The sequence below is a fragment of the Ciconia boyciana genome, chromosome 1 (assembly GCF_034638445.1).
Source record: "Ciconia boyciana chromosome 1, ASM3463844v1, whole genome shotgun sequence".
Lineage (NCBI taxonomy): Eukaryota > Metazoa > Chordata > Aves > Ciconiiformes > Ciconiidae > Ciconia > Ciconia boyciana.
This window is the reverse complement of record NC_132934.1, coordinates 154,536,997-154,609,085: the sequence shown is the minus strand read 5'-3', so window position 1 is coordinate 154,609,085 and position 72,089 is coordinate 154,536,997. Positions and strand designations below refer to the sequence as shown.

At 41.9% G+C, this 72,089-nt stretch overlaps 1 protein-coding gene across 2 annotated transcripts; it reads right to left on the bottom strand.

Annotated features, from left to right (window-relative positions):
• Positions 1-30,268: 30,268 nt before the first annotated feature.
• ANKRD10 (ankyrin repeat domain 10) lies at positions 30,269-69,797 on the bottom strand. Of its 2 annotated transcripts, none has more exons than XM_072849862.1 (6): positions 69,453-69,797; positions 62,793-62,945; positions 54,450-54,541; positions 38,751-38,986; positions 34,849-34,944; positions 30,269-31,933 (listed from the first exon to the last, which is right to left on the bottom strand). In XM_072849862.1, the coding sequence occupies exons 1-6, from the start codon at positions 69,651-69,653 to the stop codon at positions 31,449-31,451; spliced, it is 1,263 nt and encodes a 420-aa protein (XP_072705963.1). In that variant the 5' UTR covers positions 69,654-69,797; the 3' UTR covers positions 30,269-31,448. The 2 variants fall into 2 exon arrangements, with proteins under 2 accessions (XP_072705963.1, XP_072705964.1); XM_072849863.1 differs by having other exon boundaries at positions 30,269-31,915; positions 69,453-69,795.
• Positions 69,798-72,089: the final 2,292 nt, after the last annotated feature.

Genomic DNA, 72,089 nt, shown 5'->3' with positions numbered 1-72,089 from the left:
TCCAAAGCACCTATCAGGGCCTCAAAAACAGCTACCAAAAATCCCCCAAACCAAAGAAAAGTGCTTGAGCACTTTGAATACATCACCAAAGTGATGTATATAGTCCATAGTGTGGATATCAAGGTCAGCAAGGTCAGGCTATTAGCCGTCATCAAATCGGAGGCATTACAAACACTTTTCAGACACGTACATGGTCCAAATCCTTCGGTCGTATAAATCAACCTGATTAGAGTCAAGGAGGTACAAATTATCTCCTTAAATCACGAAACCCTCCCTGGCAAGTCACTTTCCATCAGAGACGTTTGCAAGGGCCATGGGCTGGCTGCCCTGACTTCTTTGCTAGGCAAAGCCTGAGCAGAGGGTGAACAGAACTTGTGGGTGAAGGCAACTGGCACACGCAGGTTCAAGCAGTGAAGTCTTTCATGTGTATCAGGACTCCCACCGCTTGTGCCCTTTGCTTATTTATTATTTCATCGAGCATTGAACATATTCTTCTCAGCTGTGGAAAAGCAGCAGATTTTTGCCAAAGAGGCTGTCAGGGGAAATATTTCTCCTTTGGCTCTCACCTGATATCACTAGCTCTTACACTTGCTAGATGACTTACAAAAGCGTGCATCCCTGCGCTTGACATCCTCCAACACCCATGCTGAACCTTATGCATTGCTAGTTTGTCCCAAGCCATCCTGTTCAGCAGTTCGCTGTTTCTGTGAGGAACATCACCATCTCCTGGCTCACTATGAGATCACTTTATTACTAGACAAGACTCAAAATGGAAATAAAACAGGTTTATTTGATCAAAGTAAAATGTTAAGCAAGTGTAAAGTGTTAGCCCACTTACAAGAGACTGTGCCTGCCACTCATCCTGTGTTTTAGCTGTTCTCTTCTTCTCTTTAGCTGTTCTCCCTGTTTGGCACTGCTTTACTTCAAACATCTTTTTAGCAAGGAATCCATTTCTCACCTTTTTTTGTTCCTGTTTGCACGTGGACATTTTATGGTTGGTCTTGAAGTACCAGAGCATGTTGCTCTACAAGTGTAGAGCACCTCCGTATTGTGCTGATGCTTAGCCATTCACTGCACCACTTTTTTTTACTATATGAGAATACTAATGAAGTATTTTTTTAAATGTGTGCTGTTTGAGTAGAGAGTCCTTGATCTGGCAGTTTTTCCTCATCTATTTACCCCTTCTCTCAAGAGTCAAGCAATTTGCACCTATTAGCAGACTTCCTAACATTTTACAAATCACACATACAGAAGGAGCCCCCTGGGACAGCACTTTTTGGTTTGTCTTCCCAGAGACAATGGGAACCTTTTTGTGAGCTGCATGAAAATTTGCCACTTACACACTCTAAAATGCCCAACTTTTAACACGTTTCTATTTGCACAGTTCATGTGATGCCCTCAGTATCTGCAGGGGCCACGCATGACTGTGGTAGCACGGACGTCTGGATGTAGGCCTTCTCCCCCAGGTATAGACTGGGTGAAGGAGAAGTGGTTCAACCCGGCAGCGGTCGCAGAGAGGGTAGAACAACGCCACGGAAATAATGGAGATGGTAAAGGTAAAGGGACCAAGCGTGCCACCCTGGGTGCCTGTTTAATTCAAGCGCAAGACTATTATAACTACTCCAGAGTGTTAGAAAAGAGCAATTTAAAGAAGCAGTTGGAAATCGATTGCTTGAAAGGAGAACTGAAAAGAGAGCGGGCGTGTTTATTAGAACAAAAAAATTGAGATCATGCTAGCACAAGCGACAAAGCCCCCCAGTGTTATCCAAATTCACAAGTTAATCGCGGGTGCAGGTCCCGAGGATTGGGATGGGGATGTCTGGGGAGGCCCCGATGAAACTAGTGCTGAGGAAACGGAGGAATTGGAGGGAAAAGAAGCACAACCTCTTACTAAAACAGAGGCCCACGGGCCTGCGAGGTGGTAACCCCGGGGCCACGGCCCGTACCACCCCCTGGACAGGATCCGAGCTCGGCAAATTGCAAGCTAGGTTTTTTTGCCGACGGGAGAAACGGAAACTGAGCGTTTGTGACATGTCTCTTCAACGGGGGGATCGGGTACGCTGGAGCGACGGCGAGGCTGGGGGATTTGGGGGCCCCGGAGTGCTTCTGAGTGACGGGCCGGCAGGCGACCGACCTCGGGACGATCGCGTCCCGAGGGGCTTACTGGGCTGGGGGTGTGGACCCCAAAGAGCGAGGGGAGCCTGTTACTATCCGGGTAGAAGGATTGCCGGAGTTAGCGGAAGGAGTAGGGAAGGCTGCCGGCGTTCCGGCAGCGTATGAGCGGGGGCAGCGCCGGGTACCGATGGCTGCACTGGTGGGCCCCAGCCACCTCAAGACCCCTCATTAGAGGGCCACCGGACGCTTTAAGAATACATGTTCCGTCTCTCAGAGAAGGGCTCCAGAGGCCACACGGAACACAGCGGGCAAACCGGGATCACAGAACACAACGAGCAAACCCCTCAGAATCCGCCCGCGCACGTCCCGACTTGGGCGGAGGCGTGACAGCGGGCGGCCCCTCGGGCGAGCCGGGCCGGACTGCTGCGGGCGGCGGCGCCGGCGGGAACGGCAGGGCCCGGCAGGTCTGCCGAAACCCCCGCCCCGGACGGCCTGCCCGCAGGGAGCCGGCGCCTTCCCGGCACAGCCCGGAGCGAGCCCACGGCCCCGGAGGGAACGGCCTTCGGCGACGGGCGTCGGCGCGGGAGCCCTGACGCTGCCCCGGCGGCCCACCGGCCGCATCCGCACACCGGCGGAATTGCTAGAGGGGAAAACCGACGGTCGGGGGGAAACACCGGCAACCGCCCACCGCCACAGCAGCGCAGGCACCGTTAACCCTTAACTGTGTCCCCGCCAGGGGAACTGAACCAGTTGAAAACCAGAGGCCCGGTCTGGGGTTCGGGCGCCCGCTCGCACGGTGAATTCCTGTCAGGGGTCCGCTGACAGGGAGCCTTAGGTACACATCCCCGTGGGTCGGAAGCGAGGAAGTCTGGAGTCCTTAATCGATACAGGGGCCCAAGTTGGTCTTCTAAATAAGCAACAAGCTGATGAGCTAGGAATTAAACTATCGAGAAAGACTGTAAACATAATAGGGGTGCCGGGCGCAGTGGAAAAATGTCCTGTAGCTCGAACTCAACTTTGTCTACCTGGGGAAAAGCGGGTGATGGCTGTGGAGGTGGCTCTGAGCCTTGTAAGGGAAATATATTGGGATTTGATGTATTAGCAGGCAAATGGTGGTATTTGCCTAATGGCAAGGTGTGGAGTTTCGGAAGCAGAGGAGCAGAGGCCGACCATGTTAGGACCCTGCAGCTTGCTCTCGCACTGCCACAATCTGGAGTAAACCGTGTCCCCCAATATCCGCTACCAACTGCAGCTGAACGGGGCATTTCAGAGGTGATTCGCGACCTCGAGAACAGACAGATCGGAAGTCGCACACACTCCCTCTATAACTCTCCAGTCTGGCCAGGCCGTAAGCTGGATGGGCGATGGCATTTAACGATCGACTACAGGAGGTTAAATAGCAATACCCCAGCACTAACTGTTGCCATCCCGAGCATGACTTCAGTAGTGACAGCAATACAGGCAGCTGCCCACCCGTGGATGGCCACCCTAGGTGTTAAGGCTATGGTTTTTATGATTCCCCTAAGGGAGGAGGACAAGCCCCAGTTGGCTTTTACTTGGGAAGGGACCCAATACACCTTTAATCGACTCCCACAAGGACACAAACACTCCTCTACTATTGCCCCCAATGCCTTGGCTAAACTCCCCGACACTGTGGAACTGCTGTCAGGCGTCCGCATATATCAGTACATAGACGATACCCTAGTTGGTGGAGATAAAGACCAGGTGGAGAAAGTGGCCAAAGCCATATGGAACCTGTTGACTAAGAATGGGCTAGATATCCCGCCTTCCAAATGCCGGGGCCCCGGACAAGAAGTTAAATTCCTGGGAGCTTGGTGGATAGCTGGAGCAATTGCGGTGCCTGACGATATCCTGTTGGCTATTAAGGGGCAAACTCCAGGCAATAAGACAGAATTGCAGCAATTGTTAGGTACATTGGGCTATTGGAGAAAACATATCCCAGGGTTTTCGGCAATTGCTCGCCCTTTATATGACTTGCTCTGAAAGAATAAGGAATGGAATTGGACTCCACGACATACAGAGGCCCTTAATGTCCTAAAGGATGGACTTAAGACCTGTCAGAGGCTAGGTCCACTACACCCACAAGACCCGTTGAGGGTAGAATGGGGCTTTGCAGAACACACTTCCTATTGCAGTATATTCCAAAAGGAACTGAGGGTTCCTTTATTATTAGACCTTTATTCTCTTCTATCTCATTCAAGGAAGCTGAACAACAGTACTCAGAGTGGGAGATGGGACTCCTCTCAGTTACCAGGGCAGTTAAGGAAGCGGAGAGGTTGCATACTTTGCAAGATATTGTAGTACAAGGCCCTTTTCCTCTGCTAAATTTGATCCTCAAGGGATCACTCCCTCCTGAGAGCATGGCCCAGGAGGCCACAATACAGAAGTGGTATGCCTATCTAGAGGGAGTTAGTCAGTTACTGTCGTTAAGAGAGACCCCGGTCAAAGCCTCTATGCTCCAACAACCTGTGAACCTGGATGTGGTTTTTCTAGGCCAACCCTCTAAACCTTCCCCGATCAAAGAGGTGCCTGAACTGACTGCAGGCTCAGACACAGGAGGAGTGTGGTTCACAGATGCATCTGCCCACCGAGTGGGGTCCAGGTGGCAATATAAAGCAGTGGCATTGGAAATTGGTACTGGGAAAACGATTACAGAGGAGGGGGAAGGTAGTGCACAGGTAGGGGAGTCACACACCCTCCTGCTGGCAGCAGAGAATGGCGCCGCCATAATTTACAGTGATTCCATATATAAGGGTGTCATGGAATGGATACACCAGTGGGAATCCAATCGGTGGGAAGTAGGCCGTACAAAAGTCTGGAGAGCTGGAGACTGGCAGCGATTGTTAGAAATAGGCAGATCACAACCCCTGAGGGTGGGATGGGTAAAAGGCCATGCAAGAAATGGAACCCCTGCTGCGAAATGGAATCAGCTAGATCACCTAGCCCAAATTAAGGTAGTAGATAGCGAAAAGGAAGATTGCTTGGCTGAGGGGCTCCACATTAAGCAAGGTCACTCAGGGAAAGCAGATCTCTATTAAGAATGCCGATCCAGAGGTTGGCCAGTGGCCATGAGAATACGTGAAGCAGTCCTTATGGCTCGTCCACAATGCCAAGTAAGGCTCAGGGCTGATCACCCAAATCAGGCTGCAGCCCAGCATATCAGACAAGGCAAGGCTCTTTGGAGCACCTGGCAGATTGACTATGATGTTGGACCCTTGAGGCCATCCCATGGGAAGAAATATATCTTGGTAGGAGTATAGGTGGTGTTGGGACTGACTATGGCTACAGCTGTTAGCACTGCTACTGGAGATCAGATGGTCCAAGCACTGAGAAAGTGGTTTAGTATTTTACCCACTCCCGAGTGCATTCAAAGTGATAATGGGTTGCATTTTACAGCCACAGTGGTGCAAGACTGGGCTCGAGCGGAAGGCATCAAATGGGTTTTCCATACGCCATATTATCCTCAGGCTAATGGTATAGTTGAACGGACCAATGGTTTGATTACGAGACATGCTGATGTCGCACGCCACAACTGGGACATACAATCACCACAGACTATCTTTATTGTTAACAACTGCTGGGGAACTTATGGAAACCCCCAAAATTGAGTGTTTTGTCCTACGGGAACATTAATGAGCAACGACCCCGTACAGAATGATATAAGGGACCAGTTCCCACTGTGGACATATGTGGGCCAACCTGTTATGGTAAAATTGCCTCCCATTGGTATTGTACCCATGACCCTGGCAAAACCCAGAGGCTTATATGGGCTTATATGGGCTCCTGTGGACAGGAGTGGAAAAACCCACCGGATTAGTGCTCGATGGATAATCCCTGACTTCTAACCCTGAAGCCTGCTTTCAAGCCCGAGGCCCAGCTCTGTGTTTTCTTACAGGACCATGGAAAAGCGGACTGCCTCGATGCTCATACTGGCAATGGTGACAGTGACCAATGGAAACAACCAGGACCCGGATGGCAATGTGGTAGCAAAAGTGATAGTGGGATTTGCCCGAATGATGAACTTAACCTCTGTAACGGTCTGCCTGCCCACACCCAAGTCGGCAGAAGACCCTTTACCAATTTTGTGCAGGATATTATGATATCGCTAGCCCTCGAGCTCACACGGGAGCAATATAATAATTATAGTTGGAGATTTAGGGAGATCAAGGGAAGAGGCTGTACTTACATTGTCCACAGCTGGTCACTGGGCGTGCTAAATGCTAGTTCGGTATGGGATGCCAGATGTGACTATATTCTTCAACCTACCCATGAGACCACAGGGTGGAGCTGGAATGGCACTACACCATGCCCCAAAATTCCATGGGGAGCTACTGAATATAGTGCCTGCTGGAGCACTGATGACCATTCCCTACAATATACAAAACCATTAAACGCCTCATGGTGCATCACACACCCTGAAAAGGATAATAATGAATGTCCCAGCGTGTGTAATCGAAATTTGTGGGACTGCCCCCTCAACTGCCCATGGGCCAGATACACTCATGTGCCCAGCTGTACAGGGAAAATTAGGGCAATCTCCAGTCTGGAACTGTCAGACAGAAATCGGGTGCAAGGATATAGGTAAAATGTCATTGTTATGGCTATATCCTCCTGCTCAGGAAGCTTTAATACAGGGCTGCCTGCATAGCAATACCAGTTACTTACAGCCCTCAGCCCTAGACTGTAGTAAGAAAGATCACTGTCGTCCCCTTACTACCATGCCAGGTTCACGCCAAACATCCTTTGTCATTGCACCTCCCAGCTTAGTGTGGGCATGTTCTGATGGCTGCCTATATTCCTGATTATACCCAACCATCCTGTGACTAGCCTGCACATTAGCCGTGCTCTCTCTCTGTCCCATTTATGGGCAAGGATCCATGCCACACAAGTGGTGGGATCGTAGCCCAAGGGACTTGCAGGGGGAATGGCAAGGAGCCTCAGCATGAGTAGGATGGTGGCTGGAATCAATTTTCAGGATGGGAGTTGCTCTGGTGCGGAACCGGCAGGCTATTCTGGAACTGGGCCTGCAGCTGTCAGCCTTGGCCAATGCCTTGTCTGGTAGTTTGGGCCTATTAGATAATCAATTACAACATACCAGTAGAATGACTATTCAAAACTGAGCCATATTAGATCTGATGCTGTTAAAGGAGAAAGGCGTATGTGGGGTTCCTGAACCTATCAGCGGATGAGTGCTGTGTCCACATCCCAAACGTGTCAGTACCCCTTCAAGACCAGATCAACAAAATGAAGAATAGCAAAGGACTCAGAAGCAATTGTTGCTGCACTAGGGACTAATTGGTTGGGGAAAGTTTTTGGTATGCTTGGGTTTTGTCAGGATGGCTAACCAGTCTTCTCCAATCTCTGATAACGGTTGTAGTTGGGATTGTTGTGATTTGTATTGTTGTAAGTTAAGCGCGCCGTAACGAAATCTGTGTTAACCATGGACTATACTCCCTCAAAATCTGTTCATGTAATTGATGTTCCTTTAGATTCTGTTCGTATAATTGATGTTCCAGTACAGCCTTGAACAACTGAGAAACAATGATGAACAGTGAGCATCGAGCTCACCCAGACTGCGCTCCCTTTTAACTTTGGAGGCAAGAGGTGACTGTACCACCACTCCAAGGAAACCAGTCGAATCGTGACTGTGGTCACGGGGTGGATTGTGTGGCAGGTGCACCCACCCTGATAAAAGACCAGGGGCATTAGGACTGCTGCGTCCTTACTTTTCACGCCCTTACATTCGCACCTTTACGGGGACGCATGCTGACCGGCACGTACAAAACTTGGGCGAGGAGTACATGTTGAGGCCCTCAGGCAATCAGAATTGACCACAGGTCAGATTCCTCGGAGCAGCAGGTCTGCAGTCAGGAACTCTCCCCTGGGGTCAGGACACTGCCCAAGGAAACTCCTTGAGGTTGAGAGCCCTCATCTCATGGGTGAGTGATTGCACGCATTTTGGATCCTCATTTCTCAGTCCGGCTGTGGAGTATTAATTCCTTTGTACATTATCCTGAACCTGTGATTTACTGATGCTGTCAGAGTGCTTAATGACTGATAAGCCTCATTTCTAGTTAGTTTTCTGCTAAACGATTTTGGTTCAAATAAAGTTTATTTTGTTTATCACCTGCCCAATTTGTCTTTGTGCACACACCTCCGTGACATGTGAGCAGCATGAAAATTTGCCACTTATATACTCTAAAATGCCTGACTTTTGACATCTTTCTACTTGCACAGTTCATGTGATGCCTTCAGTATCTGCAGGGGCTGCACATGACTGTGATAGCATGGATATCTGACCTGACAGGCTGAGTGCCAGGGGATTGTCTTGCAGAGCATCAGTGTTTAAGTTTCGTGGGAGAAGCATGCTTTAGGAGGAAGTGGAAAAACTAATAAAGTCACCATTGCAATGAGCCTCATTGTTTCTTTTCAACTTTTTTGTCACCAGCCCAGTCTTGATGTCCCTTGGCAATTTTTTCAGGTTTCTCCTTCGGAAATCGGTGCAATAATAGGCTAGCAAAGGCCTAAGTGGTGAGTTGTATTCCTCCAGCCCTGACCTTTAAAATTCAATGCTAACGTAATTTGAGGATAGTAAACAAAAAAAGTAAAACTATTTTTTATTTAAAGGGATTTTTGTCCCTCTTGCACAGTAATCATTCCTGCTAAAGTGATAAAAATTGAAGGAGCTGCAGATCTCTGTCTCATATTGAATACTCAGTTCAGAGTCAAGTTCTGCAGCCCTTAGATTAGGCTGCAGGAGAAGCAACAGGCAAAACAAGAAAGGAGAGGGTGACTTGGTCTGTCTGTGCTGTGAAGGGCACAGGGCTAACAGCAGTTTCCTTGTTCTCTTGGTAGCTTCATCCAAGTGGAGAGTAGCTCAAGAAATCCGTCATGCCTCAGGTGCTCCCCTTATCACCGGGCATACGAGACCAGTGATGGGCCACGGCTGTGTTTGCTGGATCACTGCTGCATGCCAGCCAGATCCAGGCACAAACAGTATGTGATCTGTATAGGATGGGGATGTTATATTTGCTCTGGGCTGGAAACACTTGGAACTCCTGCCTAATGAAGAGCTGGTCTCCATGCCCTGTGCTGAGTGAAAAGCTGGAGGAACAGGACCATTTGCCTCTGTGTCCAGCACACGTCCTGCATGAAGAAGCAAGTGTTCCTTCCTTTATTCCGACTTCCCAGGGGACACACGAGGGAGGTGGGCTTGCAGGAGAGTCCAGTTAGTGGTGACGTGCTTCTTCATGTTTAACCCTGTCTTGGACCAGGCTGTCCTTGGACTGATGACACTGTGAAGTTGTGCCAGACACTTCTCAGGGGTCCTCTCCCAGGTCCCTGTCTCAGCTCTCTCACGTGCCTTTCTTAGGCCACTGCTGGAGTGAGGATGTGGGAGCTGACTGATCTTGCGTGTGCACAAGTAGGAGCTTCCGCAGCACGCCTGCACTTAGAGTGTGTGCCGTGCTGCCTTGGAGCCAACGCACTGGTGCTCCCTCGGGTGCCCTCTTTGGGGTTTCGCGGCAGAAAGGTGTCCGGGCCACTGCTGGTTAGGGTTATTAGGGCTAACAGCAGAGTGGTCTTTTTGCTCTAACAAGCCCGTCTCCCAGCCCAGAGGGATGACATCAGCTCCCGTGTTTCCAACTTTCCTTTTCCCTTGTCTTCCCCAGTCCTCCTGCTTTGCACTGCTCGTGAAGAGGAATTACCTGGCAGGATGGTGACCCACAGGGTGATAACCGCATGGTTGCAGCATGTGTCAGTGAGCAGCTAACTGCCATCTGCTTTGGGCTGTTTCGGAGCTTTTCTACGTGAGTTATCTGGACGGCTTTCAGTTAAAACCTGCAGCTTCCCCCTGTTAAGATGATATGTCTCCTCATATGTAAAACCATTTCTCAAAAGTTACAGTAAAAGGCACACAAGTGACACATTTACACCAGGTCCATCTTCATTTCAGGTAGGTTATGGAGAAAGGCTGGGTTTGTTCCAGGCAGAGGCTACCCTCTTGCTTCCCTAATGAAGCCGTATGCTTCAGTCGCCTGTGGAGAGGCATGCAGTGAGACTCCCCGTGGTGCTTTCCAGTACAGAACTGGGCAGCCCAGAGTCTCCACAAAGCAGTATAAACGGTCCTCCTCCCTCTTGGAGGATGAGACCTTTTTTCCTTGCAGACCCAATGAGCAGGCACCCTCGCTTTCGCCGCAAGGCATAATAGTATGACAGCATACGCTGCAGCTTACCGAGGTACAGCTTTCTGAAGGAAGTTTTGTCCTATCTAAGGTGTTTATGTGCAAAGCCCAAAGGGAAATTGCCAGCTCTCCTCTTACTAGGGCTGCACAGATGTCATGCCACTTCTCATCTATCCTGGTGAAAGCAACTTTGTACTAAATATTTGTTTAGAGCCTTCATTATTTGAAAAAGGCTGGTTGCATGTGGTTTCCTAATAACTCGTGTAGGTTTATACTGTGGGCATCTTCTGATGAAGACTGGCCATCTTCTGAAGGTCAGTGCAGACCAGTGGACAGTGCTGCTCTTAAGTTCTTCTCCAAGGTTGCACTCATTAACCACAAGAGAGATTTTAAAGAGTACTGATGTTTCCATGAAGGAGGTTTTGCCCATGTTGCAGTGCAGTCAAACCATCACATTGGTAAGGAAACGCAAGGCAAGACTGCTCCGAGCAGTGTGGTCACACAAAGTGCACTGCAGAGCAACATCTGACCGGGAGCACTCCTGTAGGAAACCAACCACTTCTGCTGGATGTGGGCAGCAGCACCTCTTTTTTCCAAGTATGTAGAAACCCATATTCTCCACAGATGCTGCAGAGCAGTTTGTGATAGACCACTTCTTACTTTATTAACAATTCCAACAGCAATTAAAAAAAAAAAGTGCTAAAATAAACTAGACCCAATCCCCATTCCCTGTACCATTCCCAGCAGCTAGCTTAATGGTGCAGTTTTTCTGCCTGAAGTATGCACATGAAACAGATGCTGCAGTGTCCTGAGCTGTAGGATGCCCGTGTGTACAGAGGGTATATCACGGAGGGAGACTCAAGCCTATCACCCCTAACAAGCGCTGTAGGCTACTCTTTAAAGTACTTCCAAAGCATCTGTCCTCTGGTCTGATGAGCATTAAATAAATAGGAGCACCTTCCACCCCAGAGAACAGTCCCATAGAAATATTCAAAGTTGTAACTGCTGATATGTAATGGCAAAGCAGCTGTTGTGGCTTTCACTTCAATTTTAGCTGTGCAGGCAGCCCAGCGAGGAAAACTGTTCCCCTGAAGCCGCAGTGGAAGCAGGCTAGGGGCAATTGAATCGAAAGGCCAGGGGAAAGCTGAGAGGCAGGGAAAAGTGCGGAGGTTATGGTGGTGTGGCTTCAGGGGGTGAAGATATTAAAAATTCTGTATCATCCCAAAGAGGGAATGGGGAGAAGAAAGGACAGAAGTTGACAAAATTCAGCAAAGAAATGGGCAAAGAACAGTTACAATAGTTGGAGTCCTGTTTTAGCAGGGCTTTACGAAATAGGGACTAAGGGGAAAGGAAGGGTGCAGAACTGGAGCGATCCCGGTGAGGACAGGGCAGGCACTTCGGGTGCTGGGCGGGAGGGGGGATGTCATCAATGGGCTCTGTAGTACTCCAAATGCTGCTGCAGAAGGCGTGTGAGCCACCACTGGGGCTCGGTCAGTAGTCATTCGGGGTACAAAGTATTTAGGAACAACTTAGCAAGAACTCACTCCAGCTGGGGAATGGTGCTGGAAGTGTCAGGAAATATCCTAGGGTGAACCTGGGTGGGGGTGTCTTCAGCTGGCAGTGGGGAATCTTACGGATAATGGTGCCATATCTAAGCTGCAAGAGTTACAGTATTGTGGCTTTGCAGCAGCCGTCTGGCCAAGATGGCGATAGGGACTTGGAAAAGCTAAGGGAGATTAGAGAGGCTGGGAGGATGGAAAACAATATATTTCAGTGCTCCCCATGCAGAGAGGGAACCATCACGATGGAGCATGGTGCAGAGACTAAATTGTTAGACAACTTAAGTGCATGCACAGCCAGCCACAGCAAGTCACCAGAAACCTCAGAAGAGGCAGTTCTCGTTCTAATCTTGAATGGCACACTAGGCCTGGATCATACTCAATTTAAACATCCTTACAGAAATGGAAAGGTAAAAAAAAAAAGTCCATTACAACAGTGTTTAATTTCAAGGTGACAAATAATGTAAATGTGAGAAAGCTTGTTAAAAGGCACAGCCAAAAGTACCTAGTGGGACTGAGATGCCTTATGGACACTGCATCAGAGGATGAAAGAAAAAATATATTTTAAAAGACTCTAAAAAGAAGGCAAAAAAGCTACATTTCCATGTTTTTAAACAGTAAAGAGCACTACTAGAAGTTAAGTAAATAAATAAATTCCTTCAGAAAATGGAAGACATCTCCCAATAAGGGTGATACAAAAAAGGATAAGCTCTGGCAGACTAAATGGAAACCCATGGCATGACACACCTAAAAAAATTCCTCAGAATTAGAGCGAAAAAAACCCTATAGAGACCCTTGGGGGAGTTCAAACCCTTTCTTTGCAGATGGCAAGCCCATGGATCTGTCTCAGATTAATGTGCCAGTAGAAGAAAATCTAGACCAAACTGATAGCTGAGGCTCCGGCGGGGAAAGTCAAGGACTTGAGCGGTGGAGGTGCCAGATGCCTGCAGCATGTCACCTGCTGGTGAGGTGAGGCCTCATTGCGCAGTGATGGAGTTGGCTGATGAGGTACCTCTTTTTAAAATGGCCAGTCTGGAGACCACAGAGGTGACTTGACTTTCTGGAGGACAGTCTGGTTGTCAGGCTAATGACAGACAGAAGTAGGAGACACATGGATGAACAGGACATATAGGAAAGAATCAACGTGGATTTTGTAGGGGGAGTAATCCTGTTTCATCAGGTGTATTTAATGAAGCCAATTCCTTCAAAACTTCTTGAGCAGGCCCTTTATCCAAGATATCTGAAGAAACGAGGATACAGGAAGGTTTTAAGAGCAGCTTTAAAAATAAGGAGTAAAAGTAGGGATAAATAAGTAGCTAGAAGGAGCATATGGGTGAAGTCTGAGAGAAATTTATGTTGTGACCTAAATTATTCAAAATACTTCTAAGTGAGGTATGAAGAAAAGCATCCATCGTGAGGTGAGAGGGTTTGTTGGTCAAACAAAATTATCCAGAGTTATCTGAACTGAAACCAGCTGCAGAGAGTTGCAGAAGGATCTCATGGTACCGATTAGCTGGAAATAAAGTCAGAGATGAAAGTTGGTGTTACTATGTTCAGGGTAATTCATATAGGGAAAACAATCTTAACTATATACATATATGTAATGATGGGCTCTCCGTTTCTTCTAACCACATAAGAAAGATCTGGTAGTGCTTGTGAACAGTTCTTTGAGAACATCAGTTCAGTGTTAAGTAGTAAAGAGACTCTTGGTAATTACTAGGGAAAGAAGGGAGCACAAAACAGGGTGCATCAGTACACTATAAATTTATGATGCGTCCTCTTTTCATATACTGTAATCTCATCTCAAAAGGTTATAGTCGAAATGAAAAAGAGGTACAGAGAATAACTAGAATTTGCTGTATAGATCCACTTCATAAAAAGTACTGAATAAAATATGATTCCTCTGCTTGGAAAATAGATGATTGAGGAGAAATATGATATAGCTCTATAAAGTTGTGTGCTGCATAAGAAAATTTATTCACTCTTTCTCACAGAACCAGAGGTCACCAAATGAAACAGTCAGAGACAGCAAACAAAAAGAAGTACTTTTTCACACAGTGTATATTGAATTTGTGGAGCTCATTGGTGAAGGATGTTGTAGAAGTTGAAATTATAAACAGGTTCAAAAATAATAAACTAATGGAGGGGAGGCAGTCAAGGGCTATGGAAAACTAGTGTGCAGATACACGCTCTGGCTGGGGCAGCGAGCTGGGCAGGAGCTGGCAGCAAGCCCTGGCAGCAGAGACAGCCAGCAGCATCCGGGGCTGCATCAGCAGGAGCACTGCCAGGAGCTCGGGGCAGGGGTTGTCCCCTCTGCCCAGCACTCGTCGTTAGACCACATCTGGATAACGTGGCCAGTTGGTGCCCCCCAAGGCAGGAAAGACGCCGATAACCTGGAGTGAGTTCAATCTGAAAAGCTGAGGGCTGGAACATTGCCCCATGAGCAGAGGCCGGGGCAGCGGGGCTTGTCCAGCCTGGGGCAGAGATGGCTTCGGGGGCACCTCACAGCCACCCCAGTGCCTACGGGGAGGGGATGGAGAGGGGGCAGCCGGGCCCTTCACAGCCATGCATGGCAGGGCAACAAGGTACGGCAGGCATGAACTGAAACGAGAGGGGTTCAGCCTGGGTATTGAAACCTTTCCCCATGGGGACAGGCAGGTCAGGGGGCAGGCAGCGGGACAGGCTGCCCAGGGAGGTCGGGCAGGCTCTGTTCTTGGGGGGTTTCAAGACTCATCTGGGGCAAAGCCCTGGGCAACCTGGTCTGACCTCACAGCTGGCCCTGCTTGGAGCAGGGCTGCACGAGGGACCTCCTGAGGTCCCTTCCAGCCTGAATTTCCCAGTGATCCCATCCTCTGATCCTCTGATCCTAATTCCTTTAGGTAGAAATTGTCAGAGGTCAGAAAGCTGTATCAGGGAAAGTACAATATTGGATAAGACTGTCCCTGAGTCAGAATCAATGCATCTGTTTATTTTTTTCTGTGTTCTTACAAAGAAATAAATGTAGACAGTAAAAAAAAGTAAATTTAATGAAAAAATGGGATTCTGGAGCACAATTCCATGAGCAGAAGCCCTGAAGCCTGAGAGTGACCTGAGCCTTGTGACAAAATGAAACCGTAACTGCACTTGACTCACAGCTACCCTACAGAGCTATTGCAAGGAAAAGAAAGTAGTTTAAGGCATCCACTCTGTCTTGTGCATCCTCAGCTGATTCCTTTCTCAAGTTCCTATTACACGGCCAATCAATCACAGCTGCCCCGTGGCTGCAGAGGTGTCAATGAAAGCCTTCAGCACCCTGCACGGTCCTGAATGTACTCGGTGATATGCGAGACAGAAAAAAACCAAGCTCAGACCTGTGCTCCTAGGCTGAGTTTGTAGGGTTTGCAGCTAAGAAGACCTAGCAGAGACACTTTCCAGAGTGACCTGAGCTACTGGATCTGTAACGCAGCAAGCACAGATCTGGCAAGGCCATTTTTTCACCTGTTTTCAGCCTAGGACCATATTTTGGTACTGACTGAATTTCCGAAAGAGGCTGCAAGTGGCAACTGCAGTGAAAGAGCTGTTGGTCATTTTGAAGTCCCATGGTGACATTTCATAGAGGTCCACAGTGCTGGGAGTGGGCCGGTGGCTCCCAGCCTTGGGGCAGGCTGCAGCACACCTTCTGGTGCAGAGCGGCCGCTATTTGGACGGCATGTTGGGAAGAGTGTGAGAGACATTCCCAACTCTTGATTACAGAGAAGACTCTATGGCACTCAGCGACGCCCCTCTTTTTATCTTCTTCTGGTATAAGAAGGACAAACCATCTCCTCCATCAAGTACTAGCCCGATGCTGGCGAGCAGTGTTGTTTTGCTGATGTGGTAGGGCTCTCTGAGATAGTTCTGCTTTCATGAGCCATTTCAGGATGATGCATATTCACTTTTACCCCCAGGCAGCTTTTAGGAACAACTGTGCTTTCATGAGCAGAGAGGAAAACCTTGGTGACATTGCACCTGAAATCTAGACTTAGTGCTGCCATCGGTTATATCTTAGTCAATGCCTTGTTCCACTTTGTGTAAGAGCTGAGGAACAAGCTTAAAGCATCTTATTTTTCTATCCCTACATAGCGATGCCTGACTCCCTAGGGCAAAACATTACACTTTCAAGTTAATTGGTATAGATGTTTCCAAAGTTTGGTACTACAAATCAAGCAAGAAATTCATTTCAGAGCGCAGGAGCCCCATACTTTCTCTCCCTCTCAAGTCAATTCCAAATGCTCCGCTCTACAAGTTTCTCTGCTTTTCAATTACAGTTCTCCCATGGTAGTAAATAAATTTGTTTCAAGCACACACGTTTCTCTTCTTTTCAATTACAGTACCTTCTCAAGTAATTTAATTTCTTTTGAGTCTTCAATTCACATCCAACTTTCTCTCCAACAAATGTATACATCAGGTAGCAGAAATACATCCCAGGCTCTGTCTTTATATTGAGGTTTTAGAAGGTGGGTTTTGTCTCCATTACCTCTGAATTGACTAAAACCTCTTCACAGGTTCAGAAAGAGGGACACAGACCAAATAACACACGTGAAAGCTGCGCAGGTGGGCTTTCGTTTGGGCCATCTCCTTTGGTTCCAGCAGCTGGCCTAATCCAGCCACAGGAGTGATGGGAGTGCTGAGTGCCTGAGCTCCAGCCTTATTTAGATAGAAATGCATTCATTTTAATTTGCAGCAATAGCTGACATGATAGTGAAACCCTATGAAGGCTCCATCATTAGCTGTTGCAGGCTGGTATTTTTCTCCCTGTCGTCTTCACAGAGTATTAGAAGACGTGCAGAAGGATAGGACTTCAGATGCACGTGAGGGATGGATGGAGGGCTGAAGGAACTGGAGGTCAAGGACTGCCTCGGGGTTGAGGCTGGGACGATCTGTACAGCCTCTGGTTGCTCTAGGACCCACCAGAGACGTACCATAAAAGACTGGAGGGCAAAGCAATCTGCCAGTACGTGTACTCTATCACTCCTGCGAATAAACACAGGACTGAGGTGACCATTTGGATACCTTCCAAGTGTGCAATACTAAATATTCAAAAAGTGAAACGTGGAGAAAAATGCACATAAATTCATTACAATAGGGGCTGACCTAACCTGCCCCACATAACAATAAGGGCTTCAGACAGCGAGGTGATGTGTGGTCCTCAGCATAGCAAAGAGATGCACGGTTGGACTCTGGCAGATGTGTAAATTCAGCTAGTTGTGTTAGGAGCTGGCTGAACAGGCAAAAATATTTCTCTGATGCTTTGCTACAGCCACCTGTCAGAGGATGGGTAGAGCAGTCAGTAATCCACAGAGGTCCCCAAGGAGCTTTCTTCTGCCTTTGTTCCTTTAATCACAGCAGCGAGAAAAGATGATTCAGGCTTTCATGAGCGCCGTATAAGGGTTATGAAAGTGAGAGAGACTTCCTCAGCCAGCTGTCCCGAGCTGGTATCATCTGATCTCTCCAGCTTGCACCTGGGGACCAAGGTGCTGCGGTGTGTTTGCTGTCCCTGCTCAGCCCCATGCCCCGGGCAGATCGCTGAGCGTGCAGGCTCTCTCCTCTCGCATGGCGCTACGCAGATGGACTTCAGCGCCTGTGATGGAGAGCCATTGCCGATTCCTGATGGCTGTGGGAAATAGATGTTCACACTTGCTCTCATTTTGGACATTAAAATAGAAAGCACATTGCTATCTCCAGTCTCCTCAGCTAATTGTGGTTCATTTCTCTCTGGATCTGGCTTTTATGTGCACCCCAACTGACACCTGCTGTTTTTATTTGTTGAGTCTGTATTTGATGAGATTCTGCCTTTTTCTTTTTTTTTTTCTCCCCATTTCACTGTAGTTGCAGTTCATTCAGTAGCTCCCTAATTCGATAGCTCCGTTCCAGGATCTGTCACAGTACTCGGTCTGTCTCTTTGCCGATACAGTACTATTTCTTTCCTTACAAAGACTTGTTTTCCTAACGTCCAAATTGTGCAGAGAGGCCCATTTGTTCTCATAGTCCATGTGCTCTAAAGCATAGCAAATTACTATTTAGAAAAAGCACTCTGTAGTCCCCTGTGCCAGCCAAAACGCACTCCTTGGCATGATGCCATTCGCATTTACAGTACAAATAGTCTCAGGGCGAAGGTTCTCAAGAGGGCACCAGAGCTGATGGGCACAGTGGAAATGTAGGTGCAACCAGAGACCAACTCAACCAGTACACTCAACATGCAGTATTCTGCAAGACAAAAACTTCCCACGTTTTAAATGCTACACAAGGCACATGCTGAGCTCCCCTTCCCGCCATCTGCGATGATTAAAATCCTTCAAAGATTCCTAAGTACACCAAAACCCACCTCTAGCCATTTGGAGCGGGCAAGGCGTTGTGTGGGAGTGCACAGAGCTTTCTGCTCAAGCGAAGTGTTTGCTGGGGCCTCATTAAATGCCTTCCCCACTTTGCTTTTGTCCTTTCCCATTTTTCTTCTGTGTCAAACATCCGTTCTCGCAACCCTCTCCCAATTTACTCCCCTCACCACTTGAGGAGGCACTTTGCTTTCACTGTACCAGCACAGCTCCCTGAAAGCCTTGGTAGTGGAAATTACAGGAGTGACTGGAGCTTGCTTCTGACCTGCTACAAAAAAACTCACCTACTCTCCCCTGGCAGCCCCTTAGCAGCCCAAGGAAGGGCTGGGGTACATCTCCTTTTTGCCACAGGCGCCTGCGAAGAAGCAGCTGTGCTGCATCTTGCTAGGAAGAGCCACATGGCTCTGCTAGCCTTTGGGCTCAGGCACTGCGAAGGGACTGTGGGATACTGGACTTCTCCGTACTTGTTGGTGCCGAACGCAGAGGTCGACGTGAATCGGTGGGGAGTAGGGGGGTTAGCCTTGAGCAACGTGCTCATCTTGCACCGATAAGCACCGGATAGCAACACACTTAACTTACATGACCATTTACGGCCTAACACTCTGAGTGTTAATCAACTGAGCTAATTAACTGAGTGACCTCTGGGGTGAAGCGAAGGTCTCACAGCCTGATGTTGCTTCAGTAAAGACGGAAAGACCGCCCGCACATCTGTACCGAATTCCCCACCCCGTGCTGACTCATCGGGTCGCACCGACCCTCCAGAATTGACAACCCTTGTGGAGGACCAATCGACACACAATAATTGACTTAGTCCCACCTCGCCAAGAATATAAATCTGGCATTTAGAATTCTTTGTTTTGAGGATGGGAATTCCAACTATTCGGACAGGTCGACGGGCCTGGACCTCTCTCCTCCCCAAGCAGGGACACCTCTTTGGTAAGATTTGTGCCTCCAACTACATCAGATGTTCCCCAGGAAAATAACTCGAGCTCGATTTTTGCAGTAAGTGTATTTATCAATGGCAATTCTGAACTTATTACATCTGTCGCCTTAATAAATTATCTATTTCTTCAACTTTGCAAAGCTGTTTCAGTGAAAGTCCTTGAGAGGGCTCTGGCAGGCAAACGTTGACTCTGATGGGTGGCTACATATACAATCCTTAGAAAACAAACCGTTGACCAAGTCTGAGACTAAGACTGGACCTAGCTGCACCTAGACTCCTCTCTGAGAAGGAGTTTAGAAAGCAAGGGGGTCCTGTCTGAACCTCGTGACTCAACGGGAGGGTTTCCCCCCCCCAGCCACGCTTCAGACTCCTATTCGTAATGCGACAGGGACAGAGGGACAAGTAGCTGCTGAAAGGGTTCTTTTGATGTCTTAGCTGGCTATCCTCTCTTTCAGTCCTGTTTGATCCTGTTAACCCTTTTCAGGTGGGAAATGGGATGTGGAGTCTGCTTCTTGTTCCAGAGCCTTCCTGTGGGGTTTGGGCTCCCACGAAGCGAACATCCAGCCCTCACTGGACTGAGACCTCCTCCTGCAAGCCCTGCTCCTCCATAGCTGCACAATTTGGGTTTTATTTCCTAAGTATTGTTTTTCCTTGTTGCTTTGGGGTGGTTTTTTTTCTGTTTGGTTTTCCCCTGCCCTGTTTTTTTTCTTTTTTTTTGTCTGTTTTTTTTTTTTTCCCCAACAGATTTGGAATAATCTGGTTTGGTTTCTATCTCTCTCTTTGCCAGTGCCTCTTCACCTTCAGTTTTAGGGTACCACACATGCTCTGCACACCCTCATGGAGAGGCAGAATAGAGAGTCCGGAGGAGGGTGAGAGCAGAGCTGGACCCCTGGCTGCAGACAAGAAAGAGTGTAACGATGGATGGGGAACCCTACACATTTGTGTTGACTGAAAGGAGTCTGAAAATGAGACCTGAGATAAGGTAAAGAAAGGAGATTTTTTCAGCCTGACATACTACAGGAGCAGGGTGTGGAGGAAGGCTGTTCTTAAATGTATAATAAATCAACCTTTTCTTGCAAATAATCACAATGGGACAGAATCCACAATATTCATATTAATTGATATTTTCAAATATGTTTCTATGGAGAGTGTGTAAAAGAGGAGGAGAAAAGACTACGTCGCAGTGTTGCTGCCACCAGATGTTGGAGCTGCTGCTGTGTGCCGTGGCTTTTGGTCCCATCGTACCATGGAGTACGAGTCCCGGGTTATAGTCTTAATTTATTAGTGGTGGTGTTGCTGCTGCTGTCATTATTACTGTCATTCCTGGGAGACCAGAATTTCACTGTGCTAGATGCCATCTAAACACACAACTTTAAAAAAAACAGTTTTTGTCTCAAAGTATATAAACTACATCTAGGACAAGAGATGACTGGCAGATACAGGCAGGTAGTACAAGAAATCAGGGGGGCAATGCTGATCAACAGGATATGTTTTAGTATCAACCCACTGGTGACCCAAAAGTAGGGAAAGGTGGGGTTCTTTAGGTTTTAAAGACAGTTTTTCAAGGGAGCATCTGAAGGAGCACAGTGAAGTATCTTAGTAGACATGAAAGGGGAATTTGTCCAAGCATGGGAACTTGCACAGGAAAAGCATGAAGAGGTTTGCTTAAAAATTCAGCGAGCGGGTGACGGAGCTGGCAGAGTCAGCAAGTTCAGACTGTACTGAGTAATGGGTGGTAGGGGCTGGTAATAAATGAAAGGCCTTGAAAATGATAGGAAATTTCTTGTATTGGACATGTAGTGAAGGAGCCCAAGGAAGAAACAGGGAAAGGGGTGATACAATCAAACCAATAGGGTAGGAAATGGTCTTTCAGCAGCAATTTGTATGGAGCTCAGCTAGGTTTGGTTTCATTTATCACCATCCGAGATACAAAAGTTAGTGAAAAATCACTGAATAATGAGGAGATGAGAGCACCCTTTTAGTCGTGTGGATTGGTAGGAGAGAGCAGAGGTGTTTCCACAGGAGCTTCAGCAAGAGTGACGCACGGTGTGGACAGGAGAGGCCAAGAGGAGAGGAGACCCGAGAACAGGCAGGCTGCGTGGGGACGACCAAGAGGCATGCAGGGCATGTAAACTTTCCATTCACAAGTTTTGCTGGGCTCACCTGTGGGCCCCCCTGTGAGGAGGAGCCAGGCAGCTCTCACCCTTATGGGAGCATGCCCTCAGTGTTGTATGGGTGGCGAGAGTCAAAGAAGACGCTGCAATGCTGGAAGGCAATGCCTAAAGAAAGTTCAGATAGCAGCAAGCATCCGACTGCATAACACCCTGAGTATCCTCCTCACACTGCTAGCAGGGGGCACAAAGTTTAGGACGCGTACACGAATGTAGAGGTGGGGACGCAGGAGGGCACCTAAGCGAAGCCCAACCTGCCCTGACAGCGCCCGAGCCAGCGCAGGGCACCCCCAGCTCGAGGGCCAGGCCAGGCGGGGAGGGCCCCGACTTCCCATTGCCCTCTCCAGGTGACATTTGCCAGGGCACTGAGGACCTTCCTGTCCTGACCTCCTCACAAAATTCGGACTTGCTGTATATACCGTAATTGGTGTGTCTTCAGGCACTTCAATGGTGCACCAGGTGTGGTGGCAGATCACTTGGAGGTTTGGAGACCTTCTGATACCCATCAGTCCCCCGTGGACCTGTGCTCCTGGCCATCAGGAACGAGCATTTGCAGTTCCTCGAGCCCACGTTGGGCTTAGATTGGGCACGTTCATTTGCTGCTATAGCAAGAAGGAAACCCAACACCTGTATCAGGTAAAACAGGCACTGTGTGTCGTTTGCACCAGGGGCGGACTTCAGCCTTTTGAAAACAAATGGCTGTGAAATACATAACTCTGCTCTAATTCCGGAAAGCTTTTATCTTGCTGGTCATGGCAGACTTTGGTCTTTGCATTTGCCCTTTTTTTTCCCCTGCTACTCCTTCTACTGCTCCCAGAAGTAATATACCTGAAACTACAGGTTTGAGAGCACGTGCATAAACTGGTGTCAAGCATTGTCCTGGAATGCCATTAAATTAAATACCATTTCTGGGAGCATTTCTCTTCATTGAAAAGTAGTTTTGCTTTATGCAGATTTCAGCCTTTGCAATTTTAAGTGGTTTTCCTGTCGGAACCAGGGTAATGTTATAATGTGTCTGAATTTATCCAGTGCCTGGACAAATTGCTCGAATTCTGTACAAATTAATTTTGAGTCCAGCATCTGAATTTACACAGCTTGGGAGCACAATTTTCAATGCTTTGCATAGTAGGGTCTCTACAGGAGACATAGGACAGCTCATTTTATTCATAATAATTTAAAAACTCACTAACAATAATAAAATTGTTGGTGCCATTTTTGGCAAAGAGGTTACTACTTTATTCTCAGGCTGAGTATTTTCATCACCTCATTTTGCTGCTTGACCTGTGTTCCTCTTCTGGTTCCTGAAATCTCTGGATTTCTCATCACTGGATCTCGTCTCGTCTCACCACTGGATTTTTGGATGTATCTTTCTATATTGGAAAAGCTCTGGTGAGTCCTTGAGGATCTCTGTCTCAAAGAGCCTCCCGTACCGAGGATGCTACCTTTCTGCTCCTTTCTGCTCCTTCTCCCTTACTGTGTGGCTAGTTTGTCAGTTGTTTTCTGAACTTCTTTCAGGATGAGGCAATATCGTGTTTGTGTTTGCTGTCTTTAGTCTCACACTACCCAGCTGTCTTGTGCAAGAGGTCACCTGTGCATATCTCAGTTCTTCCACTGTGCAAATTGAGTCCGAGGGATGATCTTACTCTCCTGTCTTTGGGTTCAGCAGGATTATTCCCTCAGCTGTTCTGCCTTTTACTATCGAGGCCACGGCAGGCTTAACCTCAGGCAGAGTACCAAAGACCTAATAAATAGGGCTTATTATTTTGGGCTTGGTGCCACGCTAACCTGGTTACAGAGCTTCCAGCTGGCACACGTCTGGCTGGGGGCTGTGCAGTGCTGATCTGAGCAGCACCTCAACACCTTGAGAAATACGGGGCCGTTGCAGCCAATGTGCCCCCCGAGACTGCATCGTCCCCAGCCAGTGAGGCATGGCACCAGGGACTGGGAGGAGCTGCTGGTCCCAGGGCAGAGAGGGGTCTGCCAGGGCCGGTGGTCATTCTGCCACTGCCCCTTTCCTTGCATCCGATACTGAACAGCGCAGGATGTGACCTCTAGTTCGAAATTAGTCTTTCAGAGCAAATCTCACCCTGCACAGTGGCTTCCAGGAGTGTTTCTTAGCTCCTTGGTCTTGGCACATATCATGGTGGTGTCCCGACTGCAGATGACAGCGGGCAGTGCCCAGGTGCCCATCAGGTCCCCTCGGCCCTCTCTGTCCTTGGGAAGGCAGCACCGGTGTGCAGGCTGGACCAGAGCCACAACATGCTCCAGCAAGGCCCCAGTCAAGAGGCTGGGAAACCAGGACTGAAACAGGGAGCATGTGCTGAGCATGAAATGAAAAGACCAACTCCTGGTTCATGCTGTAGTAGCCATTTTGTAGATGCAGGTATACAAAATTATGTGCAGTAATTGACCCAATGTAAGCTCCAGCTCCAGCAGGGCATGCTGCACACCTAAATGTGCACGGAGGTCGCCCGTCCTGCCCCGCAGCTGTGGCAATCGCAAGTAGACCTGTTTGACATATTGTTTTGACAGATCACCGTTATGAGTTTCCCTCAGCTCACGTCCCAAAGGCTGCTTTCCAGCAAGGGTAACAAGATCCGTTTTGTTCCTAAACTTCATAAAGTTCTGAGAATATTGAGCAGCTAAAGCCCTTTATCAATGATTACACAAACTCCTCTACCCGGTTCCTCCTGCAGACGGCACGGCAGGTCTCGTGTACTAACTGTGCCCTGCTGATAGGCAGGCATCGCCCGCAGTCGGAAAAGGCGGCTTTGCAGACTCCTTGAAAATATTAAGTGCTGCCACTGTAGTTCAGATCCTTGTTTCTTTTCATGTCAGCATGGATGCTGACATGATGGCAGGTCAGGATGGCAATTCTTTAGCCCCAATACAGCGGTTGGAGTATTCCTGCCTCTTGTGAAACTGCCATCTACCAGAGGCCACGGGAGAATTACCCCTATTGATGGGCGGACGCAGCACTGCTCATGTACAAAAGAACTGTTACGCATTCGACGAAGCGACGATCCCCTCTGCCCACGTGACAATAATTTCTTTACACAAATGTTGTACTTGGTCACTGTCAGCAAGGCCAACCTGTATCTGCAGGATGATGCTCCAAGGTGAAGAGTGAAAATCTACCTGGCAAATGGTGACAGTTTCTAGTATGACAGTGTCCAACCCATCAGCTAATGGAAGACATGTCCGTGATTTATCAATACTAGAATTTCAGCTGAAAATGCGGATTTGAGACATTAATGACAAATATAGTCCAATAAATACATCTCTAGGCATTTTATCAGCTATGCTATATATAAAAAAAATCCTGAGGGTTTTGTACTTCCTAGAGTTTACAGAATTTTCTGGTTGGACATCTTATTGTCAGGAGAGTTGCTTGATCCCAGGAGCTACCATTTAAGTAAGTGCTTCTCTGCATCATGCATCTACTTTTTGCTTGGTGGTTCTTACATTGTGTACCTACCTGATTTTTATAATTTGTCTTTTTGGTGCTGATTGTTGTAAAATATGCTGTATTATACAACATGTCAAATATAAAATAGAATAAACTGAGATTCCAAGCTATGCGCCTGATGTTCTTGAGACTTGATCCAACTCGCAACACCTTTTAGAAACAGCGAGAATAAAAGAAAAGCAAACAAACCCCAACTTCTCCTCCCCCAAACAAAACTCGGCAAAAACTGCAGACACGATTAAGTTTGTGGTTGTCACAGGAAAGCACACGTGTCTTTGGTGAGATCGAGCTGCCAGCTAGCACCAACAAACAATGCTTGACCTTTCAGTAACATCAAGAGAAGAGCTCTGTTAATGCGTGGTATTTGCTCTGTAGTAAGATTACATCCTGCCTTTGCAGGAAGAGAAACTCAGACTAACTTATTTTTCCTCTTTAATTTACAATTCTAGCCCGGCAAGAAGAAATATAATTAATACTATGCAGCTTGGTATCGTGTTCAGCTTTAGGTATTCGGTTATTTTCCCTGTGGAACACTGCTCAGATTAGTGATGGAGCCAGGGGACTTGTCTTCAGCGTCAAACGAGCGTCTCCCCTGCTGGCACTTCAGCCAATTTTTTCCAATTCCTGCTGATTTAGAAACCGTTATCAAGTCCTGTATGTGCAGCTGAGTCACACAGAAGCAAAGAGAAGTTACTCATTAAAACTTGTGCTTTTTGGAGGGAGAGAGGATGCCTAACTTTTATTCTCATACCACAGGTAACATTCATTATGCTTTGGGGGGGGTACGATTTTGAGCGTGGCAAAGCTTTTAATTTGGATACACGCTCCAAGTATATGGTACTGTTATGAACTATTGTAGTGTGTTTTTTAAAAAATACTATAGCCACATAAGCTTTTAAAATAAACCATCTGCTTTAAACCAGAGTTCTTTTCATCCTTGCCTGTAAACAGCCAGTCACCACTTTGAGACGGGAAACTCCGGGAACGAAAGGAGAGGTGTGAAATATCTGGGAGTCATTAAGCAGTGTAGCAGAAATGTAGTTACCAGTTGCCGGGAAGAGTAAACCCTGCTTACACAAGACTCATCTTTTTTTCTTTCCTTGGTTTGGCTGGGTCTCAAAGATTTCCTGCCCTGCGGATCTGCATCCCCCAGGCCAGCGGCGGCAGCGAAGTGGGATGCTCCCGGGGTGCCATCTTCCACTACCGCCTCTTCTGCTGCAGCGGGATTGCTGCAGCTCTCGGCGCTGCCCAGCACGGGAAGCTTCCCCTGCCCTTCCTCTCTTTTTACCCCCGTAGGAAATCTGCAACACTGCTCCATCCCCAGCTCTCCTGCCCCCAAACCAAGGCACCCAGGACTCCCTCCCTGGAGCACCAAGAAATCCATTTCAGCTGTAGCTTTACATGAAGCTATACCTGAGAGTTAGAGGCAAATAACAAGAAAATTCACTTATTAGAATGCCAGAGAAGGTGGGGGGTTTTGTCACAAAGGCCTCTAGAAAGCACAATTAAAAAGAATTTCACCAGGGTAGTAATCACCGTGAAGAAAATATATCAGGATTTGAAGGTGCCAGTGGGAAGCTGCAGCTGTGTCACATCCAGTGGCACCAGCAAGGGAGGAGTGGTCCGGCTGCCTTCCCCCTGCTGCTAACGCCCCGCGTGCGCAGGAGATCAAGGGATGTAAAGGACATACTGCACTGGCTATGCTGGCACGGGACGGCGAGGTGGGCAGTACTGTGCTAGTGAAAGAGTGCTTTTGGGGGGTTTTTTTTGGTTCTGCCTCCCCCCCCCCCCCTCCCCAAAGTGTGTAGTTTTACACTGACTGGAAGAAACTGGTGGGACACAAAACAGATGGAGAAGTACGCAAGACTGTACTTCAGAAAGTGTGCATTAGTGATAAAAGCTTGTACCGCAGGTTGGCTCTAGCATATGGGACAGCAAGGATTCATTTTTCATTCTAGGTTTGTTTTGTGCTCAGCACTTACTTTGATGTTTTGTGAGGCAGCTTTTTTGGATGTATTACATTTGTAATCAGAATGGCAGAAGCTCCTTAGCGATTTATTACTGGGCTATAAATACTAAGCTGGGGTTCAGTTTCAGACTGCAGAAGGATGATAGTTTGTTAAAGAAGTTTAGTAAAACAGACTTACAGAGTGTCTTTTGGAAGCTTATGGAATGCGAGTCTGAACAAGGATCAGGATTTGATCACAGTCAGGTGCATGACCGATGTTCAGAAAAGTTCACAGTCTGAAAGTATTTGCAATGGGTCTTGAAGCCGAGCAGCGTCTCATCTTAGTCTAATATATATCTCAAATGAGAGCCTTCTTTCACAACTGTTAGAAGTTTAGACTAATATTTTATCTGGAATCAGGGGATCAATTGGTAAAAATACTAAAGACTGTAACCATGTATGAAGTTGTGTAGTGCTTCCCTTTTCCCTCTTCCAACGTTGCCAAACTTCAGCTTCTTGGTCAGAAATATTTCATATCAAAATACTGCCTGAGTCTGTACTTATTTATATTTCTGCCAAAACTTTGCAGATAGTTTTGAACAACAAAATAGGAAAGAAGCTTCATTTGGGGGGAATTAGGGCAAAAACATCTACATAAGCCAGAAAGAAATCTGCTGAAGTTTCACACAAAATTGAGTCTCAACCAAAGAGATAACCAGGAGGATGATGAGAATAACTGCTTAGTGTATTCCATATGAAATTCGTGGTGGTGCTATTGACTTAAATCTAGGCAGACGGGAAGTAAACTTTAGTCTCGGAGAACAATTCCCAGAACCAAGATGCGCTGATTTTGCCTGGGGTGGAGTTAATTTTCTTTATAGTAGCTAGTATGGGGCTATGCTTTGGATATGTGCTGAAAACAGTGTTGATAATACAGAGGTGTTTTAGTTGTTGCTGAGTAGTGCTTATACTAAGTCAAGGACTTTTCAGCTTCCCATGCTCTGCCAGGTGCACAAGAAGCTGGGAGGGGGCACAGCTGGGACAGCTGACCCCAACTGGCCAAAGGGATGTTCCATACCATATGGCGTCATGCTCAGCATATAAAGCTGGGGAAGAAGAAGGAAGGGGGGGACGTTCAGAGCGATGCTGTTTGTCTTCCCAAGTAACCGTTACGCGTGATGGAGCCCTGCTTTCCTGGAGATGGCTGAACACCTGCCTGCCCATGGGAAGCAGTGAATGAATTCCTTGTTTTGCTTTGCTTGCATGCGCGGCTTTTGCTTTCCCTATTAAACTGTCTTTATCTCAATTCATGAGTTTTCTCACTTTTACCCTTCCGATTCTCTCCCCCATCCCACTGGGGGGGAGTGAGCGAGCGGCTGGGTGGGCCTGAGCTGCCGGCTGGGGTTAAACCACGACACAAGATAACAGCAAGACAAAACATCACCTAAAACAATATTTAGTTGATAAAAGCCTTGAAAAGTCTAGACTTGGACAAAAGGCCCGAGTACAAACAGTCCTACAATACTATTGGCCCTTGCTAAACAAAAAACTTGTGACAATTGAACTCCAGGTGTTTAAAACCCAGCAATCTTTTCAGGAATTGCAGCGCACAGTATAATTAAAATGGCTCAGCACTTGCTGTCTGTTAGCAGAATCTGAAACTTCGAAACTCAGGCCTGAAGAGGGCTTGTGAGCCTTACCAGGCTTCTTAAACTATGTCAGCTGGTCTAACACAGCAAACGCAGGAAAGCCCTCTGTATTTTAACAGCAAGATATTTAAAAACAAGGCCTCTGTGTCATCCATGGTTACATATGGAAAGACATGGCTACACCCGGTAGAACTCATTCCACGCTTGACAATGTAAGTTCTTCACGTACTAGCTCAGCACCTTCCCCACCAGCAGTGCAGCTGGGTCTGTTAGGTTCATTACTTTTATAGTTTTATCTATCTGAAATTACAAGACAAACTGAAAAACAGGAAATTCTAATTAAACATTAGAAAACTTTTTTCCTCTGAGGGTGGTATGGGTTTGTAACAGTACTATACCCATGGGTATGTATCCACCGACCTCCACCGTGCTGTGATTCTGTGACTCCCTATTTCGTGTTCTATGGAAGATTTATGGAATAATTTAAAAACAAGACTTTATGTGGCCTTTGCCATAAGTACACGTATTGTCTCCGAAAGCACCTGTAAAAAGGCAGTCTCAGAATTCTTGTAATTATTTGATGCTTTAAAAATTATACAACTCAGCTCTTGGCTGAGGCATACTCTGTCACAGACTTTATCTTTTGCAACATTAGCTGTACAGGAAGTTACCCAGCAAACCCACACAGCCTGTCTACATCATACGGCCTTCACTGGTATTCTACATTTAATTAAAATGTAATAATTAGCTTCCATGGAGCCTGACAACAGATACAGACCTTGAAATCTGTCTCTCTGTTAGCATATGGCTGAACACACACGCGTAGAAGTGCTTTTTAAAATAAAGCAGTAAGTTCTCTCATTGAATGTGAAATACGGTGTCTTCCAAGGTATTTTTAGGTGAAAAGATGTGAAAAGCAAGTGAATGAAAACCAAATGTACACAAACTTTAAAAACCTTGCCTTACGAACACAGTATAAATCTTGTCATGCTAAAATTATGTACCTAAAATTTTACCATCGGAACAGACACATGCAAACTTAGTTGTTACCCAAAGAAAATCCTTTAGGAATCAGTTTATAGCCATGTATGTAAGATGGCAGTGCTTATTATAACTACGAGCTGCTTTGATTTATTTGAAGAAGCACAAGAAAGCATATGCAGCAAGCTCAGCAAATACTAAAAAGATCCCCAAACCAAACGCTACAACAAATTTAAGTTAATATCTCATGCTAGTATGATGGCAATAGCACGTGTGCCTCTGGGCACTACATCAGCAAGTTAAATCGTCTAAGAACAGGGCCTGGGTGCAGTTGTTCAAGCACAAGCAGGTGGTTACATGCATGCCAGGAACAGCTTGTCTCAGGTGAGAGTCAGCTTTCGTTAATGGTCTTGTTTGTGTCCAGAAGGCACGGAGGAGTTTTGCTGGTCTGGCCAACTATTTGCAAAAGGACCGGTCAATTTTCCTGTCGGTGCTACTCTCAATTTGAATACACTGCGGGTATCTTGTATGTAGATAGTGAACCACGTAAAGTCTATTTAAAACACTGAATTCTCTGTAGTCCGTAGCATTGTGCCTAAAAACGTTTGAAGGAGACTATAATTTTCATGACAATCAGACAGCCAGTATTTTAACCCATTTTTGGAGTTCAAGGCTGATACAACCTTCATACACAGAATATCCAGTATGTGCTTCTGTAATTCAATCAAGGACGACTTACTGGGCTATACCCATTTGCTTCCCTATACTGACGAAATCAAGAAATTCCACAGTTGCACTGAGAAAGATTATGGAGAAATGATTTAAAAACTATTAAAGACTTTGCCGATAAAATAATAAAGTCTAAACAAAATATTCAGATACAATGTAATATGTTTCTTTATTTTTTTTTAAATCCAATTTGTAAAGGTCCCTTTTTAAACAAAACAAGAACAAAAAATCAACACAATTCAGAGGGCTTATCTCATTTACCATATTCTTCCCCACCCTTCACTTATCATAACACAAAGCAGCAACTTATATTATTAGCGCTCATATAGTGCACTTATATGAATTTTGATTTATGTATTAAGCTTTAAATACAATGTATTTTCCGTGAGCATAGCCCAAAGAGTACACAACATTACATTTTCAAAGCATATGTTAAAAAAAAGGACAATAAATGTATATCCAAGACAGTCAAACTCAAATATTTTGACTTGGCAAATTCTCTAACAAGTAACAGCAATTTTAAACTGCGTACAAAGCAGAACAGTGCCAACATGCCTCCGGTCTGTGAGCTATGGTAAAATATCAAGCGTACATATAAAGGAGAGAAGCCAAAGAAAACCGCCACAAATTCAGAGCTAACCTGAGGCACACCAACTGCGACCGAACAAAGGCAGCCCACTTTCCCACTCTATAATGCAAAGAGCCCAACAACAAGGAGAAGCACTTCTACGCTACAGGAAGTGAAACGGTAACTTCTTCCGATTTTGTCTCTTGTTCAACAAATTTAAAGATGAACATCTAATTATACCAAACAAACGTACAAACTATAAAGTCAGAGAAGCTCCAGAAGATTGCCACTTTCAACCTTGCATAGTGATAGCTGGCATTGATATTGCTACCATAGCTTCAGCAGAAGATATGGAAAAGAAAAACCTTTACTTCCAAGTGATGCACATAGGTAACATTTTCTTCACAAAATTCAGTTAAACATGGGTTTAATAAAAGGGAAAACAGCTCTAAAAAGGGAAAGGTAGTGTTCACAAGCTTAGAAATAAAAAAATACAAAACCAGAACATTCCAGAATAAAAAAATGAAAATAATAAACATTCCATCATAACAGCACCTATTTTATCACTAAATAAGCCCCATACATGCAACAAACTACAACTATTTTATAAGGCTGTCAAATTAAAGGTTTACTTTTCATATAAACAAAGTGTAAAAATAGCAATAAGTTGCAATCTTCAAATTTAATGCTATGTGAGGATTTTGTCCCCCCAGTTTCATTTGGTAGCAATTTCAATATGCGTTTGATACAAAGGTCATTCGTCTAGGAACCGTGATACAAATACATTGTGCCTAGGACAGTATTGTCGTATCTCTGTTCAACCTTGACAGAATTGGAATGCTCAACAACACTACTAAGTTCGGGGATGCTTTCAGCAGTATCCCCAAACCCATGATAGTGTCCGTAGTGCAAAGTATCTCCAGGGTCTTCCACCCATGAGGGCCGGTTAGAAACACAGCTACTCGGGCTTCCGTTCAGATGTAGAGATCCACACATATCGGTGGAATTATTCATGGCTTTTTCCGGTTCCTCGGTGCCATTACTGGTATGAATTCGATGCCTACTGGGAGAAGTTATTCCAGGAATTATTCCGTTAGGTGTTAATGTTAAACACTCCTCACGCCTGGCATCCATCCCACTGAGCTGTTGTGCGGCGGTGAAATCCAAATGTCCATTGATGGCACATCCATTTGTCAGTGCATTCAATATGGAGCTACTGCTATTCATATCTGCATTAAGAAATACACCTGTCACCAACAATTAAGGATAAATTGAAATACATCAAAACGTCTCCACTATACTCCACTTATTTTAAAAAATGTTTCCATACACAGCTTTGAAAATAAATCTACCCTTTCTTTATTTATAACAATATAGGTAGTTCAAAGTAACGAGAGCTGACCAGTAAGCTTGCAGCATGGATTCTTATGTTGAAAATGCAGCTAGCTATCTACCTTCAATGTGTAAATATGCCTATATTAATCTTTGCAAAGACAATGTGAATTTCTCAGAATTTTTTCACTTAACTGTATGAAATAAGTGTAGCAGACAACATTCTGGGCAGTGTTTTGAAAGGTGGAACAAAAGGCATCCTTCCACCTTAACTGTAATGCCCTCTTGGGATGAAAGATTATGTACATACAAGAACTGAGTATCTGTGAGAGGGTGAAGGGTTGCTTTTTTAATTTTTCAGCTGTAATTTATCCGTGGTTCTCTTTTTTTCTTTTTAGTGGTAACTCTCATAGTACAGTATACACTGAAATAGGTCAAATAAAGAAATATTATGTTGGGGTGCTAATATAAAATGTTCCAAAGTTTCTTTATTCAGAAAGTACTTCCATTTATCTAGCAGCTTGCTAGATAACATACTAGGCAGGTTTGTATTTAATGGTAAGTTTATAATACCATCTGTACAATCCACATGCAAAATGCCATACAGTAGCAACCGCAGAGTGCACAGAAGACTAAAAAAGATTAGTAGTAGGAAACAAAAGTCTAAAAATGTGCATGCAAAAACCACTGACAACTGGTTTAAAGCAATTTCTCCTTTGAATTTAGCAATTAGTACAATAGTTTTTATTTCCATAAACAGATTTCATCAGTATGTCTGAAATGTATGTTTTTGCAGTGGTACTCAAAGTACTAGCACAAAAAATGGGTGATGTATTCTGCCTTAAAAATGCCTACTGGTAAAGGACATCTAAAATTTACATCTATATTGGTAAAGACGAGCAAGGCAAACATAGAAACTACAGACCTATATGGCGACATTTAAAGATTTTACATTCTGTTATTATCCTTGGATACATGCACATATGTTTATGTATACATGAATGCATAAACCAATGTGCAAAGTAGGACTGCATTTACTGCTTATTTCCAATCCAAGCCAGTAAGTCTGTTGGCAACTTCCCACATTTGTAAAACATTGGGTTCCTGTTTAAGTGACACGTAATGAGTACCACTGTTTGACAAGGAAGAATCTGAAGTTTTGGTTCTCTATTAGTCCTTCGCATGGGTATTATTTGAAATACGGATTACGATACTGATACTTCACATACAGCCATACATAATGCCAGGAAACGCGTTCGATTTGTAACTCACTGGATGTACTAACTGGAGTTTCCTGTTTAGTCCCTATATGAGTTAAAATAACCACATCAGCTGGACTCACTAACCACAAATTCTTATTGAAAGTGGAAAAAAAGCCCCAAACCCATCAAGACACCAAAGCTAATATTTCAGTGATGAAAACGCACAGAAGGAATTTCATATAGTGTTTATTAACTGAAAAGTGCAAAATTTTAACTGTTTAAATCCTTATAGGCTGGCTTTGCCAAATCAAATTAAATAAAAATGGCACTGCTGTTAGTTAATATGCAAAAGTAGGTAGTGAATAGTCCTAGTGATAATTATAGAATGTTATTATTTGTTAAAAATTAGCACCTATAGTAATAGAGTATATTTATGAAAGAATCATTTTTCCATAAATAAGAACACTTAGTCATTATCACTGGAATATATCATAGTCTACTTTTTAAATACTGATTATATATCTATATATGTATAGGTATATGTATATAGATTTATTCCTAATATATTAAAATATCTATTAATTATCATTCCCTTTGGTGAATCTGATCTGTGGTACAAAGCATCAACATATTTATCACAGAACAAACTAAAGTAAGAAATCAGTTTCAGAATATAATAATGCACTATCATAGTAACTCCATGCCTTTACCTACAAAGTGCATGGAAATAGCTGACCCAAGACAGTTTTAATCGAAACTCTATACACATCCTGGGGTTACCAAAAGCATCTTGATTAAGCAGCCCTTAAAAAACTTAGAGCATTAATATTAATACTAGTAACATTTTGATTGTTTCATGAAGATCGGTACAAAACACAAAAACTATTTTCCAAGGTACGTTAGTTCCAAATACTAGTTTAAGACCTGTGATGTCCAGTCTTTTATTTACATAAAAAAACTCCATAGCAGGATCCTGCACTTATATCATTGTGTCTGAACAAATTCTGAACACGATATATGTCTAGACTATTCTTTATACTATTTGTTGAACTGTTTTATAGTTTAGTTGTAACATACGTTATTTTCAAAGCTACATAAACGCTAGGATATGTTTCCCTATCAAGTCTTCTTATTAGCAATTAAATCTATTTAATGGAAATGAAATGAATAACTTAAATTATTTCTGGATTTCCTTTAACCTGAAATTATATCAACTAAAAGCAAGGCACAACGTAATACAAGCCTCAGGTTAAAAGTGAAACAGCCATTGTGGGTTTCTGTTTATCTGAAGTAATAATAAACTACTAATAAACCTTCTCTTTCACCATTACAATATATTGCATAAACCAGCTAATTTTAGATACCTACTAAACCCCCAATATAATGGGTGTTACAGCAATACAATAGTTTTCAAGACTCTAGACAACAATGTGCAAAAATAAAGGCCCAAGTTTTATACTTAAATTAAAAATAAAATGCATATTGATTCTTGCAACGACAAGGAGTTTGCATTGCAGAAACAGTGTATATTTCAATTTCTTTTGGTCCAACAGAAGTACCCTCCTGTTGTTTCGTGTCTTCAACCATTTGAATGTTGTTGTAGTTAACAGGAAACCGTCCACTCCCACCTGATACAACAGCAAACTCTCTATCGACGTGCATATTGTCAGCATCATCCTCAACTCCTCCATTCATCATTGGTATTAAGCCATCAAAGCTGTAAGCTGATAAAAGAGAGTCACATTTAGTCACTGGTGCACACCTGAAAACTCACCCAACAAACAGATGAGTACTTCGATTATTAAAACAAAAGCTTTTTACAAAGACATGTAAATTTTTCACGTCTGAAAGCTTCTGACACGTTTGAGATTCCAACTGCAGAATAAGTAAATGCTAAGTACTTGTCCATTCATATTAATCCCTCAAAATGGAGAATTACCAGCGTACTTATCAGACTTTGCACCTACATATTGAACACTTATTAGTCTGATGTACTAATAGATTGAATAAAGAGAAATTTAAGTTACTCCTATTTCGGCTTTACAGCTAGCGTGCCCAATAGATATAAAAAGCAGTCTCCATCTCAAACGTCTGCTGTCAGTCTGGACTGCTCCCTCTTTCACGACCAAGTGCCAGTTCCCAGTAACCCACCCCCTGTTCATACCAGACTGCTCCAGGGATCCCTTCAAGAGCTGGACAAACAGATCTCTCTTCCGAGAAAAGCTGGCAACTGGTTAGACTGCTGTGGGAAATGCTTTAATAAGCAAGATGGGCTCGACTTCACTACCTCGTATACCTACCAGCCAAGGCACTGCGCCAGTACTATCCCAGCACAGCCTGCGGTGCTCTCACACCGCCATTAACACACCTTTCTATACACACTGCACACACTCTTAACATGATGTTGTAATGTTAGTAGACTAACTACTAACTGTAATGTTAGCAGTCTACTTTAGTAGACTGCAAGGCAGCTCTCATTACCTTGGGCACAACAGACATTTTCATAAACTACTCATTTTTAAAGAACCTTAAGCAATAGCTGAAGTGTTTCAGGGCCAAAGAGATGACACAGTGCTTAAAGGAGACGAGGGCCCTTGGATCAGTGGGCTTCAAATTACTCTAAACCAGGAAAGGCAAGGCATTTTTTCTAGTTACGTAGGGGAATACAGCAGTGCAGTTTCATGCTGGCCAATTCAAGGGTACACCTGGCAATGCCTCCATCCCTACCTCTCAAAGAACACCCAAAAGCAGCCGTGCTGACGCTTGTGATACTGACATCGTCACATCACCGGTTGTGTACAGCAAGTCGGTACTGTGTGCAGCACGCACAGCACAGTGCAAAAGCCAACCTGCCAAGGCCCACGAGGCAGAGGGGCTGGGGTTAGGACTGTCACGAACACACCCATGCGGCCAGGGGGCCTGGTGTGCATCGTTATATTTGACCCTGTGCACCACCCTCCACCAGCCAGCCCAGGAAGCAGGGTGAAATTTCTGGAATTGATTTCAGAAAAATGGACGTCAAATCCAGCTACGTTTCTAAGTCAAAAGTAAAAACTACTTGGTGTACATTTTGAAAGTGGCCACTGATTTACTTCTGTTAAGTTCAGCTGCAGCCTTTGGAACTTGTATTATGTTTGAAGAGAGTAATTAGTTTGTATCACAGAATCTTGTGTCTCAGTGTTGCTTAACTGTGAGGTGGAAGGTTCTTTTCATACTGTGCACCCAATAGCAGATACATGTGTGTGCATATAAACAAAATCACATGTAAGTAACACCCTCCGCCCCCCCCCCCAGTTTAGCTATTCCAGGACAAAGGGTGAAGCACAGCTTCGGTATTTCTCTTCTTCCAACACTACTGCTTACAGGTTCTTGTAAGGGACATATACTGTGCCTGGTCACAAGAAGGAGTTTTTTTGAAAGCAGTGATTGTTCTCATCTGGGGTTTGGCCATCAAAACCTGACTCTTCCCTGCAAATACAGGTTGCCTGCACTCTCTCTGAACATCTGGAATCTCCTGTGCAAATAGTCTTTAAAGGACACCAGACCAGTGTGGTTTTGGTAAGGGCAAAAATACCACAGAATTGGGCTTTTGTAAAGACGCTAGCTAAGCACGAAGATGAACTGATGACGTCTCATTACCCACCTCTGTTGCCTACAAAGCGCCTCAAGAACAGTGATTCATTCTTACTCCAATAGACTTTTTACATTGATACAATATATATTACTGATGCTGATGTCTTTGAGGGCAGACACATCAGATTAGAAACTTCAGCTTCCGCGGTTGGGATGCATCTCTTAATGACTACAAAAACCTTCAAGCAAATGCAGCAAAGCTTTTGGCTTTGTTGGCAAAGGTCTTAAAAAATCATACTGGTAAAAATTTCAAAAATTACCTACTCTGCTTCTCTAACATCTCTACAATTGCTGAGGAGATCTCGTTCACGTAAACATATTGTGTATTTGTTTGCTCAGTGTAACTTAGCCACTGGACCAACTGTGTATGCTGTAAGGTAATGCAGATACTGCTATTTCATGATGACATACAGAATAAAAACAGCTAGCCCAGTGCCGGTCCCACAGATTGTGGGAAAATGCTACCTATTGACTAGATTGGGGCCATTTTCTGAAACTAAAAGAGATTGCTGGCTATGAACATTCGAAGGAATAGCTCTTCAAAGAAAAGATACGTATCTTTCACTTCAAGCAGTGCCTCCTGGTAACAGAACATGAATGCACTGAAGACATCTTTCTGTAGCTGTTATGGGCATCTGTATACTGCATAAGTTTTCTCATTCTATGTAGCTACTTAAGGACTTTATTCCTGAAAAGCAGTCTTGCATTTAATTGCATAGGCACTGTACTCCATCATGAAATTATTTATAGTTTAGACCAACTACATGAAGTAACATATCCCGTTTATGATCAGCTATGGGGTGCCCCATTAAGGCCTCTGATCCTGGTACAGTTGAAATGGTGGCTGGATAGCAAGTACTAAAGCAAATACTACAGTGTGTCAATATTGATGTAATTTATCTTGTCCATGTCATATTTAGAAACATTGTTTTGGTCTCAGCTCCCCTCTTGTCATCTGCAATTAAGCACTGTTTGAGCCCATTTTATTTGGCTGACTGAAAGTCACATCTGTTAGAACAATACAAATTTTAACTGTGCAGAAAGTGTGTTCAATGAAGACCTACAAAGTCCCTTTCCTGATGCTAGACACAGGAAAAAGAAACAAGGTTTGAGTGCAGAATGCTGCACTGTTTTTAGTAAGAATTTCATGGGATGACCAACAGAAAGGAAGCAGAGGATATTCTCTATCGTGTTATTCAAGGTGTTTATAAGATGTAAAAAAGATTTCTTCATACAGCCACCAAAAATATCTCTGAGGTTGTACTATCGCATCATTGCTGGCAGAGGAAGAAGCACTATCCTCAATGCACAAGGCTGAACAGGAATCCTTAAGGTTCATTCTAGTCTTACATCCTTTAAGATATCAGTTCCCCTGGGAACATGATCCTGGAAACTTAAGGTATGTTAACTTAGTGTCACAGACATAATCCCTCTCGATTTGAGAAACCTTTTTGCATTACATTTCTTTCATCCGTCTTATCTAGCAAACAGTTTTTGAATTGTGAATGAATCCTGAAGTGGAAAATTGCCATCAGAACATCCAGGCATCTTTGTGAATTAACACAACATTATGTGGCCCTCCTGAAGGAGAAGAAATTGAGGAAGGAGTAGAAGCAAATTTCAGCTCCTACTCTTCCACATACTATTCCTGGCATCATGTAACTTTAACACTCACTGGAAAGAGAAATTTCTGAACACACCAAGATGATGCCAGGGGGAATCGGGATCTTGTGGCATGGAATAACTGTATTCATCTGCTTCTTGTATTAATACGTAATTTAGATATGTACGTGAGTTTGTCAATAATACTCAACATCCACTCTGAAAGGCTTTAAAATGTTTATTTTCCTTTCTCAGCAACAGTATCACCCCATCCCTTTTACCTCTGGGGTCTCACCTTCCGTTCTAGCCTTCTTTACTCCAGCAGACTCCGTATCTTCAAAGGATCTCTTTCGACTTGTCCCACCACTGAATGGATTGGGACCTGCACTCTGATGAACACCATTTAAGGTGCCATTGCTATAGAAACGATTCAGTTGACAGTTCTGGAGGTTCAAGAGAAACTGGGCACATTCTTGGAAGCCCTGGGTATGTGCAAGGTCTGCTGCTGTCAGGCCACTGGCATTTCTCAAGCTGTACAATACAAAGAAACTGAATTACACTCATTCATCAAGCTAGCTTGCTGCTGCTGCTGCCCTTACTGACTATCTATCTGTTGGTGATGAGAGAAAACATACACTTAGCAAATTTCCATTAAGAAATTAGTTATCAATCTTAGTTTTATAACTAACTTAACTTTTCGCACATATATCTGACTTCTAAGCAAAATTTGGGAGACAATACACTTTTAAATAAAATCAATATACTATGTGCCTTAAAAAAAACATCTTCCTATTTAAACTTCTCAAAATGCTTTATTCTACAATAGTCTGAAGCATCTGATCTTTACATAAACTTCAGACTAATTTAAGCCTTGAATTTTACCATCTTCTGCAGTTTATTCTGCAATCTATTGCTTTAACTTGAGCAAAAGATCAAATACTCAAAAACAAACTTAACATGACTTGGCAATTGTCCATGGCATTCTGGTTTCTAAGGTAACAACAACATCACTATTCTTCCTAACAATAAAATATATACATATATAGAAAAAGATAGATAGATAAAGATGCTATACTTAAGTTATGCTTTGCTTATAATTTTTTTTTCTGGTTTGTTTCTCATTTCAAAGTGTGTGACATCATAAGTGCTGGGACTTGCTTTGTTATTTGAACCAAGACTTTTCCATGCACGAGAGAATGGCTCTAAATTTTGAATATTCTAATGCATCAAGGAGATTATAAATGAAATCAGGTAGGACATGTAGAGATGTAGAGGTTTAATTTGAAAGAGTGCTGTATCACATGCACTTACACAAACATACAGTATGTCTGTGCTTAGAAATACACGGTAACTTCATCAGTAAGTGCATAAAAGTGGAGACGAGAGGCTAGAAATGACAAAACTAGATTGTGAAGCGAAAGATGCCAATAAATCTTTCCTAAGTTTTTTCCGCCTTTCCAGACAGAACTAGTCAGAAAACTGAATTTTGGTTTCTTGGCTTCAGTAGTCTAGGCAAGTCCATTACTTAAAAATCCAGAAACAGACCAGCCAACAGAATAAGAATTCAGAAGACTAACAGACCTGATTCTGTTGAAACTCACACGAAGTGGAAAACAACTCACTCCAGCTCATGCAAAGAAAACAAAGAACAAAGCCCAGCTTTGCTTCCTAGATCACTGCAACTTATCTGCTATAAAAATGAGACTAAAAAAAAATCTTTGGAAACTATTACAGAAAGACTAATTCCATAAACGGATACAGCTGGATTACATAAAATTCAGAAGAATAAGTCAAAATACTACAGAATCAAAAAAATCATTAGGCTAGATCAGGGTAATTTCATTCCATACTACGATATTCCAAGTCAACATTTACTTGGACTACTAGTAAAAATCCAGAGAACAGCAGCCAACAGTGGTCTAGAAAGTAAGACTGGAAGACTGAAAAACCTAGTTAGTCAAAAGAAATGAAACCTCAAGGTAGAGGTATTAGTTTCGAATACCTAAAAGATAGCTGCAAAGAGAATAATCTGTTCCGTGTGCCCACTGCAGGCAGTATATGAATGGGATTAACATGAACAAAGCGTATCTGAAGTTAGGCATTAGGAGAAAGTTTCAGAGTATAAAGGTTGCTGAATCTCCAGAGGGTTCTCTTCCCCCCCCTTGTTTTAAGAGCAGATCATGATTTCAGAAATTCTACAACATACAGTCAATCCTTTCCCAAGCTGAACTAGACGCCCTGTTGATGTCCCTGCTAACCAACATCCAATGCTCTTTTGGTAGTTCTCATTTACTTGTGTAGCGGCATGTGGATGTAACACAACGCAACTACAAGTTAAGAAACAGAAATTTCAACATATCCGTTTTGGACAAAAAGAACAGTTCAGTGCTCTGAAATCTGTTTTAAATTTGTGAGCCCCAAAAGGACAGTGAAGGAAATCTCGTTTAGATTTTTAGCAAATTGAAGTTACACAAAGATAAAAATGACCAAAACGATATGGTGTTGACCGACCACCTAATTTAATAAAACTTCAAGGAGTAAGTAATTCTATTACTTAGCAAATGTTACTGAACAATATCTCTGCTTTGAAAAACAGACTGTAAGACAGACTATATTTAAGTCACCATTTCCCAAAGGAATGCAGATATAAGTTGCCAGAAGCATTTGGAAATGTACAAAGATGCAAGACTACATGACCAAACTCTGGGAAAAAAAAGTTACATTTCCCAGAAACAAAATAAATTAAGTTAGTGTTTGTCAGATTTTAAAATGTAATGACCTTTGATATTTTTAGATCTGTCCCCTTCCCACCTGTCCTGGTTTCGGCTGGGATAGAGTTAATTTTCTTCCTAGTAGCTGGTATGGTGCTATGTTTTGGATTTAGCATCAGAATAAAGTTGGTAACACACTGATGTTTTAGTTGTTGCTAAGCAGTGCTTATGCTAAGTCCAGGACTTTTCAGCTTCCCATGCTCTGCCAGGCACACAAGAAGCTGGGAGGGGGCACAGCTGGGACAGCTGACCCCAACTGGCCAAAGGGACATCCCATACCATATGGCATCATGCTCAGCATAAAAAGCTGGGGAAGAAGAAGGAAGGGGGGGACGTTCAGAGTGATGCTGTTTGTCTTCCCAAGTAACCGTTATGCGTGATGGAGCCCTGCTTTCCTGGAGATGGCTAGACACCTGCCTGCCCATGGGAAGGAGTGAATGAATTCCTTGTTTTGCTTTGCTTGTGTGCGTGGCTTTTGCTTTCCCTATTAAACTGTCTTTATTTCAACCCATGAGTTGTCTCACTTTTACCCTTCTGAGTCTCTCCCCCACCCCACGGGGGGGGGGGGGGGGGGGGGGAGCGAGCGGCTGGGTGGGGCTGAGCTGCCAGCTGGGGTTAAACCATGACGGTACCTCTTCCTGAACAGCTTACTCTTAACAGGTAGACAAAGATGTACTTGTTCTACAGCAGTATTTTGTAAGTACTGCATATGTTTTCAAGGGACTCAAGCACATTGGATGTAACATTCTTGCTTCTGAGAGTTTAGAAATGCCTCCCTTAAAAATCTCAGTCTGAATTTAGCCTATCAATGTCAAGAGAACTTCCTGTGTTCAGAAGTTAGTAATGAAAAAAAGAGAGGGGGAAAAAAGTTAAATAAAAGGAGATTACAGGATCTAGATGACTCTAGAAACAGGCTGGCCAACTGCTACGAAAGAAAACACAACTGTTAAGTTCTCTGCTGCCTCTCAGTGGGAACACTAATTTTCTTTAGTTGATTTTTCTAGCCTCCTCTAGGAGGAAAATCTGTCAGTGGGAACACAAAAGGCAGCAAGAGCTAGCCGTGCTATACTAGCTCATCATAACAAAATGCAAGTAATCCAAGAAAAAATTACTAACTCAATTAGCCACATGCACAAAGTAAGAAAGAAAATGCTCTTAACAGGTATCAGAGTTTTACCAGACTGGAATAGTTTTATGGATTTCCAAAACATGTAGAAATACTGCCATCACTGTGAGGATTCTGAGTGTATTACAGAAAAATACAGTCTTATACAGTCCTCCCAGAAACCCTAAAGTGGAGTACTTGAATGAATTAAAAAGCTAGGACATCTACTAGACCATTCTTTAAAAGCACCAATCTGGACTTGGAGTGGTACTACCCTGTTACAGCAGTAGTTACAAGGAACTGGGAACACATCTATTACTAAATTTGCAGTGTACAGTCTACCTCAAATGCTGACAATGTCTGAAAATGAAGCAGCTACCTCAGCTTAGTCCATGAGCTAAGAATATAAAAGCCACTACTGTAAACAGACTCCATTAGAGGAATGAAAATAGAAATGGTTCACTGCCCCAACTACACGTAAGACTAAGAGGAGTTCAATCTCTCATGTGTAATCCCTATGTCAGTCCTTGGTTATGAACTGCAATTATATGTAAACTGACCATCAAGTGAAAAGAAGAGGTAACTGAAGATTCATCTGGCTATTAAGTAGACTACATATGACATGGACTGCATGGTTAAAAAAAATAAATAGACAAGCAGGAAACTCAAAGAGGTAATCACTATATTTAACTACTTCAGTTATGAGATGTCCCTTGAAAGGTGTTTCTATTCATTTCTCATAGCTGCCTACATAAAGAAAAAGGATTTGAGCAGGTAAAGGATATTATAACTGAAAGTAACTTCAAGACCTGGCCTGTGAAAGAAAAGCAGTGGAAAAAAAAAATGTAAACTGTTGGACAACATGGATGGAAATACCTCAAAATTTCATGTCTCTTGAAAAATCTTCTCTTCCACCAACCCTCCATTTTTTATAAGTTAAAAATCCCTTCAGTACTAGTTTTGATCTTTTACCCTAAACACCTTGAAATAGCAGAAGCTGCAAAGCTCAGAACACACTGTTTGATTCTGTTCTGTTGTTGCTGACACTGTTTAAATCTTCAGGCAAGCTGCCCTTTTGTTACTGCTAATCATACAGTAAATATGACAGCTCTATTTCTGTAACTGCATTACTCAATTTAAAAATGAGTAAGGAAATTTCCTGCAGGTTTTGTGGGTGTTTTTTTTCTTTTTTGTTTCTGTTTTGGGGTTTTTTTTCCCCAACAAAGATGTCAAACTTGAGGACAAGCTTATGTTTCTTTTCAGGCTTTTCCTCTGAGCTAGGCTACCTAGCTGAAACAAGACTAGGCAAATAACAAGGTACATAGACTGATATTTTTCAAAGATGGTCTTATGAAGGAAGAAGCTACCAGCAAGGAAGGTGCGGAAGGATGGAAAAAGTCGTATTAAAGAAAAGACAATCAGGCTAAGCCTTGAAAAATTAAATGCATTTTATGATTAGTCAGTCTTCTATTAAATAGTATTCATTGACTTGGTGCAGTATTTTCTAAAGGTTGGCCTAGTTACTGTCAAAACAGACAGCTGTGCTCCAAAAACTTAATTCCCTCTCTCTCCAATTAAAAAAAAAAGTAAAAAAAACCAAAGGAATCTCTGAAGGAGGTCAGTCCAGCTACAGGAACAGGTGGAAAAACTGAAGAAAGGACACTGAAAACTAAAGCTCTGAAAATGTAATTCCCTTTCTGGCACCTACTCTAGACAGGAACATACATGAAGGCTTGAACTGACAAACGGGAGAAAAACTCCTTACCTAACCTTGCCCAGGACTACATGCAGTTTTGGTAAGTGGCCAGAAAGTCAATTCACTCTGTGTTTAGAAAACACATACCTTGCATCATTTCCAAAGCAATTCAAGTATTTGAAAAACAAATGAGTCCTGTTAAGATTCTTTAATTTAGCAGTATTTTTTTGCTTTATAGTTTATTCATTATTTCCATGTCATTCTTATTACTAGAAACAAATTAGAATCATGAAGCATGATACTATTTACCCTCAGCCTTCTTGTAGGCTAAAATCCAGGAGCTAGGAATGATAAAGACATATTGTTTTCCTCAAAGTACAGAAGTATGAGATGCTAATTCCAAAGCAAAAGAAGAAAGACAAAAGTAATCAGAAAGATACATTCTCATATGATATTCTAAATAGAAAAAAATCCATCAGAAAAGTTGATGACAGTCTGGATATGGACGAGTAGAAGTAGGTGATCTTGAAGTTCCTTGACAGATGACATTTAACACTTGAATTGTTCCATAGTGACAGGTGTTTCGTAAATAAACTCAAAACGTACACTGTTATATTAAGAGTTAAGCTCTGACTTTTGTATATACATTTATTCACACACCTTCTACAGGGCTTAAAACAACACTCTCACAACATATTTTTCTTCTTCCATCAAGTGATGTCCACAGGCAATCTTCAAAACTGACTATTCTTGGCATGAAGAGGACTTTTTTATTTTAAATGTTTTTCTCCCTTCAGTTGACATCATCAGAACTCCCATTTTAAAGGCCCAGTTCATCTGACAGTCCTGGTATCAAATTAAAGCAGCTAGACAGAGGACACTGATGAAGTATATGTTTATATCTCCTTCTTCTGAAATGCTTTTAAAAGTGTTGGCTGTGAGCGTAATTAAATTGTTCTCCAAAACCAAAAGAGATAAATATGTTATGTAACCAAACAGGATTGGTGTACAGGAGCATCAAATTAACTTTCAGTTTAGCTTTACTTTAGGAGGGTTTTTTTATTATTTCAATCTAACCACAACTTGTTGTTTTGAGAAGTTCACTAAAGGAAGGAAAAAATCTGAGGCAAGCTCTCAAAAAATATGCAAGACACATCCACTATGATTAAGTTACAGAAAGTAAAAAAAAAACAACCAAAAAAACCCCCAACCTTAGAATTGTTTAAATATAACTACCTTCGTGTAAGAAAGATTTACTTCAAGCTACCTTACAAAATTTATTCTTAGAAGGATCTGTAGAAAGAAAAGATAAAGACTTGTGCTTCTTGCATTGAATTATAAATTATACTGAATTTAGTTAGAAAGAACTTGATTCTAAGTTGTTTCAATTATTCATATTTTTGATACTTATTGGAGGAAAAAAGCAAGTACATTTCTATGTGTCTGTAACATAGAAATATATTTGAAATACACTATCTTCCACTTATAATGTCACATACCTTGAAAAACAAAACGTTTGCTACAAAAAGTCAACAGTAAATCTTTTTGAAAAAAAAACATTCATATATGTAAAAAAAGTCCCCTAAATGTTTAATTTTAAATAGTGATTACATCCCCTACAGCTTACTGTGTTTTTGTTAATGCCATGCGACAATCTAAGAAAATAAACCACAGTTTTCGTATATCAATGTAATATCTGTTAAAAAAATACTGATCTCAACTTATCTATTGTTAGTTTACAAATAAAAATGTAGATAAATGTAAATTAGGGTAAGCAAAGCATGCAAATCTATAGATTCTATATCTGAATTCCTAGATTAGCATTAAAACCAATCACCGCAACAAATACCTCAACAGTATGCCTTGTGTGCAGAAAGGAAGCGATACTGAACATTCAATGCCACAACTGTAAGGTTTTCGGAGAAGCACCTGTGGCAGTTTCAGCAGTTTCTATATGGAATGCTCCCCCTTTCTAGGATTACTTGAAAAAATCAAGTCAATTCGAATTACGTAGCTGTAAAACATTGACATGTGTAGTTTTTACAGTTTCAGAATCTTCTGTTTGATTTAAACGGGCAATGGTGCATAAACAGGAAACTTATATCATAAGGGATCACATATTTGCAGGCAACATTAAGATTAAAAGTTACATTAACATACATAAAGTGCTGTAGCACATTATTCAATATGTAAGCCATTATCATGTGACCACCTTAACAACAAGATACTAAGCCTTTTATGCCTTTAAAGCATTATTACTTTCATCCTGAAACCAATTTGTCAGTTCTTCACTGAAATTTATATAGAATGGATTAAAATTACCGGTCAACTCATGGCTTCAATTACTTTAAATTTAGTAGGCTGTATCTCAAAAGAATTAGTAACTATTCCTATACAAAAATTAGCAGATACAAGGATTAAAACAAAACAAAAGAAGAAAGAGAAAAAAAAGATCAGAACACTAAAACGCCCACAGTGAGAAAAAAACGTTTCCTACATAAACATCAGTATACTAGTGTAAAATTTCTAAAGCAAAATGATTTTAAAATACTAAACTTTAAGTGTTTTAACCCTTTGGTGTCCAAATACAAAAGTTGTGAAATAGTTTCAAACGTTTTTTTTCAGATACCAAGAGAAAAATATTCTTAACTAAACAGACGTGTGTCACTGCTGGGGACAGCTATAAAAATTCATGCTAGAATTACATACTGGGCATCTACAAAAGCACAAGTTGGTGCCAAGTTTTTATTTGACAACAAAACATGTGGCAGCTGAAATTATTTTAGACTTTTAAAACAATGGTAGAGTTTCTCAGAACATCCTCCAAAATCATAACAAGGTGAATATACTGGAAAGAAGGAAGCTCTTCTTTGTGAAGCCACTTTTTTCACATCAAAATCAAGGTTCACTACGCATTATGCAGCTATAATCAGCTCTTAGATACTTCAACTCATGACTGAGCAAATGCTGGCAGAAGAAAGAATTCATTAACCATGGTAGGCAACATTAGAATTACTACAAGCATCACCATCAGGCAGTGATTTATTGCTGCATCTGTATTCCAGTTTACATGCTTTAAGAAAGACCTCAAACAGTAGACTTCGATTTTCAGTATCTTTCATAAAAATGATTCACATTTCCAAGTAAACTTTTGCCTGAACAATACAGGCCTACCTGACTTTGCCTTGTATCAGCAATCAACAGTATTTATAAGTTCATATCCGATTATGTAAGAAGCAATTCCTAAACACAACTCAGAAAAGGAAGGTATGAAAGGCTATGGTAACTCTTAAAAAAACAGTCTGATTGCAATACAGCATAACAGAAAAGACCTTCCCTATTAAAATGAAAATAAGTATCTCCTAGATCACTAGCAAAAATGAATTGCAAACAAGCTTCTTTTTAGTACTGCAGCCACTTTAAGTCCAAAGACAATTTCAGAGTTACTTAGCCAGGCAACTTTATGAAAATGAGAACTATCATTGCTGCTGCTATCATATTTCTGGAAAGAGAACAGGAATTGCAGATAAAGTTGCTTACAATGAGGAAAGCATTATGGAAGACTATTAAGGAAAGGTTCAGTGCAAACTCTGACTTGAAATGATAAACAGCCTTGCCAACGCAGATTCTGCCAAGATGCCTCTAGTAGCAAATAAAACCATGTTATTTCTCCTCAACATACCAACTGAAAACCAGTGACTACAATTAGAAAAATTAAGAAAGCAAGCTTCTCTCAAATGTGCCAAGCATGGAAGAAAGTTCAAGAGATTTAGTACAAAAAGCATGGACAGTAAGAGGTTGGCAATAAAACTAAAGAAAAGAGGTAAATGAATTTTAAAGTATTTTTGTGCCAAACAGGGAAAAAAATCAATAATGAAAGGACTAAAGGTATTAGATGGATTCATTATTTTCCCATAATAGGCACGGAGAGGGAGACTATCAAAATATACAGGATTTCATTTTTTGTGACAAAAGTAACTTGATGCTCTTACTCAAGCAGACAGAAGATCTTTCGGATTAAGAAACCGCTGAAGTGCATAAAACCACTTTGAAAGAGCTCCACAAAAGAGTTTTTTCAACTTAGATTTTCTTCCATTTAGAAGAAAAAATTATCTACCATGTATAGGCAACTTCAAGCGAAATACAAAGAAGGAAACAGAAGCTGAAACAGAAGAGTAACATTTTCCCTAAGTTATAGTTGTCAAAGTTCTTCCAGGGTTTGTTAAGCCTCCATGCAATGAGATACATCTTGTAACCTGTAGCACATGACACACATTAGAAAACTTTTCTGACCAACTTGAACATGTTCTGGGCCATGCCACAACTGCCTGATATTTTCTGTCCAGGTTCAAAGGTACTAGCTGAACTATTATTAACTTTACTGAAAAGACACAAACTAGAATAGCAAACAAAATCCAAATCAACACAGAAGTTAGAGCAAATGTGCTGCAATTAACAATTTTCTCATCACATATCCAGTCAAAAAGTATCAGCAGATCAAGCACAGCACCCATACAGACCATCACCACCATTGATGTCTGGATTAACCATCAGAACTAATCAGACTACTGCATTTGGGAATATACTACACCCTTGTTTCTTCCACTGTATCTAACTTGCACTCTGGCCAAGTTCCACTTCATAACACTTTGGTTTCTCCACCTGACTTAACCGCACCCAGGTTTCTGTTGCCAGTAACAGCTTATCTTACAGAAAAAAATAACCTATCTGAAGGGAAGCTGCACAGTGAACATTAGCACAGTATCGTATGTGAAGGCAAGATCACTCCCAACAAAAAATCCTAACATTCCTGTCAGAAATCTGAGCTATCCTCATTTAAAACTCTTGGTAACACTTCAGTGTTCTTTATCCAGCTCTTTTGTACCGAAGAAAAGTCGAGAAACCAGTGCTATAAATCACAAAGGCTCATCACTAATGAATAAGCTTCCCTTATCAAGCTGACCCATATACTGTGAACTGTTTATGTTCCAGAAAGGTCACAAAATATCACTGCTTTAATGAAGGATTTAACTTTATTCATAAAAAGTATAACCTCTCACATTCTTCTCTATTTTTGAACTGATGTCAGTAACTACTGTTGTTATTCCATCCCCACTAAGAATAATCCACTCTCAAACTGAACAGGAACTCAGTGGTAAGAGTTTGCCTCAGCTTCCTGCAATTATTCAGAACAGCTGTAACTGAAAACTACCCTTTTCCATCCTGGTTTACTGCAAGACTCAGCCTCTCTCTTCCACCTTTTGATTTATCAGTTATCCATGCATATACCTTCTGCTTTAGTATTTCCAAATCTTTCCTTGAGACTAAATCTGAATTACTGCCTTACTTCATGGTCACAACCTCCTACAAACCATGTTAAGTTCTTCTACAACAATGGCAATCGAGTGTGAAACCAAACATGGAAGAAATTAGCAAGCTTTACGTGTAATTATTTTGCAGGAGAATTAGAGTTTCACCACTGAAATGTACAAACCACTTTGACTTTGCCTTTCCGTAAGAATTTACATAAGGCGGGAAAGGAAGAATGAATTCCAACGCCTGTAGCCTCCATACTGCAGAATGGAGTCTACTACAAGAAGACTACAGTGATGGCCCTTAAAATGCTTGTTATATACAATGATAAAATGCTTGTTTATATACAATGAAAGAAGAACAGCCAAATTTTTTCCTCAACTATACTGCACTATCTAATAATGCAACAACAGTAGTTAATCCAGCAGTTTAACTGCTATCTGGGGAGCAGACAATCAGGTTTGCAAAAAGAATCACATATGAAGTGGTCCGAGTTTGAAAAGTACCAAACAGATTATATAATATACTAATTAACAGATAAGAACCACTCTGTTGAAAAAGCACCTAAATCCTATTCCTAAATAAATAATCAGGAAGAACCTAAAGCATTGTTCTCAAGATGAGGTTAGTGACCATCAGAAAGTAGGATGTTGATTCTTCTACACTGAATCAATGTAGCAGTACAGCTTCTCAAGTAAAAAGATGACATAGCAATGGCACTTCACAAGTATGTTAACACCAGAAATGGACTGCAGTTCAGTATTATAAGTTTGGTAGTTAAGTTAGCTAGGTAAGAAAAACAAGCAAATGCTAAAAACCTAGAAGTATCTGCTAAGATTTTAAGAAATCAGGAAGAAATCCAGAAACTAATGGAGATCTCTGAACCCTGAGACCCTTCAAGAGAACAAGCCATGGAAGTTTCCCCTCCAGACTGAAAAGGAATTGAGGGTTTACAACACAAAGGAATGGCTGATTTCTGCGTTATCATCATGAAATCTACACATCACTCTTCTGTCTCTTCACTAAAGGTGACTGAATTTCAGAAAGTCAAGAAGTCTCAAAAGTACAAATGAGAAGAACAAAAGCTGAGATATCACAAGAGTGGTCATAATTAAAATGTGAAGAAGACTTCAAATAGAAATGTGTTACAAGAATTTCACAAAGGGCAAATCCAGCAGTACTAACACAATTCACATTGGACAGATTTCCATTATGGAGGATGGAAAGCAGTTGTGAAGAAGAAAAAATAAATGAATGATGCTTTTTTTTAAACAACACAATGCAGTTCATGACACATGAATTTGCAAAGAATAATTACAATTAAGCTGCTGCCAAAGAATGAGAATAAACTTTTTGCTGAAAAACTAAATACCAGAGATAGGACATTTCTGGCATTACAGAAGGAGTGAATTTACACATTCAAATGAATGCAAGACAGCTTTAATGAGAAAGTGGATGAAGTGTCTGCCTAAACTAGATCAACATCACGATATGAATCTGTCATCTGGTAGAAACAGATGTACTAGTATATTTATCCCAGCACATCAGTTATTCTCCCCAACCCTGGAGACCAGAGTATAAGGAACCAGAAAGGAAAGTATCTCTTTGGGATCTTGTAGCATCCCATCATGGTACACAAATCAATTTTTCAAAAAACCTCAAGATTTCTGGCAGGGAAATAAAAAGCCTTCCTATGCTACTATTCAAACATCTTGATCAGCAAAACTCTGAAGCAAGCAAGTACTTGTGTTCAACTGGATGGATGCATACCAAGCCACATCCCATCTCACAAGTTACACTTCTCTTTATCCCAGGATAATATAGTGTTTGAAACTTCTCTCCTAGCTCTAAAGCAAGTCACTAAGGAACACACAACTGTTCAAATGACAGCTGCAGAAGAATTTTTATTCAGAAATAAGTGGACGCAATGCACAAGTGAACTGGATGAAAACAGACATGGAACTGAAAGAAGTTCAAAACAGTATAATTAACAGCTGCATCTGCTTATTTTCTTTTTATTCAACAGTGTCCTATGTTTATAGCTGAATTTTATATTTATATATATGCTGTGATGCAATCTGTGTAACTATATTAATGCCCAGCATTCCAAAAAATAGTGTAAAACAGCAAAACAAAACATGGCACCAAGAAGGCTTTTCCTCCATAGAGTTGTGGACACTTGTTTGTCACCATGATAAATAATACACAATCAACCATACATAAATTGCATAATTATGCTTTTTAGTGAAAATCCAGCAGTTATTATGGATACTTTAAAAGGTACTATCCACATTAAAAAGTCAGTTACACAGCAAACCTTTTCACTCATATGAGGACATTGTGACCACCTGCTTCCCCCTCTTCAAGGGTCCATGAATACCATAGTTAGTGGAGCAACCATTTTTATGGCTGTAGGACATACTGTGCACAGAATATGCTTCAGCTAAAATGAGAAGGTAAATACCACAAAAAAATCAAAATATTTTCACTAGGGTACAATTATTATTTTTTAATATTATTAAAAATTTACACAGGAATAGAGACCCAAATTCTCTCTCATCAATTAGGAAAACAATGCAACAACTTAATGAAATTTAGAGACTGCAACATACTGTATTTCTCTGTAAAAGCAATACACTAACAAGCCTGAAATAAAGTAAACTAGAACAATTCAAGTGAGGCAATTTTATTCAAACTAAAATTCTTACTTTTATCCTTACTGGACTATTGTCAATATTCTTTGGCTTCCAATATAACCAAAGGAGTGAATAAAGTAGAAATGCGGTCAACACTGATATCAAAGATTACACTAGTCCAAGTTACTTCATTTTAACAGCAGTATTTCAATAATCACTCATTAATAAAAAATACATTTCTTGCAATATTACACTACTGATTACTAGTGTTCGTGTAATAATGAAATCTTAACATCCCTGTTCTACTTTCTATAAAAAAACTAGGGATGGTGCAATACTTGATGTATACTATAAATATCAGGTATAAGCAGTATATTTGACTATTTGCAGTCACAAGGGATATTCTCTGCATCTTCACGTAACTAGATTTTGATACTGTAACTATGAAGAAATAAAGAAAAAAATGGATTAGAAGATCTAATCCCCATCAAAAAAGGCCATATTCACCATCAGTACAGATCAGCACTTTAGTTCTAGTTAGTGCTTAGTTCCGTATTTAACAAAATTCTTGCCTTGGTCCTATATAGTCAATTATCTTTTCAGTTAATATATACAAATTAGAACTCAAATGTATGGATAAAATCCCTCTCCTTTTCTTCTAACTGAAGCCATAAAAAAAAGGAGTCGAAACTTTCAGAGCATCTATATTTTCAAGATGTTACAAGTCAACATAACCATTAGAGATATGGGGCCAGTTTTCAAACCCCGATGACCCAAAATTAATCCATGTCAAATGCATATACATGGATATGGCCTAATTTAACATACTGAGCCTGGAAACTAGATTCTATGGAAAAAAAGAATCACCTCACCCCAATCAGTCAATAGCTAGCTCTCTCGGGTGACAGGGCCAAGTCCTAATCCTCTAAATGACTAAACATGGGTTGCTCCACCAGCCTATTGCATTTACATCCCTGATTTTACCATTTCCTGGATAGGATTTGATATTGAATTACCTATAGAACTTGTGACAGTCTATCCTACTGAAACACAGATGGAATTCTAAGTTAGAAAACTGAGAATTCAAATAATTTCCTGTTCACTAAAACTGCTATAAACCTACGCTACTTCTGCTGCAAATAGGTTTGGTCAAAGGCAAATATCACTCTCCAAGTTTTACAGAAATGTTTTGCCTATGGCTTGCAAATACGGTGTTTAAAAACAAAATTATAGTTCTGTAAGTTAAAGTTGCAGCCACATCTCCAACCACAGTTACTCAGCTACTTATGTTGAAAGTCCTATGGATGTAACACGTCCTCTTCTTTACATCAGACTCTTAACTCACTCATTTCACATTGTTTATGCAGTTCCACAACTTCTCTTTTGATTGAATACTTCGTAGAAATCACAAGATTACATACTAATTGATGATGATAATTAAGGTTTGCTCAATTCCACAGTAAATTTGAATCCAAGTTTATCTTAAGATATCTGAAAGTGAGTGCAAAATGGGAATTTATAAATTTAAGACTGATTTCATGAACTTGTCGATAACTGAGACAGCTGCATAAGTTATTTCAGTGTCATTTTTCTATGAAGCAATCTCTTCATATAAAGCAATTTTTTCATTACTATTAACTTAAAAGGTACTATATTTCCTGAATACTCTATGATACCATTGAAAGAGTTAAATTTTATGGTAGATTTATCAGGGCAGCATTACAAAAACAGTAAGATGGAAACCAAAGGGTAAAACAAGAAATTAACTACATGATTCTTATTTCACTTACAACTTAAAAGTTTCATATTGCAGGTTAAAATACAGTAACTAGTTACCATTTAAGATAATAATGCTAGTTCTAATTAAAACAAATTGCTAAAGTATTTACATTATTATAAGCCATAGAGCTTATACTCAACATTTCTAGGTGAAAACTGCATCCATTTTGTCCATGCTGTAAGTTGCAAAAGTTTGTGAGATTTTCTGACTGTTTTTGCAGTACATAAACCTTTAAAGAAAAAAGTTAACAGCGCAAATACACAATATACTAACAAACAGTATTAAACTAACTGCAAAGACTGTGTGAGATGATATTTTGCACATAATGTTGCTTTTGCATTGTTTTCTATATTTATTCACCAGTGCAAGGTGTAAATTTGTTGTAAAAAATAACTATATGCTAGATAAAGTGTACAATTTGGGGTCATCTGACAGAAGCGTGATAAATATTTTAATATATCAGATATAAATGCAATACTAAGGTAGCACACTGGTATCACTTAAGTAAAATAAACTTTATTACTAGACATGCAAAACATCTTGGGCTTCATTACAATTGAACATGTCTAGCTGTCTTTTAATCAGATGTCTGTTGTTTTGACTTTTCTTTCTGACATTAGTATCTATGTTTACTGGTCTAAGTTAGTTAGCTAAACACACAACAATCAACAACAAAAAAAATACCTCACTTACTCTATTTGCGCACCATGAGCCACAAGGGCCCTTATGGAATCCATACTACCAGACCGTGCTGCTTTATGAATAGGAGTTTCACCAACATAATCCTGTAAAGACAAACTACATTTTGTCAAGCATAATCTTCCTAAAAATTAAAATCTTATTTTTACATTACTTTAATTAAGAAAGCAGATATACAAAAGAGGCATTTATTAGCTAGCAAATGCATCAGGTACTTTATTATTATTTTAAAGTTTGCAGTAGGCTGTCATGTACATTAGATATTTAGCAAGAAAAAATGCTAAGGGCATCTAACTCACAAGATAAGCCTTATCGAATAACTAGGCAATCAGCAGTCATATTCAGCGAAATTTGTGAAAAAACCCCACAACATATACCACTGTAACAAGTTACTCTAATGCCTTTATTTCCTAGCACTTTTGTTTCCCACTATGTTCGACTGAGCACACCACCTTGAATTCAGAAGCAGCATGGCCAAGCTTGTGGGACTGTATTGCTTTCAGATCTTGCTGACACACTTATGCAGTACTGTACTGCAGCACAAATACTCATCAGGTGAGGAGTACATATGCATAACTCTACTGTAATATAAGTATGCCCAGAGTTCACAGGCCAGGCCAGATCTCTCCCGAGACATACACATTGCCTCATGTCCTATACGCTTTTCTTTTCTGATTATCTTTATCCATTTACTTTCCATTATTGTTAACCAACATATTCAATCATCTAATCTTTTCGTATTATGTGCAAACATACTGGGAGTAGTGTACTGCTTTTCAGGCAACCCCTCTCTACAACATATCGTCACGGATAACAGGGAGAATCTACAGCAATTTTACAAATGCAACTGGTAAGCAGCAGGTAAGTTCCATGGATCGTGACCTACAGGCTGCAGATGAAATTCAGTACTTGCAATTAACCATCAGTATTATGAACCACAGAGGAGAATCTGTAATGAAATATGGCCTTGAAGTAGCAAGTAAATATTGAGTTACTGGTTCGTTACATTATTTAATTATCACAGTCCTCAACACTTTCAATGCATAGCAAGTTTTTTTTTTCCTTTCTTCCCCACCCTCTTTCTCTCCAAATTTTTAACAGACTTCACTTGTCTGCTCCACTGATATTAGACATGTTCTAACTGTTATGAGCCCCATTTTTGCTTCCCCATTCCTTTTATTAAAATATCAACACTAGCTATTAAAGTAACACAGCACCTTTACTGACTCGCCAGTGTTCATACACAATGGTGTTCACACCTAACTCTACAGTACTGGCTATGCTTTAGCTCTATTTGAAATGTGAATATATTCAAAATATGATCATACTGCCATCTTGATAGATAGAAGGTAACAAGTGTTTTAAATTGTCTGCCAAGCTTCTGAGAAATTAAATCACTTCTTTTAGACCATGTAAATATAACTTGAAGATGAATTTGGGATTATATGTTATATACTCTCAATTTTCTACTTGCCAATTTTATTTCATGGGAAAATATTTTTATAACAAGTTACAAATTCACTGAGGGTAAGCCAGTTTACCAGTGCTTAAGACATATATTCAGCCAAACAGTGAACCACTTAGCACCCCCAGCAGGGAACAATAATGGTACCAGACAAGAGTTTACCTTCTTATAAACTAAGGAAAATTGCTGAGGCTGACACAAAGTTTGGAGACAGAAAAGAGCAGAGAATTCCTTAGGGATTAGAAAACAGCTATACAGCCCTTCTTCCAAAATGGCTGTCTGTAGCTGAGGAATAGAAGACTTGCTTTCCAATGAGGTTTGTATTTCTCCTATTTATAGCTTTTCTTGAACTTACAGGAAGACAGAAGTGTTTAACAGAAGACACAATTTTATTAACTGTCATACATGGAATTTCATTTGGCACAGATTTATCCAGCAAGATTTTCTTCATAGCATAGTACATTTTCCCACCATGGAAGCTGTCTTCGATTCATCATTTTGTTATTGTTTCCTTCCCCGCCCGCCTTTTGTTAAAGAGGTAAAAGTGTAGAAAATAAGTGATTTGCCTCTTTTGTTCAGCATTAGTATTTACAGTCCCAACACTAACTTAAAAGATGATCATTCAATATAAAGTTCAGTTTAGGGAAAGTTAGCTCAACTAGCCATGCATATGGCGAAGATGACAAAAATCTTTACTAGCCCCATAAACCTAGCATGTTGCCCACAAGAAGATCTAGAGAACTTAATGATGAAGTATTGCTGTGGGGAAATGCTAGAAGGCTGAAAAAAGCCCCTTGCAAAAGGACTCCTCACCACTGCATTACAAGAATAAGCTAAGCTTATAGCAGCTAACAATCCTGTCACCAACAGCCAGAAAAAGGTTAGTATCTCAGAAGAGAATATATGTCTTGAGAAGAGCTTCTTTCAATCACTGGCCCAGAAAAGCATGTATCTCTTCTCTAAAACTAAGGAATTAAGAAAATACTTAAGAGAATGACAGAATATACAGATTTAGATTTTTATAGCACTCATTTTAATTACGGCACCTAAGTTTCAGCCATCACTAATGTTATCTTCTTTTGAAGTTCTCTTATGGGACCAAATCTATTTGCACTGAAATAGTTTCTGAAAGCCTCCTAGCTCTACAAAGAAGAAATTCTCTCTGGGTTATGAGCTAGACTGAAAGGAAAAAAAAAAAATTATCTCCTACTGAAAAATGGCTTTAAAGTTTACTTATTTTTCAACATATCCAAAATCATGCATATAGAGGAAAATAAAGTACTCTATGAGCCTCAAACAATGAATCAAACAATTCTGTTTTGATTCAACAATTGGAATGGATGGCACCAAACAAAAAAAGCAATACGACAGAGGTTTTTTCAAGAAGCTCCTGAGAACAGTTTGGGGTCTAGATTGCTAGCACATTTTCATGTATAAGACACCTCTTCCCTATCTTTCTTGGCTACGTGGAGCAAACTAAGTTATTTTATTTTGAGGGGCTCTACAAATTCCTAATTATCCTTGATAATACCTTGTAATCCTTCTAATTGTCCACTGTTCCCATATGTGCTTCAGTTTGACATAATCCCTTCTGTAATAGTATTCCAGGAAGGGAAACATCAATAACTTGTACTGGCCTTTCATATCTAAGGCAGAACTTCTCAGGATCCCTTTTACCCTTCTGATGTAACACTGCACCAACAGCCCAAACTTGTCTCACAATCCAGAAGTCACATTGTAAAGAAATGAGCAGAAAGACCGATTAAGTTTTATTAATTTAGCATTCAAGATAACACAAGTTTGTTTGCTTCTGTGAAGACTAAGTATTTTGTGTACAGCGCTCCTGAAGAGATGACAAAGAGAGTCATGAGGCATCACAGGCACATTTATTTTTTGCAACTCACTGCAACTGCCAAACATCTTCCTCCTTTCCCTTGGAGGAACATGACTATCCTTTTACAAAGACAAGGGCAGTCTTCTCTTGCTTGCAGTCATGACTAGATTACCTTTGACTTCTATTTCATTTTACTGAGTAAATATCTAGCTTGCTTCCTTATTCTCTTTTAATTTATGTGGCTGAAGAGTCTTCTGCTTTTTTGGCTTAAATTTTCTCAGTAAATCTACCTCAGCTTGATTAATCAGTTTGCATTTCCTCACTATGCTGCTTAACCTCAAAAGACATTTCCTCTACTGATTAAATATTTTTCTCAAACTCTCTGCTTATTCCCAGGCCCCTTTTAGATGTGGTTATTTTTTCAGTTCAGTCTAAAGCCATATTTTTTACTCTGTCTTCCCTCTATCTTTTTGGGATGCAGATTTCTGTTGGCTTTAGGATTTTCCAGTTGATCTTAGAGCAAATTACCCATTTTGTTCTATAAAAATAAGAGTTACTTACCTGTAAATATTTCTTTTTAAAAACAAAAAGCCCCCATGCACATTTACACCAAAAGCTTTCAACTATGTGTACTGGTTTTGGCTTGGATAGTTATTTTTCTTCATAGTATCTGGTATGGTGCTATGTTTTGGATTTGTGACCAGAGCAGTGTTGATAATACACCAATGTCTTAGCTACCAGTGGGCTGGGGTGCACAAGAAGCTGGGAAGTCACGCAGCTGGGACTGCTGACCCAAACTGACCAGAGGAATATCCCACATCCTACGACATCATGCTCGGGAAGAAAAGCTGCGGGGGTTGGAGTTTTGCCAGGGCTGTCGTTGCCTGGGCATCAGTCAGCTAGTGGTGACCAATTGTGGGATTTTTTGGCTGTGGTGTGGGGTTTTAATTTTTTTTTTAAATCATAACTTGATTTTCTTTGTTTTGTTTTTCTTCGTTTCCTTTTTTACTTATTAAACTGCCTTCATCTCAACCCACAAGTCTTCTCACTTTTCCCTTCTGATTCTCTCCCTCAACCCACTGAGGGAGGAATGAGCAAGCAGCTGTGTGGTGCTTAGGTGCCTACTAGGTTAAACCACAACACTATGCACTTGTAAAACAATTCTAGTATAGATATCTGACTAAGACACAGAAGCACTATTTTACGTGACAAGAAATTAACTCCATTCCTTAACTCAACTGACTGAATTTCAAGTTCTATCAGCTGATCACATTTCCAAAAGCTGGTCAAATTTCTTAGACTCCACACCCTACCCTTTCTGAAGCCAAGAAGTAAAAGCTGGAGAATACTGAGTATTTTTTCCTCATTCTTTGCTAACAATGCTTTGAATTAATGACGGTTTCTCCTTCTGAATTTTGACTACAGGTGAGAACTGATGGAATATTTTTATCTGGATGTAGTCCAAATTGTTGTTTAAAATACAAAGCTAACATACCAAAGGAATGAGTGTTTTCTTCCTCCCCACCAAGGATATCAGCATGTTTACAGTTCTTGCTAGCATGGGTAGTCTAACCCTCCTAAATCTATCTGCCATCACTACCACATGATGGTAACTGGCTGAATGAAAAATAAGTTAGCATCACCTGTAAGGACACAGTATTTCTTATCCCTTCTCTTCAAGGCAGGCCACACAAAACTGGTTTTTTTGCCAATCAACACAGGCAACATACAATAGAATGTTTAATAGGCTAAGGCTAGGGGGAACATGTATTTAAATGAAGTAATAGGCTTTTTAATCAAAAAGTACTTTGCACTGTTACAGTGAACTAGAGCAGGCAGGTAGACGAGTGCAGGTCTTGAGTCACATTATTAATAACTATTAGAAGGCACTGCCCACTGAAGAAAAAAACCAAGTAACAGGACTTTCTCTTGAGTCCACTGCTGGGTAGAAATAGGCAGGTCATTGCTTGACACTTCAGCTTTCTCTTGTCAATTCTTATGGTGATCCTGGGGGGGAAGAACTGCCCACTGATCATAGAGACAGATGGTTCTAGCCAGCACATACAGCTATATAAGAGGGCTGGGCATCACAGGATATACTCACAGAACTTATTTGGGGAGCAAGGTACAGCTGGGACAAGCAGTTTTCAGCATTTGTCCTTCATTGCTGCTGCCTGAGAAATGTCCTGGGCAACTGTCTCCAGCACTGAGATATGCATTTTCCAGTTTTCCTAAGCTTCAGGGCAGGCAGCATGGGCTACAATACAATACCTCAGGGCAGATATGAGAAAGCATGCATGCAAATTCTACTGAGTACCAGAGGTTTACGTTAAGATTGAGAGACTCGAGTGGATTCCTTTCCAGAAGCTATCCTTTTCTTTTTCCAGAGGTGATGGGTTAGTCTGTAGCCAATGACCAGGAGACAGTTTGGAAGGAAAATTTTACTAGTTTAAATATCAAGTATTCCCAGATCTTTCTCAGCATGTGTTTTGTATCCAGTGTCCATGGAACACTTGTCCTCACACAAGCATTAGCCAGTGACTATGTCTGTTTGAAGTACAGCATCAGTCAGCGAGCTGGAAGGAATAAACAGAATACACATCAGGAAATAGTGCTCCAAAAGCTCAAAAGTGTGGGGGGAAGCCCTAGATGATCACCTGAAAGTGCTTGGAAGTTAAATAAGGAACCAAGATCATTTATTACGCAGTTCAAATCAAACAAGAATAGTAGAATTTGACTGCAATTACATAAACAGCTGGAAGGAATTAGGGAGAGCAAAGCATGCACTGTGCTTTACATAGCCATGTATGGAACATTCCAAATATCTGTGGGATGAGTTTGCTGCTACAGGTATCACCAAGGTACACTGTCTAGCCTTCAGTGCCCGTGCACATGAAACCAGTGTGACTGACCAGTTGCATCCTAAAAAAGGACTTGAGACTTTGTTTCTACTACCATTTTAATTAAACAGAGCTATCTTCTTATTTTACCATCGAACCAAATCTAAAATACCTTTTCTTGTACGTTCAACTAATATTTTGTGGGGGCAAAGAAAAAAGTTATTACATTCAAGCGTAACTTGAGTCTACCATTACATTACATACAAGGCCTTCCACAGTGTCAACTCTCAGTGCTATCTATATTACTGTCCTTTGCCTGTCAATACCTGAATCTGCCCTTAGAATTCTATAGGATACTATCACCACTATCTCATTTGAACACCTGAGAACCACTGTACTTTTCCTCCTGTGGAGGACTGCAGATCTATTATTTGGATTTGCTCTGGTGACAGACCATCAATTTATAAAGATTCCCAAGTCACTGGCTAGTCTTGGTGACTTCTTTAAGCTGGAATGAGTTTCCTGTCTACTTTTAACTGCGTATCATGCTGCCTTCTGCCTTCCTCTACAGTCATCTGCATGTTGCCCTCAGCCCATGGAGAGATCTCTCTGCACTCTTCTCCTCTTCTTTTGGGGGCTAGCTGCTACTTTCTTCTTTGCTATAACCTCACTCACTAGATGTGATTTTTTTCCCCCATCACGTTCCAGGGCAGCAAGCTTGTTCTTCAACTCCATTTCAACCTCACTGGTCAGTTCTTCTCTTTATCCTCATAGTTGGAAACTTTCATTCTTCTCATTCATTCATTTTCATTCATTCTTCTCTTCTCATTTAGCAGATATTTGTACATCTTTATTCTGTGCATGCCATGTCTCCTCTCTAATCACCGTTTCTTTACATTCTTACCTGGTCTCCAGATGCATTTATAGTTCTTGTATTTTCTCTTCTGAAGATTCTACCACTATGCAGCAATAACTTATGCAATAAGTTACTTTTGTCAGGTATCAAGGAGAAGATGCGATCTATAGCCTCTGCATCCAGCCACCTTCATTGTTTCTACAATTCTCCTGGTGTCTCACAGCTGTTCTCAATGCACCAGCCTTCTTTTCTGAAAACTCAACACAAACTTCCCCATTTCTTATTTTTGCATAGATTAAAAAAAAAGAACCAAACTCTAAAAGTGCAAATGTTCAAGTTCTTCAACAGACTTAGGTTAACTCTACTGCATATAAAACACAGTCTGGCCATTAAATATTTTAAGAAAAGTATGATGCAAGATTTAACAGACCAGACATTTTACAGATGCTGTGCTATACTACAGCTTTTAGTAAATGCATATGCTGTAGTGTTAATTGCTCTCATAGAATATTATAAATAATAATTTTGAGTACTGTTATAAAGGCACACATTATGTATGCCCAGCATACATAATAGATCCATTCAGTACTGCAAACATTCTCTCCAAAAGCATGATAGTTTTAAGCACTTGATTCTGTTACTGTACCAGAGTACAACAGTCCTTTACAGGAATTCTGCTATATTAATGCACTCTCTGCTACCAAATAAATTGTGATCCTTACTCACAGTAAAAGTAATAGAAAATGACTTACAAAAATAAATCACCCATTCTTTGTTAGTAAAGTACATGTTTCTGATCTATTTGCAAGAAGCTACTAGAAAAGCTTTAGAAATAACCTAAAAAGGAAAACAGTATGAAACCAGATGCACCTTAAAATAAACCATGGCAGACCTTACTAGTTAGATGTATGATTAAATCATGAAGTACCCCAAAGGTCTCATGGTTCTCTAGGTAATGGCGAATTTTTCAATTCTTAGCATATTTAATAAGTAAGATGTTCCTCACTAGTCTTCTTCTTTCCCCTAAAGAGGCATTACAATATCAGACTATTTGCTAATGCTGCCAACACCAGAGCAGCATACCATTTTGTTCAAGAAGCAGCAAGATGTCAATTCCTAAAACAAATGTTCTCCAAACCTTTAGTGGCTTAAAGGACATTTATTAGTCCTACCTCTACTATAATGAAAAAGGTCTATAACTGATAATTAAGTCATTTAACTTCAGCTGATGTTAAAAATAATGTATCTGTACGTGAATGTAAGGATCATACATGTAGTAAAAAGGGACCAAGACACTCCTTCCAAAACTATATGCAGACATGAAATATGCATGAATCCATACCTGTTTGTTTATGTTGGCCCCCACTTGAATCAACCAATTCAGGCACTGTGGATGTCCTCCAAAAGCAGCAATGTGGGCTGGTGTTTGAGCAAAACGTGTTGTACTGGCATTTACAGAAGCTCCAGCTCTTACTAACTGCATTAGGCACTCCAGCTTTAAAGACATGAGGGAATAAAACCAAAAATGTTACACAGATGTGCTACGACAATTAGCACGTGCTAAATAAATAAATACATAAAACCTAGAAAAGCTAAACTTACTAGTGAGACTACATGGATGCAAAAAAAGAGAGAATATGAACATTAGGATTTTCCCCCTCCTCCCTATACTCCCCCCTCCTTTGGCCATAGGCCATACCTGAGAAGTACTTAATTCTCACCCCCAAAACCGAATTCCAATATTTATTTTCAGGATGGGGGAAAAGAGGGCATAAATACCTCAGAGCTGACTACAATACTATTTGGTTCACTTTTGGTTGGGGGGGGAGGCAGGGAGAGTTCTGACCCAGCAAAGCTGCAAACATGATACTAAACAGACATTATTAAGATAACATTAGCCAAATTAGAAGATACAGATGTATTCTCAGGAGAGTTTACAGGAAGGTAAATCAGAAAAACACAAGAAAGACTTTAAATGTCCTTAATGTTTTCTTAGAGTGACAGAAGCAGATTACTAATGAAAACTAATACTGTTAATACTATGTTAAATCTATAAAAAGTATAAATTATTTTCACCATTTCCCTGTTATTACAGCTGAAGAGCTGTTAAAAAAAAAAAACAGGTTGCATGTTTATGGCAATACCAAAGAAAGAAAAGCTCTCTTGGTTTTAAAAAATAGCAGTATTTTGTCACACTATATTCTGACTTTTAATTTTCCCCATCATACTAACCAGAAGTGTCAGATATCCAGCTACTATTTTTAAATGTTCATAACATCACATTTGTAGAAGCTAGGCAAACCACAGCCACGATGACCTCAACTTTCAAAAATAGTGGAAAAAAAAAAGCTCCTTTCCTGTCACACAGTAACATCATCTTTTTGTTGATAGGAAAGGAATGCACTATGCTAAAATAAACAGTTTAGTCTAGGCTTCCATTTATTGTGGTTAGAAAACAAACACCACTGCACACACATGCGACAGCAAAACAAAAAACCACCACACTGACTCAGGGCATTGGTTCATATAAAACAAAAATCTATGGGTCAGTCTCTCACAGTTAAAGAAAATGTTTGTTAGCCATACCACAGCTATGGAGTAATCTATTCAAAAAGAAGCAACTAAAAAGCATCAGAAAGTCAGCTGGCAGCTTGATTACAGATAGAAGCATAAACATCACAATTCCAACATTCTTCTGTACTGCTATACGTCAGTCTCTCTCTTTTTAACCTCTAATTCCTGATCTTGAAGAATTACATACATGAGAGAAAAGTACCAACCACTGCAGTGAAGTATTTTATATTAGTTTTGCAAATATATTGTGAACTTCAATTGTTTCCTCCCCCCATATAGTTCAAACACACACATACGAACCCTATCCTTTAGGATATACAAAAGTACTTTTTTGGACTCAATGGACTTGACACTAGAGGAAGGTGTACCATCAACTCACCAATTACATGACATAAACGTGCAAGGCTGGGGGTAACTGAAATATCGCAGTATTAATTAATCTAGCTCCGTAAACCTCCACATGACTAAAGACAAAGTACTGTTTCAAAAGCAAACAAGTACTTTTACTGCAAAAAAACTTTACATCAAAAAAACAGTGTAAGAAAATTTACAATTCTAATGCTAGACTACCCAAATACATTTTGTATTTGCTAATCTTAGACTTTCCTTGGTGTTCACATGCTAAGACACCTAGCATTGCTGTTACCCCTTAATAATTATTAATAGTTGTAACACTGTAATTATTAACAAGCAATGTCATTGGAAAAAACCCCCAGCTACACCAAGAGGTTCCTCTACTATAACTGCAAACAAAAATAAAGTTCAGCCAGTTTTTAAAACAGTAGACTTCTAATAGAAGTAATTTGAAAACACTTTCAGACAAGCATTACACCTTCAGGAAAGAATAATATTTTCTGCACAGAAACTGGGCTGAAAGAATTTCTATAATTAGATAGGCATTATAGCCCATCACCTGAAAGGGGAAAAACATTGAAACTGGTTCACCAGCATCATCTTGCACTGTTTAAATCCACTTTATAATACAGCTACATGTCATGATTACCTACACAACTTCATGTTCAAATGTTGTTTTTCTTGTGTGCCCCTTTTGTTTTTTTTTCATTCTCTCTTACAGGATTTTAACAACGAAGATAACATTTCATCCCATTAAAAGCTGAAGTATGGGTCTTCTATGTCATGGCTGTCAGAAAAACCTGCTTCTTCCAACATTATGGTAGAATGAGGTAAATTACTTCCATGGATAGGAAAAGTCAACATCACAAAAACCAATACTTTATTTGATTATTTATGCTTGAGATCAGGACACACAAGTCTGCTTTCATTAAATAACCTTTTAGAAGATATTTTCCACTGTATTGTTATACCTAAAGCAGAGGTTAAACTGATTTAATGAAGACGACAGGCCTCCACACAAGCCACAACACTGGCAAAATACCAAGGAAGAGACAGGCATTTTTATCTGTACTACTTTTGTTCCCAAAGAAACAGAATGTACTTACTACTATTTTGCTTCCTATAATGTAAACAGTCACATGGCAAAAATAAAAGTAGGAGAAGAGTACAAGCAAATAGATGTGGTCAGAGAAAATAAAAATACACGTGCAAGTGGTTAAAAAGAAAAATGAAATTAAGGTTAGTGTACAACAAAGTGAATTAACAGGGACCTCATTTTTTATGCAAGCCCTTCATTTTCTACCTCACTGGTAGCTTTTTAGATTGTTAGCAATTTTACATTCTGACCCATCTTCTCAGAAATCTACAGAATGCCGGTGTAATTTAGGGCACTATATAATTAACTCTAATTTGAATAAAGCAACTCTAATGGGAATTAATTTACATCTCAGGATATGAGCATTTCTCTGCAGTCAGGGAATATCCTGAAAATGCAAACTCCACCACAGATACTCAACACAGCAAGGAAATTTGGACTTGCTACTATTTCTAAAAGGGGGTCCATACTGTCATTTAAACTCCAGATATTACAACCAGAAACACTGGTTGTAGTATCTATCATTTTCAATTGAATTTGCTGGTATTTTCTTTATTATTTGCAAGCTGTACAAGTATGTTTCAGAGTAAGCTATTAAAAAATACTGTGTTTTCATTTTTAGTCTTAAAGATACTCCATTTTTATTGGTACTAGTATTAGATCAGTATTCCCCCCAAAAAGCTATCTTTCCTCCTTCATGTATTCATTTCTAATGGAACTTGACTGTTGATGCTACTTTCTTACTGCAGCACATCTACAGCTGCGTGCAAGAATGTAGTCCTACATAGCTTTATTCTAAAATTATTTTGTACTGTCCTTTAACGTAATGAGGGCTTTCTTCTATGTTCAAGCTGTGCAATAGATAAAGGGAAAGAAACATTGCTATACTGCTAAAGTTCACCAACCCTAGACTGATGCTGTGCGTGCATGCACAGGCGTGTGTACGTGTATGAACTGTTTTAGATTTCACTGCTAACAAGTTGTTCCACAAGGACTTCTTCCAGAAAGGAACTAAATCAGTTTTGTCATTTCAGCCTCCTACAGAGCTGCAATTAGAACCAATACATGTCTGGTGGACCATGCTGCTGAATGGCCCTATATCAGAACAACAGCCATGAAGCATTCTGTTCCTATTTAATTTCTTTCAGGAAAAGAAAAATAAATGAGTGAAAATCCCACAAAATCTAGGAAAACAAAGAAGTGAAGAGGGAAAGAGTCTTGTTCAGTAACTATTAATGAACATTTCAAAAATTAATGTTTTAAAACTCTGATACTTTGACAACTAGAAGAACTGTCCATTTTAAGTTTTGATTAAATCTGAACTTGGAAAAAAACATAAATAAGAACATAAGACATGCATATGAATGTCCCCTAAGAGCAGCTATTGTTTCAGTGCTGGCAACTGTCTATTAACTGGTGAAAGGTGAAAGTGTAACTATGCCATACAAACACAAAAGCAGTTGAGTTTGGGATCCAATTACCTTATTGTAACTTTTTCAAGTGTGTTGTATAGTCTCTGGCTCAGAGAAAGGAACACTACCTAACAAGACTATAAAACATGCAGCTAACTTCCATAAATTGAAATTGCCTAGACCTTGTGACAAAGTTTTTAGGAAAGTACATATATGCGAAGTTGTATAAAACCCATTTATAGCCTATGTCATCTTTGCAAGTCTCATTTCACTTGCCAGATTTTTCCTCCTTATATGCAACAACAACAAAAACACATATCAAATTTTGCTGATACCCAAGAATGAACATGGCAAATATAAACACAGTATCTTGCAGACTGGCTTGTTCCCTTTGTCAGCTGTTTCTGCAAGAGTCTCTTCAACAGAAACTAGAATGTACACAAAGACTCACATAACCTAGGACAGTTAGTAGAAAGCTGAAGATGCCTAAAGGAAAAAACAAAAACAACACACACACACACACTTGAAAGACAAAAGCAGGAATGCCAGAAGCGTGTACCAAGGGGAAAGTCTTATGAGATGGAAAAAGGAAACAAAAGACTGCAACGCCAAATTAGTGTCCTCACATTTTCTATGAATGTACTTCATGATAAAGTTTAAGGCACTCCACTTTTTTTCTAACTGTAGAAGTGTAGAAGATTAGCTTCTTTCTGAACAGATAAAAGGCTGCCTTAGGTTTTGGGTTTTGTGGGGTTTGGGGTTTTGTTTGTTTGTTTGTTTTGGTTGGGGTTTTTGTTTTTTTTTGTTGTTGTTGTTTTTTTAAGACTGAAGGACTACTCTAGCTATGTTTCTAAAATGTTTCTGAAACAAGCACTGCAGATAAGATCACTTAACATATAGAAAACATCTCTTAATGTACTTTCATAAACCATGACAACTGCCTAAGTACATTAATTTTCCTTCTCTGGCACACAATCAATAAACAAATAGAAATACACTGGAAATGGGAGGGAGAACACAAACAAAAGCCCCTCAAAATCCAAACCCAGACAAATCAATGAGGAAAAAAACCCAAACCCCAACCCTCTAGGCTGGAATTCTGCATAGGCTGGAACAGTCACCATATTAGAAACAGGAAAGGCCTACATAAAATCGAGATATTAAGATACCATTCATCTTAAGACTTGAAGTTAGAGATAAGTCAGAGAAGAAAGGCGCTTTAGAAATATTTGGGTGATTTCTTCCATTTGCCATTTCCTAAATAGCTGTTAATTACCATCTTCGAGTTTGTCAATCCAACAAAGGAGATTATAAACACGTTTATTTTGAAAATGGTACTAGGATTCTTATATAGCATGGCTTCAAACACTGCCTGTCAGCTTAGAAAGATCACTGAATTTTTTAATACTTAAGGTTCAAAAGGAACTGAAGGCAGAGGTTTCAGGAATAGACTAAATCAGTTGGAAGGGACCTACAACGATCATCTAGCCCAACTGCCTGACCACTTCAGGGCTGACCAAGTTAAAGCATGTTGTTAAGGGCATTGTCCAAATGCCTTTGAAACACCGACAGGCTTGGGGCATCGATCACCTCTCTAGGAAGCCCATTCCAGTGCCTGACCACCCCCTCGGTAAAGAAATGCTTCCTAATGTCCAGTCTGAACCTCTCCTGGTGCAGCTTTGAACCACACTGGAGCTACCTCTCGTTTTGATCTTTTCTGCATTGCAACGATGCCAACGCAGTTAATTCCATACTCGTATCTGCGCGCGTATAAACCACAATTTATTTTTCATACTGAAGGCAACAGAGGAGTGCTTTACAAGCACAAGCATCTTCTTCCCGAACTCCTAACGAGTCTGTAGTCATAACACAGGCACCACAACAAAACAGTTTCCAGGTGTGGAGTCTGAGGACGATAAGGAGCATGACTAGGCTCTGCAGACAAAGCACGAAGCGCGACAAGAGGGTGGGTTAGCATGGAAGCGTAGAAGGGGTCGCCGCCACGGCGCTCCCGCTTGCCCCGGCTGGCCGGCGCCCGCCGGGCCGCCTGGGAGGTCCGGAGGGGGTCAGCGTGGGAGGAGCCCCCTGCCCCCCTCCTCCTGCCCACTGCCTCCCGCCGCCCTGTGCCGGTGACCCGGGCGCCTTTTGAAAGGCCGGCTGCGAGACCCAGGGCCGCCCCTGTCAGCCAGCTTGCCGGGAACGCAGCGGAAAAAGGGGCCGCTCCCGCCGGCGGGGAGAGGATGAATGATTCGGAGACGGCAGGTGCCACCAGCCCCGTGATCTGCCCCACACCCCGCCTCGCTGACCGCGGGGACAGGAAAGAAGCCAAGCGCCGCGGCGCTACCCTCCCGCCCGATCCCCTCAGGAGCAACGAGCGGCAGAAGGCGGCGGGGGGGGGTGGGGGAGCGGCGCGGCGGGCGCCTCCCGGCAGAGCGCGCGCAAGGGGCAAAGATGGCGCCGCGCCGCGCTGCGCGCGAGCGGGAGTCGCGCCCTCCTTCCCCTCCACCCCCCCGCTCCCGCCGCCGCCCTCGCTCCGCCGGCCGAGCCGGGCCGGGCCGGGCCCCACCTTGCCGAAGTGCGCGGCCCAATGGATAGGCGTCCAACCGTAGAAGGAGTCCTCGGCGGCCAAGTCGGAGCGGGGCGAGCTCTGGAGCAGCGCGCACAAGGCGGGCAGGTCCCCATCGCGGCAGGCGCGGTGGAGGGGGAAGCGCAGGGTCAGCAGCTCCTCGCTGGAGAAACCCGCCTCGGGGCCGGCTCCCAGCGACATGGCGGGCAGGGCAGGGGGGGAAAGCGGCGAGAGGGGTGGCGGCGGCAGGGGCGAGGGGAGGGGGAATAGGAAGGAGGGGGGAGAAGAGAAGCGGGCGGGCAGGGGCGCGCTGCCCAGGCTGGAAGCGGCGGCGACTGCGGCTGCCGCTAGCTGCCCGAGCACAAAGGAAGCGGGGCGGGGCCGCGCCGCCGCTCCGCCCCTCACGGGCGGCGCCGGGCGCCCCTCGGGGCGGCGGGGGGGAGGGGGGAGCGCCGGCGGGGCCGGCGCGAGGCAGGGCGCGGCGGGAAGCGCGCGGCCGCCCGCTGCCGCGAGGGGAGGGGGCGGGAGGCTGGCGCGCGCCCCGCTCGCGGCAGGCCCGTTTTTTCCGTTGCCCGAGGCGGGAGAGGTGTTGCCGCCGCCTGAGGAGACTGGCTTGGCAGCAGCCTCCGGTGCAGGGAGGGAGCGGCCTCTTGGAGCCCGGCGCGCCGGCGGGGAGGGACGGCGCCTCTGGGCCGGCCGGGGAAAGCCAGCCGGCGCGGCGGTGTTTTTTGCTCTCCCTGCGTCGCGGGGCGTGAGGAACGGGCCGTGTTTCCGCTTCTCTCCCTGCGCGGGTGAAGTCTGCTTGGGGAGAGTGCTCTGCCGCGGGGCGCAGAGCGTCGCCAGCGCTCCCCGGGCTTTGCTAGCGGAATCGGCCTCCCTCGAGGGTGCGCTGCTAGCTTTTAACACACCGAGTTTTTCTGAACGCTATCCAGTAGGGTTATGAGGTCTCCAGAGCGCCTGTGCGGTTAGCAGCAGTAGTTACGGAGACGAGATGTTTGTCTGTGTAAAAGCACACAGGGAAGCAGATTTGGTGGAAGGAAACCATACCTCATCAAGCCCTCTTCCAGACAGCAAGTAATCTTGTTCACCTCAGCAGACCCCCCTCAAGTCAAAGGGATTGTTCATGTGTGTAATATGTTTTCTTGCTTGAGCCCTAACCTAGTATCTGAATATTCAGTTGTGTTTGTTTCCATACACCGTGTAAGTGCTTTCAAGCTAACTTCAATACCCCTCAGCGCTTGGAGATTGCTACGGGTTTGTGCTGCATAATGGATTGCAAACCAAAGGAGAACCTTGTCAGTGTCTTATTAAAAAGACAATGCCAAATTTTTAATTGCAACTAGAAACGAGTCCTTGAGTAATGACTCCACAGAACCTTCAGGAAACTTTTGTTGGTTGCCCCTAATTGTTTTCTGTCCAAAGCATTTGTGAACTACTTTTCTGACAGCAGTAAAACTAAATTGATGGTAATGTGTTTGTATAAATCTAAGTACATTGATCTGCCCCCGAAAATTGAAAGATACTCCCTTTTCCGTATACACTATTAAGTGATGCAGGCCAGGAATTATGTTCTGGGGCAAAGAAGGTACAAAATAATTTCCGTTAAAAGTACCAAAAGAGCTAGGCATTTTAAAAGCTTTTCTTTAACATCAGGTTAAATTGATCATTAAGGTATGGTGAAACATCTTTTACTTAATACAGGAGTTCTGATTTCTCAGAAAGTATGTTGTTTTTCTCTCCTATGGAAGAAAAAACAGTAGTTAGGAAAAATAACTGAAAGATTTGTAACTGGTTTTGGATTAGATTGGTGCATGAGAAATGTGTATTTTTTTATTGTGGTGGATAGAAACTAGTATCTGAAATTATTTGGTTTAAATGGATTTTTAAATTACTTTTCTGATTGAGCTAGTAGTTAAATATATAAAGATGGTAGTTTTTTGGGTTTTTTGAATAGCTTTTTTTAATTCTGTATACCCTTTGAGGGGAAACTCGGGACTGTTGGGCTAACAAATCAATATTAGTTTACAGGTTTTGCTGAAACTGTCCCTGGCCATGGTTTTATATACTACTCGCAGCAAGTATGTATTGTGGTTCCATAGGTGTACCTCACATTTATTTGGCTTCTTTGGGTTTTGGCATAGCTAAAACTGTGTATGTACAATATCCAGTCCTCAGAGAGAAGATTTCAACACAAAGAAAAACACCTACCTGCAAGCAGGAAGAACTACACCCTGGAATACAGCCCATCATAAAACGCCCTCTTGACATATGCTTCCCACAGCAAAAAGTCTTTTTATGCATATGTAAAATCTTAGAAAAGGAATTAGAATTATGGCATATGCGGTAATTTTTCTGTCTTCAGTGAGATGATTGGGGAACTCATTCACTGTGGAAAGGTGCTGATACTGAGTGGGTGCTTGGTTGGATTGTACTGCTGTCATGTAGGGAAGGTGCTTTCCAGAATGCTGTTGCAACAGCAAATGGGAGATTTGGCTTAAGATTTTCCTTAAAATATCACAGTGATGGCCTGAGCTAGAAACAGTGGATTTAGACTGTAAAAATTATAGCAAAACCAAACACCTTTCTTTGTCTTCTCAAAGTTCTGCTTTGATCTGGACAGTCAAATAATAACATACT

Bases quoted from the DNA above. Each gene is read 5' to 3' on its own strand.
- ANKRD10 (XM_072849862.1), bottom strand. From the start codon at position 69,653: ATGTCGCTGGGAGCCGGCCCCGAGGCGGGTTTCTCCAGCGAGGAGCTG. The intron at 54,542-62,792 runs GTATGGATTCAT...TTGTCTTTACAG, and splicing joins GGGCCAACATAAACAAACAG to GATTATGTTGGTGAAACTCC. The intron at 38,987-54,449 runs GTAAGTGAGGTA...TGTATTGTACAG, and splicing joins GCTCATGGTGCGCAAATAGA to CTTGAGAAATGCCAGTGGCC.